Source organism: Myodes glareolus, chromosome 6, assembly GCF_982192425.1.
Source record: "Myodes glareolus chromosome 6, mMyoGla1.1, whole genome shotgun sequence".
NCBI classification, from domain to species: Eukaryota; Metazoa; Chordata; class Mammalia; order Rodentia; family Cricetidae; genus Myodes; species Myodes glareolus.
Window position 1 is genome coordinate 43,206,199 of NC_142031.1, and position 72,089 is coordinate 43,278,287.

Genomic DNA, 72,089 nt, shown 5'->3' on the forward strand with positions numbered 1-72,089 from the left:
TGATAATGCTAAGGAGAACTCAGCATTACCTTTTTATTCCTTCTGTAACACATAAGCACAAACTCTGTTGTTTGCATATGAAATATTTATCTTTTATACTTTTGCAGTTCTGGTGTCCATAATAATAGTCTTTGAGTTGAACTGATGACAAGGAAACCTGTATTTTAGTTTGGAAGCTCTAGAAAGTTGTGTTTCCTGCTTTTACCAGATTCTGGAATGATTTCTTTCTTCTTAATGGGTGCATATTTTATTTATTTCTTTTCTTTTTTTTCCATGAATTCCTTTAACTCTTACTATATTTTAGTTAATTAATTACCTTTAGCTGTATGTATGCATGTGCATGTCTCTAGGTGAATATGTGGTGTGTCATGTTTGCAGAGCTCAGAGGACACTTGGACTTGATTACTTCTTTGTCGCTTGGGTTTTGGATAAGAAGCTCAGGTTTTCCTCAGGTTTGGTGGAAAGTCTCTTTGCCATCTGGTCAATCTTGCTTCCCCTTAAAGTATTTTATTGATATAAATTAATTTTACACAATTTTCTTAAATGCTATGTTTCTCTAATATTTCTTATGTTTTACTCATATGCACTAACCTTCCCCACTTTTTATCCCTTTCCTGCTACCTTTTTCCCTAGGCCTCCTTCAACTTTTATCTTTTTGTCTGTGTCAAAATACAAACACACTCACCCAACACATGTATATACATACACAGATAACACATATACTGAAATACATATATACACATATCCACATACATGAACTTTTATATAATGCACACACATGAACTTTACATACCCAGAATCCACTCACTTAGGATCTGCAAATGAAGAAAAATGTGATAATTCTTTTCCTTGTTGCTGGGACCATGTCTCCCTCTGAATTTTCCACATCTTATTTCCAGTTGTGAAAACTGATAAATTTTCATTCACAGTAGTGTTGAATACATTTTTGTGATAGTAGATGTTGCTTTTCAGTATTTACGTTTTATATCAATTGATAAAACTTGATGGTTTTAGAAGGGAATATTTTGTTTTTTTTCATGTAAAAGCAATGTATTAATTGATCATGTCCATATTCTAATTAAGAACCTTATTGAGCACCCATCTTGGAGATACGGCAGGGAACAAGTGTGTTACAGACGACATACAACTGCTGGAGATCTCCCAATGCCTTAAAACTGAGTAGTTCACCGAGTGATTCTGCGCTGTAAACCCTTTGGTATAAGCTGATAAATTTAGAAAAGTCTCAAATAAACCATAAAAGCTGTTTAAGCCAAGAGATATGAATCAAAACATAGGAACACAAGATCCTTAAAAGTTAAGTTACACTGTATGTATAGTAAAGTAAAAATTTTCAGGCTGGAGAAATAGCTCAATGGTTAGGAGCACTGACTGCTCATCCACAGAACCCAGGTACAATTCTCAGCACCCACATAGTAGTTGATAATTTTCTGGAACACCAGTTCCAGAGAATCAGACACTCCTATATGCAAAATACCAACGCACTTAAAATAAAAATAAACCATTAAAAAAGAAAAATAAAAACAAATATTAAGTGAAAAATGACATCCCCAAAAGATCATAATTCTCACAAGGATTCAACTCAAAGATCTGAAATGGGTAAAATTCTGGTGAATATTTCAGAAGCATACTCATAAAATGGTGACTCACTGGAAAAGATACAATAAAAAATTTATTCTTTCAAGGCTGTAATGAAGAAATCTAGTGATATTAGGCAAAGATAAAAAATGGATAAAATAATCAGTTACACATCAGAAAGTAGTGGGTCGGGTGAAAAACCACATTGAAATGCTGGGAATTAAATTTTCAATGTATCAAATACAATAAACAGATCAAAGAACTTATTAACATGCTCAATAAAACAGAAGAAATAGTATCCTGAATCAACTTTGTAGCAGATGAAATAGTATTGGAATATCACTAAATAAGAAATGAGGTATCTGGATGGAAAAAGGCATTATGTGGTTACGGAGAAATGTGGTGCAAAAAAAAAAATTCCCTGAAATCCACATGTATGAACCCAGCTACAAATCTGAGCAATAATGGCGTGACTTATGAGCTCAATGCCTATAATCTGAGCAGGTGGTGTCTGGTTCATCTCCTCAGGTTCTCACAGGTTACAGTCAAGGTGTTATCAAGGCTACATTCTTGTTTGCATACTCAAAAACATCTCATTGTAAGACAACTATGGTTGTTGGTAAAACCATTTTTCTTTTTCTTTTTTATTATTTGGTCTCACTAAGTTTCCCAAGATTACTTTGACTTTTCCAAGGTTCTGATTCAGTCACTCATGTGCCAGAATTATACACTTAATTCACTCTGTCCAATAACTGCCACAGTGACCGATGCAATATGAATGGAGGAAAGCATCATGGATGTAGATGATTTCAAGACTACTATTAATAATTCTGGATGAGAAGTTGGTTGAATTTCAAATATAAAGACAGAAAAGTAAGTATTGTATTTATATATGTGATGAGTCTTTCTGATATATATAAATATCTTTCATATATAAATGTATATATATATATTTCTGAAATATATATATTTCTGAAAATATATATAAATTTACACAGATAAAAATTCAAGTGATTTATGATTATGTATTTATTTGATTTCTATTTTTATGAGAGTTGAGTAAATTTCTTTGCACATATGTACCCTTTCTATTAACCATTTATAGGTTGGTAGACACTGAGTTGATTTAAATTCTTACATGTGAATAGTGTAGCCATAGACATGATTGTGGAAGTATATGTATTTTATGTGATATACAAATGTTCAGGAATATATTTAGTGGACCTCAACACGGAAGTTCACCTTGAGTATACCAGTTAGTAGTCAGTCCAGCAGCGTACACTTCTTGTTCTTTCTGTTCTGTCTTGCCATCATTTATAGTCATTTTCATGATCTTCTATTAAATCATTATTTGAATGAAGTGATCTTATGTTTTCACTTTGTTTTCTATCGCAAGACCAAAGTGAGAGGAATACAGAAGACACAAAACATCTTGAAATCACAATATGAGCCACTGCAGATGTAACAAAAAAGTACAAAGTTTCTCTAAGCTAGAAGGCACAGCACTAATTGTTAGACATTCACTTTGACAGTTTCTCATCTGTCATATTCTTGACCTTGATATTCATAACTTCCTTATTCAACATACAGCTTGTCTCTCTGTTATGATGGGGGGTGAGCAGTTTACAAAAGAGATATGAATATGCTTATTAGAAATAGTTAGAAATTTTGCACATAAAATGTAGATGTATAAAATTATATAATAAATGCAAACTAAATATGAAATTCATTTACTTAAATGTATATTTAATTTTCAATAATACTCATGTCTTAATGCTAAAATCTCAGTGTCAGTTAACTACTTTGCTTTGGATATCAATCACTTGAGTTGTTTTGTAATTCCTTGATAAATAAAGCACATTTTTGAGAGATTATCTCCATGCATAGATTAGACTGACCTGAAATTTGTAGCCTAGGCTAACCTCAAATTCATAGTTTTGATCTTTATGTCTCTCCAGTTCTGGGATTACAGACATGAATCTCTATTAATTGCCATGATAGTTTATTTATTTTTCTGTTTCTCACACTTTGCACAAAATATTGGGTTTGTAATTTATTTCTTATGTGCACTTTCAGAGCTCACATGTCTAAATCCAGTCATGGTATTGATTTCCGTATTTGCTATAGATTTTCATTCATACTCAAACAATATTGTTTTAGGATGACAAACATCTCTGATGTTGTGGTCTATTGGTTTCTGGAAAATTAATACTTGACTTAGCATGGTTTTACCCCCTTGCTACAGAGGTTTTTGCTTATTTACTATGTCAATAGGACCATTTTACCCATTTTAGTACTGCTAATTTAAAGATTACTCCAGAATATGAGTTTTTGGAATGAACTTTCTTGGCAGTGTTGATCTACAGCCATGAGTACTTGAAGAAATCTAGTTTGTTTTGTTCCACTCCCTCATTCCCAAATTCAGTGTGTCCTCTTTCAGTTTCCTGAAATTGTGTGAAGGATACTTTTTAGATTCTGCTGGGTTTGCCTTTGCTTTGAGATTAAAGCTCTCATTTCAATCTTAAATTAATGTTCCCCAGAATTTCCATAGAGTGATTTCTGAGCTGCTCATTGAATCTCTGTTCCTTGTGTAGCTAAGAGACTGGTGCTCATTGTTCATTGTCTTCAGTATTAGAGTAAATTTATAGATGGAAGATAATAAACAAATTTAGCCTCATTGAACACTTTCTCTACCTTTCCTATTTCCTCTCTCCATTCTACTCCTTTCTACTTTATATTTTATTACTCTAGTTTTCTTTTGATGTTGTGAATTTTTAATTTTTTTATTATATACCTAGTATTTTTAATATGGGATAAGTTTCCACACATTGCTGCAAAAGCAAACTGACTTAAATATGTAAGCCTAAAGTTGATATTAGAACACCCCATTGATTTCTGTCTGTGAGAGCAGTACGTTGATCTCTTTCAGGGATTGCTCACACTACCCATGATTGTATTTTTGCCTGCTGGTTGACACCAGTTACTTACACACACTTGAGAAATATTTCTTAATGTATTTGATTACTGCTTTGCATGGGAAACTCCAGGCCATCCCAGTGGCTCAGAATGTATAAAGCAGGCCTTTTTGGTGAGAACTGAGCTACATCAGACAGGCAGGGGGAACAATATGGAGTCACAGACCCAAATCCTCATGTCCCTGATGCTCTGGGTGTCTGGTGAGAAACTTAAATGTATCATAATATTTTTGGAGTCACGTCTTTGTATAAAATAAATTTACAATTTGTGCTAGGACACTATTTCTTACACTACTGTAAAAGATATACACTCTGGCAATAATACATTATAGGGCTTTAAAATGACAAATTTCACCTGTATTAAATTCTGTGTGTTTTTTATTACTTATGACCATTTGTTTTCCTGATTTCAGGTGCCTGTGCAGATATCACAATGACCCAGTCTCCATCTTCCTTGGCTGTGTCAGTAGGAGAGAAGATCACTATCAGCTGCAGGGCCAGTCAGAGTCTTTACAACAGTAACAACAAGAAGAACTACTTGAACTGGTACCAGCAGAAACCAGGGCAGTCTCCTAAGCTACTAATCTACTGGGCATCCACTAAGGAAACTGGGGTTCCTGATCGCTTCATAGGCAGTGGATCTGGGACAGATTTCACTCTCACCATCAACAGTGTCCAGGCTGAAGACTTGGCAGATTATTACTGCCAGCAGTGGTATAGCTATCCTCCCACAGTGCTTCAGCCTCCAACAAAAACCTCTTCTGAGAGTCTCACCATCTGCCTTCATCATGCACAGTCCTGGTCCTTTACACTTCCCCCTTCTGCCTTAGAGTCAGTGTACCTGAAACTCTGATGAAATAGTTTGCAGAGTTCAGCAAGTTGTAATGGGCTAAATGTCTTTTTTGTTTTTTGTTATGAAAGCTTCATGCAAAACTGCAAAGGAGAACTAAATTACCACAAACTCTGTTTCTTGAATATATGAGGTGTTTAGCTTTTTATCCTTCTGAGGTTCTGGTGTCAATCAGAAAACTCTATGGGCTGAAGTGATGATGATTCCAAGTTGTATTTCATTTGGAAGCTGTAGGGGAAAGTGTTCCCCAAATTAATAGATTCTTGAAGGCTTTTTATTTCCTTACTGGTATCCATTTCTTGGTGTGGGATAATTGTATTCTGTCAATCATATTTTAAATAAATGATGATTGGCCAGGCAGGAAGTATAGGCAGGAAATCAATAAAGAAAGTAGAAGTAGAACAAAAAGAACAGGAGTATTCTGGGAAGCAGGAAGTTCCTTCCGCCATTCCTGCCCAGAACACCGAGAAGCAAGATGTAACCTTCCAAGCTGTGAAAGGTACCGAGATATGTGCCTAGCATAGATAAGAACAATGGGTTAACATAAGCTGCAAGAGTTAACAAGAAGCTTGAGCTAATGGGCCAATCAGTTTTATAACTTATGGAGATCTCTGGGTGATTTTATTTGGGGCTTGCCAGCTGTAGGGTACTGGGCGGGACAGAAATCCCAACAAGCAGGCCCCTTCATGCTACAATTTCTTCTGTTTTTCTTTAACTTTTTATTGTATTATAGTCAATTAAATACTTTTCTCAGTGACCATGAGCTTGTACATTTGTGTGTCTGTATGTATGTGTGTGCATATTTCTAGGTGTATATTTGACATGGTATAGAAATGGAGGATACAGAACAGCCTGGACTTGATCTTATCTTTGTCATTTGGATTCTGGGACTCAAATTGATATTTGATGTCAGGCTTGCTGTCAATTGTCTTTGACATGTCTTGCTGCCCCTTAAAATCTTTTATTGATTTAAATTCACTGTACACAATTTTCTTAAAATCAAGGTTTTTCCAGTATATCATATATTTTGAACATATATACTTAACCTTCCCCATTTCTCCTTCTCTTTCATGCAATCTTTTCTTCCAGAGTATCTTCTAATTTTATCTCTCTGTCTCTCATGTTGTATGCACTCCCATACCCACAGACCCATGCTCACACACCCATGCCCACACACCCACACCCACGTACACATGTATGTACATTTATACACATATATCCACATATACACACATAAATTCACACACAGGAACACACTCAAACTCATACAGAAATACACACACACACACACACACACACACACATAGCCTTTGCAGATTCTAAATATGTGGATTTAACGTATGTAAAGAAAGGAAATTGTGGAATTTGTTGCCTTTGTTTTGGGGATCACATCTCCTTCTGAAGACTCTGTATCTGACTCTCAATTTTGGAGACAAAGACACCTTCCTGCTGTCTAATGTAGATACAATATTGTATCAGTAAATGCTGCCTTCAAGTCTTTATATTTCATATCAATTAATAAGGCTCAATTTTAAGGGGTATATATTGTTATCCCATGTGCAAAATATTCTATCTATGTCCACATCCTGATTAAGAAACTTATCCTATTTTGAAGATATGGCATGGAACAAATTTGTTGCAGACTGCATAAAATTAATGGAGATTTCAAAATACTTAAAGCAGACTGATTTTGGTCTGTGAAACCTTGAATATAGTTTGCTAAATTTAGAAAAGTCTCAAATAAATGAAAATGAGTACCTAAATCCACAGATATGATTTATAGTACACAAACATAAGATCATGAAAAAATCAAACCAAAATTGTACCCCAAAGAATCTTAATTCACTCAAGGATTCAACTCAAAGATCTGAAATGGGTAAAATATTGGGTGATGATTTCAAAAACATATTCATAAAGTAGTGAATTACCACAATAGATACAATCAAAAAATTTATTCAGCTGAGGAAGTACTGAGAAAGGCTAGTAAAATATAGGAAAACATAAACAAGATGGATAAAATAATCAGCAACATGGCAGAATAAGTAAACAAGGGAAAATCACAATTGAAATGTTAGTAAAATTTCAGTGTATAAAATACAGCACACAGTGAAGGGACACTTATAAGTTCAAGCATGTGTCTCTGGTAGGTCTTTTCCTTTATCCCCATTTTACTGTATCTCAGATAAAACTGTTAGGTTACATTCCGGAAGAAAGGCACAAGGTCTATTTGCTTATATGGCCAATCCCTCATTCAGAGGCTATCAAGGTCCAATTCTCAAAGCACCAAAGTCCAGCAATCAAAGTCCTCATTGGCTCACCTAATTAACATACCCATTAAATTAAGCATCGCATCCTAACACCGGGTTTCTGCCTTCATAAACTACCATTTTCCTATGTGCTATTTAGAGACAATTAGTTTTAATCCATGAAAAATACTCCTACCTCCTTTCCAGGGTTACAATCCCTTTCTCTCTCTTCCTCTATATTCTGCCTTTTCTCTTATTCCTTGTCCTCTGTCCATCTTTGGAAAAACAAACACATGTTTGTGCTGAAAATTTATCTTTTGGGTCCTTAGCCTATACTCTTCCGTTCACACAGGACAATGAAATCTCTATAAGACTCAATAAAATGGAGGAAAGTATATCCTGTATGAAGACTGAAATTGAAAAAAAACACAGTTGAGACATCATTGGTTAAAAAATATATAATGATTATAATGTCAAAGCATATGATGAAGACACTAATACTAAGAAGCATAAGATATAGAAGAGCTGAAAAACTAAAGACAGAGATTATATTGAATAAAACAAGAATAGAAAAAAATCATATTTAGAAAAAAATGATAAATAAAAAAAGACATTTAGCTACCCAGATAGAGATCACTGGAGAGTTATCTCTCCATGTCATAGATTGTGCTTATTCTGTAAAAAAAATACAAAATAAAGAATCAACACATGTAATGGAAAGCTGCTAAGTCAACTTCAAAGACAAACACATGAGAATGAACCCTGAATTCTCATTAAAAACCTTAAAGACTAGAAAAATATAGAGCAATCTATTTCATGAATATACAGGAATAGTTGAGCTAAGTTCAGCTAAATTGTATTTTAAATTGAAGGAGAAATAAGGACATTACAAAAAAATCACAAGGTACAGCAGTTCATGACCATGAAAATAGCACTTTAGAAAACACAGCACTAGTACTACGTACATTAAAAAATAAAGATCATCTCAATAAGGAGAGCACAGAAAAATCATACTTTCAAGAGAGAACTAGATGAATAATTATTCTCAGGAAAAGAGATATAGAATTAACATTCTTTGCAAGTATTGGTCTACAACAACATATTTTTTAAAAAAATCAAGTTTGTTTTCTTCCTATTCTATTTTCTACAATTTATCATCTTATTTCATTTCCCTAAGTTATGCAGATGACACTTGTTTATTTTGGCAGGGTGTACCATTGCTTGAGAGTTAAGATTTTCTTATCTCAATCTTAATGTTCTCCAGGATTTACATAGAGTAAATTCTGGGCTGCACTTTTTTAAGTCTAGAACCTGGAGTACAATGTTGGTGGCACTGTTAATTTTCCTCTATTAAGTTTGGTTTTAAAAATAAAATAACATGAACAAATTTAACCTCCATTCTCACTCTCTCTATCTTTCTTCTTTCTCTTCTCCCTCACTTTTTTCTTTTATTGAATTTTTTTCTCTAAGCTCCTTTGGTTATGATTTTCTGAACAAAATTTATCATTTGCATAGTATTGTTAATCTTAGATAGCTTTCCTAACATTCTACAAAACAAACTGATTTTAAAGTATTGTGAATATTAAACCAAAGTTGTCATTAGAGTGCCTAAGAGATATCTGTTTGAGTGCTGTAAGATGAAAGCATTCAGTGATTGCTCACACTCCCCATGTTGTTATTTTTGCCTGTTGATTGACACCAGCAAGTCACACACTGCCCATGCATTTTCTTAGATATTTGCTAACTGCTTTGCATAGGCTCCTCCAACTCAGTCCAACCACCTAGAATTTATAAACCAAGCCTTTTCCCTGACAGGCAGGGAGATCAACATGGTGTCACAAACCCAGGTTCACCTGTCCCTGCTACTCTGGGTGTCTGGTGAGAAATTCAAAAGTATTATAATCTTTTTCGAGTCACTTTTTTTGTATATAAGGTATTTACAATGTGTCATGATAGAATTTGTCTTATACAATAACACTCTGACAACATATTACAATGCTATTAAATTCATATTTTTCCTAGTATGCATTATCATTTTTATTGCTGATTGCAGGTGCCTGTGCAGACATCATGATGACCCAGTCTCCATCCTCCTTGGCTGTGTCAGCAGGAGAGAAGGTCACCATCAGCTGCAAGTCCAGTCAGAGTCTTTTAGACAGTGCAATAACTACTTGGCTTGGAACCAGCAGAAACCAGGGCAGGCTCCTAAACAACTAATCTACTGGGCATCCACTCAACACAATGATGTCCCTGATCGCTTCACAGGCATTGGATCAGGGACAGATTTCATTCTCACTATCAGGCGTGTTCAGTCTGAAGATCTGGCAGATTACTACTGTCAGCAGTACCACAGCTTTCCTCCTACAGTGCTTCAGCCTCCAACAAAACCTCTCTGACATTTTCACCAACTGAGTACACCACACAACCCTGAACCTGCATGTGTCCCCCTGCTGACTGAGACTCTGTGTTCAAACAGTGGTGAAAAAGTTTGAAGAGTCCACCAAAAATAATGGGTTTAATCCATCTTATGTCTTTAGATATGAAATAACTTCAAATAAAAATGTAGAAAACAATTTAACATTATCTTTCTATTTCTTCTGTAACACATTACCACAAGCTCTGCTTGCGTAGGGGTATTTTTTGTTCCTGTGTGAACCATATAATAACTAATCATGTCCATATTTTCATTAAGAAATATTGAACATATATTTTGGAGTTCTGACAGGGAACAAGTGCTACAGATTACAAAAAGTTTCTAGAGATCTCCACATTCCCCAAAACTGCATAGTTCTCTGAATGTTTCTGCTTAATGTTCCCTTGAGTTTAGAATGCTAATGTTACAAAAGCCTCACATAAATCTAAAAGGTACTTAAACCAACAGGTATGAATCATACACAGTAATTATCAAAAATAAAGTAAAAAAGAAAGATCTGAAAAAGATGAAAGGTGGTGTGAAGATTTTAACAATGTACTCATAAAATGATCAATTACAACAAAAGAAAAAAACAGAAGAATTTATTCAAGCAGGATGTAGGGAGGAAAGCAGGAGACATATATTCAAACTTAAACAAGATGGAGAAAACAGTCAGCATCTTAGTCAAATAACTGAGCAAGGGAAATATCACAATTGAAATGTTAAATTAAAATAATACAACACACAGTGAAGGTACTCTAGCCTTCTTGAACATATGACTTATGCCAGTCTTTCCCCTTTCTCCAATTTTCTGTATTGCTAACAACCATTAGTTTACATTCCTAAAACTCATCACCAAGGTCTATTTGCTTATGTGCCTAGTTCCTTCTCCTGAGATTGACTTCTAAATTAAGGATGTTAGAATATCAAAAGTCAGCAATAAAAGCCCCCATTGATTAATGTAATTAACATTTCCAAATAAGATTAAGCACCTCATCCTAACACCAGGTTTCTACTTTATAAACTACAATTTTACTATATTCTCTATCTGTCTCTCTATTGAGTGGTAGTCCTTTTTCCCTGTAAGACAAATACTATGCCCCCTTTCCCTGTTTCCATACCCCTCCTCCCCCTTCCTCTGTCTCCTTTATTTTCCCTTGTTCCCTTACCTCTGTCCCTCTGAAGTAAAGACTTCTCCTTTGTTCTGAGAACTTGGTTTTGTGGGTTCTAAACTCATACTTTTCCTTTCACTGAAAACAAAGATATCACCATATGACTCAATAAAACAGAAGTAAGACTATCCTGCATCAACTTAGAAAATATAGGAACAGCTGGGTGGTGGTGGCACTTGCCTTTAATTCCAGTACTCAGGAGGCAGAGGCAGGCAGATCTGGTGAGTTTGAGGCCAGCCTGGTCTACAAGAACTAGTTCAAGGACAGGCACCAAAGCTATAGAAAAACCTTGTCTCGAAAAGAAGAAGAAGAAGAAGAAGAAGAAGAAGAAGAAGAAGAAGAAGAAGAAGAAGAAGAAGAAGAAGAAGAAGAAGAAGAAGAAGAAGCAGAAGAAGAAGAAGAAGAAGAAGAAGAAGAAGAAGAAGAAGAAGAAGAAGAAGAAGAAGAAGAAGAAGAAGAAGAAGAAAAAGAAGAAAAAGAAGAAAAAGAAAGAAAATAAAATGAAGAAACAAAGTATTGAATCATCATTATTTGTGGCCTAAAAAAGCAATCTTTATGCGAGTAGAGCACATCCAGTCTACAGACATTGGTGGATCAAGACTGAGTCAGCAACCTGGGTCAGAGCAGACCTGAGACAGAGAACTCCGTAGGAACAGGTACAGGGGAGCAACCACCGAATGGATAAGCCAGAGCCAGAGATTGCTGAGGGTCTAGACATGAATCTGGAACTTTCAAGCTAGTCGACCTAAGCCAGGACTGTGAGTCTTGGACCTACGAGAAACTAGGCCTGAGCCAGGACCTCTGTGAATCTGGGCATGAATCTGGGCACGAATCTGGGACCTCTGAGGAAGTAGGCAGGAGCAAGAGATCATTGTGGGTTCAGGTGTGAGTCTTGGACCTCAGAGGGAGTAGGCCTGAGCCAGGAACTCTATGGGTCTGGGCATTGGTCTAGGACATCATAGGAAGTAGTCAGGAACCAGAAGCCTCTACAGGTCTGAACATGAGTCTGCCACCTATGAGGGAGTAAGCCTGAGTCAGGTCCTCTGTGAGTCTGTGTGTACCAGAGACTGAGAAATCCAAGGGAGTAGACCAGAGCCAGAGATCTTGGCACCTCTAACCCCAAGCCAGGGACCTCAACAGAAACAGATTCAGACCAGGGACATTTACAGAAACAGGTCTGATCCAACAACATAGACTGGAGGAGACCTGAGACAGCAAACTCAAAGGGAGTATATCAAAGCCCAGGACCACTGAGCCACCTTCAGGAACACAGAGTGACCAAAGAGGTAACTAGACGGCTGGGGAGTTGGCTCAGTTGTTAAGAACACTGACTGTTCTTCCAGAGATCCTGACTTCAATTTCCAGCAACCACATGGTGGCTCACAACCATCTGTAATGAAATCTGATGCCCTCTTCAGGCATGTAGGCAAAACACTGTATACATAAAAAATAAGCTTTAAAAAAAAAACGAAGAGGTAACTAGAACCATGGCAGTGACTGTACCTTTGGGAAGAATCATCTGAGCCTTGGATTCACTGGCACATAGAAGATTAATCAACAGCATCACAGACAGTGCCAACCACTCCTATTAGAGTGAAAGATGAGTAGAAAAAGTAAGAAAATATACAATTCCACAAAAAGCAACACAACATCAGTAAAACTTGAAAGCCCTACAACACCAAGACTTGAGCAATCAAATATAGATGAAGCAGAAGAAAATTACCTAAGAAATATCTTCAGTAGAATGTCTGATACTCTTAAAGAGGAAAATTACCTAAGAAATATCTTCAGAAGAATGTCTGATACTCTTAAAGAGGAAATGGGAAATTCCCTCAAAGAAATTGAAGAAAAGTTGAACAAAAAATATTGGAAAACATTAGCAGATCCCTTAAAGAAAACCAAGAAAAAATGATCAAACATTTCAAAGAAACTATTCATGATTGAAAACTGAAATAGACACAATAAAGAAGACACAAACCAGTTCAATCAGACAAGAAAACAAACAGAGAAATAAGAGAACTAACAGATGTTATGATTCAAATGGACTTAACAGACATGTATAGAATATATCATTCTGAAGCCACAAAACAACCCCACACAATTAAGAATTATGACAAATAAAAGGGTTTGTTTATTTATTTAAGGGGAAAAACTTATAGATCACCTTCCCAAACAACAGTTCTCTCATCACAAACAGGAAACAGAGACTCTAGCCACCAGAACGGGAAGAGAGAAGCAAGAAGAAAGAGAGAGTGCCTGTTTCCCACTGCTTTATTTTAAATATAAGAGACCACGCACCAGTGCGCTGGTATTTTAAAGGCTATTGGCTGAGGAGCTGAAGGAGCTCCCACTGCACCTCCCCCTTTTGTTTATGTAAGAGAGTTACAAACCCGATAAAATCTATATACACTAGGAACAGATATCAATATAAGATTAGAATAACAATCAGCATATATAATATTAGGCGAGGAACACATGCTAAAAGTTTTTTTTTATTTTTATTATTATTATTTTTTTAGCATTGTTGGAACCTCTCAGGGTTTTTCAGTTGTTTGTGTTCTTTTACAGTCCACATGCCTGGTGCCTGTCATCTGTAATATCATCTATATTTTCCTCAGCAACATAAGTTTTTGGGGCTGCAGGAATGGTAATCTGGGAATTCCATTGCTGTAATAGGTCATGACCCCACAAATTCACGGCAATATTGGCTTTATATGGCCTTAGTAATCCTATTTGCCCTCTGGCCCTAAGCATTCAACTCATCTTGTGCTTTCTTTTACCTAAGATGGGTGCTGAACATCTTCCTCTTGAAGAGGCCAATTTGATGCCAAGATTCTGGAGTAATGATACTTATATCCACACTTGTGTCTGAGAAGCCTTCAATAAAAAAGCCACTTATACAAATTCTTAGCTTTGGTCTTTGAACATTTTTAAGAGTTTGCCAAAATATGTTTCCTCTGTCCTACTGGAATTTTTGACTCACCTTCCACAATTAACTCATCATTCAGACCAGTATTGGATGTTGCAGTAGGCATTGGATTTTTAAATTTTTCTGACAAGACACATGTTCAAAAGTAACTAGGAATGACTAAAGCACATTCGTTATGGAGGCCTGAGAGAGGCCACCCCATGGTGTTTCCTGATGGTATTGGGTTGCCTTGTATATCTGTCATTGACCTAAATTCATTGGTCCAATGTCGACTTTTGCCACACTTCCTACATATACCTGGAGGCTGAATCGTCCTATTTTTGCCATTCCCAGAGAAGGCATTATTTTTAGAATCCATTGTCTACACCCTCTTTTCAGATGTCTAATTCTACCATAATTAAAACATCTAGTATTCTGATGTCATCTTTTACCATTGGAAATTGTTTCTCCTACACATGCTTCAGTACCATAGTCAAGTGTTTGACATTTATTATATGCAAGACCCATTCATCCATGGGTACTGATCTGATCTTTAAAGACCAAATGATCCATTTGCACTCGATGTTGGCATTTTCATAAGCCAAAGATTCAATTACCCCTGTTTGTACAGCCCTACTTTGTCTTTGCAAAAAGTCACTAAAAGTTTCTCTCTGACCCTGTTTAACACTAAGATATGATTCAACTCACTTTCGTAGTTTCTGAATCCTTATTGTATGTGCTACTGGGGTTCTACCTAGCAAGTGGTCTCCTGTGCCCATGTCTTATAGACTACTTCCCACTTTCTATTCTATCAGGTTCAAAGTGGTCAGATTAATGTTGAGGTCTTTAATTCATTTGGACTTGAGTTTTGTGCATGGTGATAGATATGGATTTACTTTCATTCTTCTACAGGTTGACATCCAGTTTTGCCAGCAACCTTTGTTTAAGATGCTTTCCGTCTTCCATTGCATAGCTTTAGTTCCCTTGTTAAAAATCAGGTGTTCATAGCTTTGTGGGTTAATATCTGTGTCTTCTATTTGATTCCATAGGTCGACTTTTCTGTTCTTATGCAAATACCAAGGTGTTTTCAATATTGTAGCTCTGTAATAGAGTTTGATATCAGGGATGGTAATTCCTCCAGAAATTCCTTTATTGTATTAGATTGTTTTGGCTACCCTGTTTTTTTTTTGTTTTGTCATATAAATTTGATTATTGTTTTCTCAAGGTCTGTGAAGAATTTTGATGGGGATTGCATTGAATCTATAGATTGCTTTTGGTAGAATTGCCATGTTTACTATGTTGATCCTCCCAATCCAAGAGCAAGGAAGATCTTTCCATTTTCTGGTATCCTCTTCAATTTCTTTCTTCAAAGACTTAAAGTTCTTGTCAAATAGGTCTTTCATTTCCTTGGTTATAGTTATCCCTAGACATTTTATGCTATTTGTGGCTATCATGAAAGGTGAAGTTTCTCTGATTTCCCTCTCAGCTTCTTTATTTTTTGTATATAGAAGGGCAACTGATTTTTTTTGGAGTTGATCTTGTACCTTGCCACATTATTAAACATGTTTATCAGCTGTAGGAGTTCTTTGGTAGAGTTTTTGGGGTCACTTATGTACACTACCATATCATCTGCAAATAACGAGAGTTTAACTTCTTCCTTTCCAATTTGAATCCCCTTGATCCCCTTATATTGTCTTATTGCTATTGCTAGAACTTCAAGCACTATATTGAAGAGGTATGGAGAGAGTGGACAGCCTTGTTGTGTTCCTGATTTCAATGGAATGGCTTTGAGTTTCTCTCCATTCAGTTTGATGTTAGCTGTCGGCTTGCTGTAAATAGCAATACAAATCCTAAGGCTATAGCAGTTAAACATGTATTTTCACAGTATGTAAGGGGAAATTATGGAGAGTAAAAGGACAAAAGTTTCATGTTCTTTTATGCATAATAGAAAAATCCAGAAAATCTTTAGTTACTGTTTTCCCACAAATCCAGTATCCACTCTTGTGCATTGGATTCCTTGGACTGTGATTAAAAGTGAACTAACTACAAATATACTGGTTGAAAACAACAAAGATTATTTTGCTCCCAGATTTGGAGGCAGAAAATCTGATGGTGATGACCTTGATCTTATGGGACACAGAATACTCTTCCATGGACCACACTATGGAATATCTAACAAAATAGACTTCAAACTAAAATCAATCAGAAGAGATGGAGATGGACATGTCATACTCATCACAGGAACAATTCATCAGGAAGAAGTCTCAATCCTGAATATCTATGCCCCTAATATAAAGCACCCACTTATGTAAAGGAAACACTTCTAGAACTCACGGCAGTCATCAAACCACACACACTAATAGTAGGAGACTTCAACACACCTGTCTCACCAATGGACAAGTCAATCAGACAGAAATATAACAGAGAAATAAGAGAATTATTGGAGGTATTGAATCAAATGGACTTAACAGACATCTATAGAATATTCCACCCAAATAGGAAAGAATATAGTTTCTTCTCTGCAGCTCATGGAACCTTCTTGAAAATTGACCACTTACTCGGTAACAAAGCAAACTTCCACAGATTAAAAAAAAATATTAGTAACCACCTGTGTCTTGTCAGATCACCATGGATTAAAGTTAGAATTCAACAACAGTGCTACCCCCAGAAAGCCAACAAACTCATGGAAGTTGAACAGTAAACTACTAAATCACCCCTGGGTCAAAGAAGAAATAAAGAAAGAAATTAAAGTCTTCCTTGAATTTAATGAAAATAAAGACACAGCAAACTCAAACCTATGGGACACTATGAAAGCAGTGCTAAAAGGAAAGTTCATAGCAATAAGTGCCCAATTAAAGAAAACAAAGAAAGCTCACATTGGAGAATTAACAGCACACTTGAAAGCTCAAGAAGAAAAAGAAGCAGATTCACCCAGGAGGAGTAGAAGACTGGAAATAATCAAACTGAGGGCTGAAATCAACAAAATAGAAACACAGAAAACAATCCAAAGAATCAATGAAACAAAAAGCTGGTTCTTGGAGAAAATCAACAAGATTGACAAACCCCTATCCAAAATAATCGAACAGCAGAGAGAGAACATGCAAATTAATAAGATCAGAAATGAAAAGGGGGACATAACCACAGACACAGAGGAAATTCAGAGAATCATTAGATCTTACTACAAAAGCCTGTATGCCACAAAGTTGGAAAATGTAAAAGAAATGGACTTTTTTTAGATAAGTACCATAAACCAAAGTTGAACCAAGACCAGGTGAACAATCTAAATAGACCTGTTAGTCGCAAAGAATTAGAAGCTGTTATCAAAAACCTCTCAACCAAAAAAAAGTCCAGGAACATATGGTTTCAATGCAGAATTCTACCAGAACTTCCAAGAAGAGCTGATACCTATACTCCTTAAGGTATTTCACAATATAGAAACAGAAGAGCCATTGCCAAACTCTTTTTATGAAGCTACCGTTACCCTGATACCAAAACCACATAAAGACACAACCAAGTAAGAGAATTACAGGCCAATCTCACTCCTGAACATTGACACAAAAATTCTCAACAAAATCCTGGCAAACTGAATCCAAGAACACATTAGAAAAATTATCCATTATGATCAAGTAGGCTTCATCCCAGAAATGCAGGGCTGATTCAACATGTGCAAATTTATCAATGTAATCCATCATATAAATAAACTGAAAGAAAAAAACCATATGATCATTTCATTAGATGCTGAAAAAGCATTTGACAAAATTCAACAGTCCTTTATGGTGAAGGTGTTGAAGAGATTGGGGATACAAGGATCATACCTAAATATAATAAAAGCTATTTACAGCAAGCCAACAGCTAACATCAAACTGAATGGAGAGAAACTCAAAGCCATTCCATTGAAATCAGGAACACAACAAGGCTGTCCACTCTCTCCATACCTCCTCAATATAGTGCTTGAAGTTCTAGCAATAGCAATAAGACAATATAAGGGGATCAAGGGGATTCAAATTGGAAAGGAAGAAGTTAAACTCTCGTTATTTGCAGATGATATGATAGTGTACATAAGCGACCCCAAAAACTCTACCAAAGAACTCCTACAGCTGATAAACATGTTTAATAATGTGGCAAGGTACAAGATCAACTCCAAAAAAAATCAGTTGCCATTCTATATACAAAAAATAAAGAAGCTGAGAGGGAAATCAGAGAAACTTCATCTTTCATGATAGCCACAAATAGCATAAAATGTCTAAGGATAACTATAACCAAGGAAATGAAAGACCTATTTGAAAAGAATTTAAGTCTTTGAAGAAAGAAATTGAAGAGGATACCAGAAAATGGAAAGATCTCCCTTGCTCTTGGATTGGGAGGATCAACATAGTAAACATGGCAATTCTACCAAAAGCAATCTATAGATTCAATGCAATTCCCATGAAAATCCCATTAAAATTCTTCACAGACCTTGAGAAAACAACAATCAAATATATATGACAAAACAAAAAAAAAACAGGATAGCCAAAACAATCTTATACAATAAAGGAATTTCTGGAGGAATTACCATCCCTGATATCAAACTCTATTACAGAGCTACAATATTGAAAACACCTTGGTATTGGCATAAGAACAGAAAAGTCGACCTATGGAATCAAATAGAAGACACAGATATTAACCCACAAAGCTATGAACACCTGATTTTTAACAAGGGAGCTAAAGGTATACAATGGAAGATGGAAAGCATCTTTAACAAATGGTGCTGGCAAAACTGGATGTCAACCTGTAGAAGAATGAAAGTAGATCCATATCTATCACCATGCACAAAACTCAGGTCCAAATGAATTAAAGACCTCAGCATTAATCTGGCCACTTTGAACCTGATAGAAGAGAAAGTGGGAAGTAGTCTACAAGATATAGTCACAGGAGGCCTCTTCCTAAGTAGGACCCCAGTAGCACAGACAATAAGAGAAACAATAAAAAAAATGGGATCTACTGAAACTGAGAAGCTTCTGTAAAGCAAAGGACACTGTCAGTAAGACAAAAAGGCTGCCTTCTGACTGGGAGAAGATCTTCACCAACCCCTCATCAGACAAAGGTCTGATCTCAAAAATATACAAAGAACTCAAGAAACTAGACACTAAAACTCTCATTAACCCAATTAAAAAATGGGGTACTGAACTGAACAGAGAATTCACAACAGATGAACTTTGAATGGCAAGAAGACACTTAAGGTCATGCTCAACCTCCTTAGCAATCAAGGAACTGCAAATCAAAACCACTTTGAGATACCATCATACACCTCTCAGAATAGCTAAAGTCAAAAACACCAACGATAGCCTATGCTGGAGAGCATGTGGGGTGAGGGGAACACTCATCCATTGTTGGTGGGAATGCAAACTTGTACAGCCACTGTGGAAATCAGTGTGGCGGTTCCTCAGGAAACTGGGAGTCAACCTCCCTCGGGACCCAGCAATTCCACTCTTGGGAATATACCCTAGAGATTCCCTAACATACTACAAAAGCATTTGTTCTACTACGTTCATAGCAGCACTATTTGTAATAGCCAGAACCTGGAAACAGCCTAGGTGCCCCTCAATAGAAGAATGGTTAAAAAAAGGTGTGGAACATATACACATTAGAGTTTTACTCAGCGGTAAAAAACAATGACATCTTGACTTTTGCATGCAAATGGATGGACATAGAAAACGCTTTACTGAGTGAGGTAAGCCAGTCCCAAAAAGAGGAACACGATATGGATTACTCATAAGTGGATTCTAACCATAATTAAAGGTCTTTGAGCCTATTATTCGTGATCCTAGAGAAGCTAATTAAGAAGATGAACCTGATGAAGATTATTTAGCTATCCGCCAGGATGTTTGAAATAGACAAGAGTCCCAGGTAAGCTCGGGTGCATGGGGGGGTGGGAGGGTTGTTGGAAGGGGAGAGGGTTAGAGAGAAAGGAGTAGGGGAGGAATGGGGAAAGCTTGGTGGACCGAGATGGGGGGAAGGAAGGAAGGATGAATATGGGGTCAGGGAAGAATATATTTCAACTAAGGGTGTCATTTTAAGGTTTACAGGAGACTTGATTATATATGGGATCCCAGGTCCAAGGAGAGATCCCCAGATTGTTCTCTGGACAGAGGAGAGGGTGCCTGAACCGGCCTTGGCCCATAACCATACTGATGAATATTTTGCTTATCACCATAGATCCTTCATCTGGCGAAGGATGGCGATACAGACGGAGACCCACATTGGAGCACTGGACTGAGCCCCCCAAGGTCCAAATGAGGAGCAGAAGGAAAGAGAACGTGAGCAAGGAAGGCAAGATCAGAGGGAACCTTCATCTGACGATGGATGGCGATACAGACGGAGACCCACATTGGAGCACGGACTGAGCCCCCCAAGGTCCAAATGAGGAGCAGAAGGAAAGAGAACGTGAGCAAGGAAGGCAAGATCAGAGGGAACCTTCATCCGACGATGGATGGCGATACAGATGGAGACCCACATTGGAGTACCGGACTGAGCCCCCCCAAGGTCCAAATGAGGAGCAGAAGGAGGAGGAACATGAAAAAGGAAATCAGGACTGCGAGGGATCCTATCACCCACTGATACAAGGGGACGGATCTAATGAGAGTTTACCAAGGCCAGTTGGACTGGCACTGAACGAGGACGTGATCTAACCAGATTCTCGGAATTTGACCGGATTCTCTGAATGTGGCTGGCCCGCAGTCTTTCTGAAAAGCCATTGACTATGACACTGGGACTTGTTTCCTCTGCATATACTGGATTTTGGGGATCCTGTCTGTTTGGATACTCACCTTCCTGGACCTGGAGGGAGGGGGGAGGAACTTGAACTTCCCACAGGGCAGAAAACCCTGGCTGCCCTAAGGGACGAAGAGGGAGGAAGAGAGGGAGTGGGGGGAGTGGGAGGGTTTTGGGAGGAGGGGCGGAAATGGAAACTTTTATAATTTAATAAAATTACTTTCAAAAAAAAGAAAGAAATTAAGGAAATTCCATTCACAACTTCAAAACAAAATACTTAGGAACCAGTTTAAGAAAGGAAGGTAAAGATGCCTACACTGGAATCACTTGGATATTGAATAAGTTGAAGAAGAAAGACGATGGAAAGGTCTCCTACACTTATTAATAGAGCAATTCACGTAGGATGTGGTACCAGTGTGATACAAGAATGAAATTCCCATCAATATTCCCAGGGCCATTGCTTAAAGAGTTGAAAAACAAGTGAAAATAATTTCACTAACATCAATTGATGGATGTGATTCATAATATTTAGTGATGCTATCTCTTAAGCATTTTTTGCTCTGAATTCTTTCACTTTATTGAAAGAATGAAGCGCTGTATGTCCATCTATTGCAAGAAAATCGCACATTGTGTTTAACATAGGCTCTGTTGTGAAGGTTCTTCTCTGTGGGAGTAAGACCCTGTGTGTGTCTGTAGTGTGGCAGCACATTAGGACAGGGTGCATGGCATAAAATTGAGAATCTTAAAGAGAAGAAAGAGGAAGAGATCATAGGCACAGTTCTCTCCATGAGCACAGTGTTAGTGACCTCAAACCTTCCCAGTGTCCCTGTATTCATATACATTTCACCACTGAAATAACAGCCTGGGGACAAAGACTTTACCACATGGGAATTCTGGGATATTCAAGTTGTCATATACTGCAGTCCTTGATTGGGGAAAACTAAGCTTCACTCAATTCTTTGAATTTAAAGGATACTATGTGGGGATGTCATGGTCTTGATGTTTCTCACTGACAAATACCAGTAAGCATAAACTCTGACTGTTTCCTCTCTTTGTATACAATATTGATCCATTTTCAGTGCCCCTAGTTCAGGTGCCTTTGAGAAGACAAATGCTCATTATTAAAGATCCTTACTACTCAGCTAACCTGGGGTTTGTCTTAAAGGCCGTGGTACAGTGTAGAATTGATTGTGAGTGCCCAGAGGGACACAAAGGCCAGAGTCATTAACCCCTTTTGGTTTCAGAAAAAGAAGATGGCCAGTATTTCTGTTGTTCTCTTCATAGACCAAGCTGGGTAGCCTAAATTTTATTCTGATTGTCAGGAACTGTGGATTCTGAGGTAATGTTACTGTTTACAGAGTAAAATGTTCCTCTCTTTGTGAAGGTTTAAGTGAATTCAGCATTGGCTTTGGAGTGAAAAGATGGAGAGACCTGTCCTATCCTCAGTGGTGCCTGTTCATTGAGATGAAACAGAGTAATGACAGTGCACTGCCCAGATGGAACCTCAAATAAAGGTACATGTTGATTCCACAGAGCGAGTCACAAAATCACCTGGGATACACTAAAATACACTCGGGAAATCTTTGCTAATCCTAACTGCCGTAGGGTGACACAAGACCAGGTGTTCTTTGTAACTGTCTGTCACAGCTCCCAGCCCACTACGCCCTGCCTGGGAGATGTTCCTACCATGGCACTAGGCTCTTAGCGCTGTGATCTCACTTCTGGCTGGAAGGGGGTTCTTCTCTTCTGGGGAAAGAGGTATATTAACCTGGCGGAAGCTAAATAAAATCTGGCATTTGGCTCTTCTTGGCGGATGACCCAGATCTCTCTGTGTGTGTGTCTTGGGTTTAACCCCCAGAACCTTGCCCCAAGCTTATGGTAAGGTGTGGAAGGGGCGCAATCCGCACCATGAGGAGGGAGCGCAGATCCTGGTGGAACATCAAAACTTCCTAGGTTTCCTGCTACTTGAGGATCAGTCTTTGAGCTTTGTCATTCTACACACATGTAAAACATGGGATTTTAGAACACTTTGTTGTAAAAATTGTGAGGGTGTGAAAAAGAGATTTCTTAAACTAATGGCTGTGTCTGTCCCACTGTATTTGCTTTATAATTTTTCAATTTTTCACTAATAAAGCTTTCTCTATTATTATTTTCAAAGCATGGTTTTTATATTCAATAGATTGAGTAGAGAATTATTCAAAATTTATGGGAATCTTTCCTCAATTGTTCAAAATAAGAGTTTGAATATTGAATATTACTTGTTGTTTTGAAGATACAAGTTGATATCATCAACCAAATGTCACCTTTCCTCTTGTATTTGCTGGAGATTACAAAAGTTCCTCTTAAGTGGATTACATACAAGGCTCCTGAAACCAACTTACTGTTAAGCTTCTGATCTTCATATTTTGTCCATCACCATGGGCTAGGTCTCACTAGCTTTTCTTTTAGCCTTGTCCCATTCTCACAACTTTCTCTATTCTATCTTCCACAACATGGCCACATTCTCTTCTTGACTCTTTCACTATTTGCTATCTTCTTAGATGGAAGATTACCAAGTCTCACTATATATCCTGAACTGACCTGGAAATCATTACCTAGCACACAGTGCCACTGCACCTACAACTAACCCTGACTGCTGAATAACAAGTAACCACACCGGGTCCTTTTCATATTCTAGTCATTCTCCCATTGCAGGTGCATAAACTCTAGAAGCCCAAGAGTGCAATTCATCATCATGAAATCCTCCACTTATACATGAACTTACTTTGAACTTTTGTTTTTTGTCTCATGTAGAATGAGACACCTCAACAAAATGATCCTTAGCAGCACATTCAAATGCATATGTTTGATGTTTCCATGTTAACAGTTGAGCTCAGGACAGTGAAACTGTACTGTATGATTTTCCTAATGAGGCTCTCAAAGGTCACAGTCAAGGTATTTTCAGGGCTGCGTTCTATTCTGGGTACTCAAAAACCAATCATTGTAACAGCAATGCAGCCTTTTATTTTTAATCTGGTCTCACTAAGTGTTCTAAGATTAGCTTGATTTTGTATTTATCTTGACTCAATCACTCATGTGCCAGGATTAGAAACCTAATTCTCCATGTCTGAATATAGTTTACAGTTACTGGTGGGACTTGCACTATGGAAAACAGTAAAGAGTTAGAATTTTCAAGACTGCTACTAATCAGCATGAACCAGAAGTTGGTTGAATTCCATCCCCTAACATAGAAAAATAAGTATTGCATTCTAATACATATTGAGTCTTTTCAGAAACAAAACTATGGATTAAGCCACAGAGAAAAAATTAAATTTATTTTTATTATAGTTGAATATACTTCTTTGCCCATGAGTGCATTTTATTATCCATTTATATTTTGATATAAATTGGATTGATTTAAATTCTTACCATTGTTAATAGAGCAGTAATGAACACGCGTGTGGAAGTATATCTATTTTAGGATGATGTGTATTCATTCAGGAATATACCTAGTGCAGGAATAGCTAAATCATATGAAAGATTTTGTTTTTTTGTGGACCTATGTAGTGAAATTCACAGTGGCTGTACCAGTTTTCAGTCCCTCCAATACCATATACTGCATGTTCTTTATGTTAGTCATTCCATCAATTTTAGTCATTTTCATGATTTCCTTTTAATTTCTTAATCAAATGAAGTAATTTTATTTTTTCCTTTGGTTTCTATCTCACTGACAAAACCAAGAAGAATCCACATACTCCAGAAGATCATCTAGGAGTCAATAATCAACTCCAGAGGAACCCAGGTTATTTATACTCTGAAACTTTCTTTACCTCCAATCATATCTATTTATTTAGAAGAGAATGGATGACATTTATTCTTTTGTTCTCCATATTTCTGTATTGAGGATCATGGAGCTGAAAGCACCAATAAGGCTTTGCTTGGGTGAAGCTGTATTTCCTATGGGGCAAGGACCTCAGCTGTAAATTTTTGTCTATGGTCTTTCACAAAATTTCAGGCAATTTTCTATGATATTCCAAAGAAAAGTAACATGTGATTGCAGATGAACCATTTATGTAGAGATGTTTGCACTTTAGGCTATAACACTGTGTGTGGAGATTGCATGCCATTTACACCATGAGAAATAACACCCTCAGCTTCCATATTGCTGAGTTTGAGGATGAAATATGACTTTCCTGGGTGTTCATTTATGGTGGTATCCATGGAATAGGGTACTGGGTTCAAGAGCTCAATGTCAGCAACATCAGACTTCCAGGCTCCAAAGCTGGGAGCACATTATTCTGCATTGTTTTCAGCCAGTATGCTTATAGTGAGTTCAATTTTAATCATAGCCAAAGAAATCAAAAGCACCAGGATGGAAACTTGGTTTGTGGAAAAAGCAGTAATTAAGGACTGTCGGATTTTTTTTATCACACATTAAGAAACATGGGAATTTTGTTGTTTTAGTCTCCATGCTCTCCCCTTATGTACTGCAAAATCGCATGTTTAACGGTGAGAGTACCTGTGCTTGTAGGACCCCTGTCTCTATATGTCCAATCTGAATGAGCAGCAGTAAATGACTTGAAAGTCAATTTTAACTCATGGTAGCTGTCACAAAGGCAAATAAAAAAATTTATCAAAGATCCAGAACACAGCACAACTTATTAGATATTGATTGGAGCAGTTACTCATCTGTCATATTCTTGACCATGAATTGGGAACTTCCTTAGTCCACATACTGCTTGTTTCTCTCTTACAATGGTGTGTTAGCAGTTAAACAGAGAAGATCTGAACATGCTTATCTGAAATAATGTAACATTTTGTACATGAAAACTTGATGAATGAAATCACATAGTCAATGTAAATTAAAAGGGAAATTCATGCTACTTAAATGCATATTTAGAGTTTCATAATAGTATTTACTTAATGCTAAAACCTTAACATCAGTTAACTACTTAGAATTGAATATGAAATGTCATGAGTTGCCTTGCAACCACTTGATTGATCACACACATTTTTGAAGTATTATCTCCACTCATAGATTAGACTGGGCTAGAACTTGTGCCCCAGGCTGGACTTAAAGACTTAATACTCCTACTTATGTCTCTTCAGTCCTAGGATAACAGATAAATCTCAACTTCTTGCCATGATATTTTGTCTATTTATTTTCTGTTTCTCATACTTTATAAATAATACTGCATTTTTCTTTTATGTACTTTTAGAGTTTACCAACCTGAAGTCCAGGCAGGTTCTGTAATTTCTGCTATTACTTCTGATTTTCATTCATACTCAAACAATTTTTTCTTAGGATAGCAGCAATCTCTGGTACTGTGATTTATTGGTTTCAACAAAATTATTGCTTGATATAGGTGGCCATACACCTTCTGGAGAAGTTTTTACATGTTCATTATGTCAACAAGATCATTTTTATCCACTTTCAATATGAATGAATTTTAGATTATTCAAGAATATTCATTAGTAAAATAAACACTCTTGGCAGTGTTGGTCTACCGTCATGACTATTTGAAAAAATCTAGTTAATTGTGTTTCCTTTACTATCTTCTCAAATTTAAAGTCCTATTTCAGTTTTCTGATGTTGTAAGGAGGATACTTCTTTGTTCCTTCTGGGTTTACCCTTGTTTTGAAATGGACACTTCTCTCATCACAATTTTTGTCTGCTCTTTGTATTTTTGTTCCTTTATTAGTCTGGAAACTGAACCGAATGTTCATTCAACATAAGAGTGACTTTACACTTAAGAGATTTAAACAAACCCATTTAGCCTTAATTTGTTCTTTCATGCTTTTCCACTTTTTCTCTCTCCACCCATCCTTTCTTTTACTTCATGTTTTCTTATTCTAAGTTTCTTTTGCTGTTTTGAATTTTTGAACATATTTTATCATTTCCCTAGTGCTGTTAATCTAAGATAGCTTTCCTAACACTTCTGCAAAAGCAAACTGATTTAAATATGTCTTGGATTTTAACACAAAGTTGTTATCAGAGTACCTAATGAATTTCTGTTGGAAAGCAAAAAGCTCATGTATTTTAATGATCGTTCATACTGACTATGGTGTTATTTTTCCCTGTTGTTTAACCCAATCACTCACACATACTGCTTAGACACTTCCTTATATATTTGCTGACTGTTTTGCATGGCCCCTCCAGGCCAGCCTAGTTGCTAAGAATTTATAAACCAGACAAACAGAGCTTTTCAGTACGAACAGTGCTTTATCTGATAGGCAGGGGTGAACAAAATGGAGTCACAGACCCAGGTTCTCATGCCACTGCTCCTCTGGGTATCTGGTGAGAAATTTAAAATTGTCATAATCTTTTTAAATCACTTCTTTGTATTTAAGAAATTTACTGTGTATGCGAGGACATACTAATTCTTACAGTATTGTGTAAAATATACATGGACAAGGTGACATTCCATGGTCATTAAATGACAAATTTCAACTGTTACTATATTCTGTGTTTGCATATTATGAATCTTCATTTTATATTTCTTATTGCAGGTGCCTGTGCAGATATTGTGATGACCCAGTCTCCATCCTCCATGGCTGTGTCAGCAGGAGAGGAGGTTGCCATCAGCTGCAAGTCCAGTCAGAGTCTTTTATACAGCAAAGACCAGAAGAACTACTTGAACTGGTACCAGCAGAAGCCTGGGCAGGCTCCTAAACTGTTATTCTACTATGCATCCACTCGGGATACTGGGGTCCCTGATCGCTTCGTAGGCAGTGGATCTGAGACAGATTTTACTCTCACAATCAGCAGTGTTCAGGCTGAAGATCTGGCAGCTTACTACTGTATGCAATCGTACGATTTTCCTCCCACAGTGTTTCAACCTACAACAAAAACTTCTGAGAGTCCCAACAGCTGCCTGCAGCACAGGCTGTCCTGCACCTGCACACTTCTCCTCCTGCCTGGGAGACAGTGTGCCTGAAACTCTGATCAAAATGTTTTCAAAGCTGAGCAAGATATAGCGAATTCAGTGTCTCTTAATTCTTTAGGTATGAAAAAGCTGTATGTGAAAATGGAGAAGAGGACTCAGTATTATCTTTTTATTCCTTCTGTAACTTAAGACCACAAACTCTGTTAATTGAATTTGACGGACTTATCTTTCTGCAGTTTAGAGTTCTGGTATCCATTATGAAACTCTTTGGACTGAAGTGATGATGATGACAAACTATATTTTGCTAGGGAAACTGTGGGAAAGAGTGTTTTCTACTTTTCCAGATTCTAGAATTTTTTTTTACTTCCTTTGTGGTTTCAATTTCTTCTGGTTTTTTTATATTCTATTACATTTTAGTAGATTAAGTATTTCTCTGTCAGGGTGAGTGTGCATTTGTGTGTTGTGTGTAAGTGTGTGCATATTTCTAGGTGCACATGTGACATGGCCTAGTTGTGGAGAGCAAAGAACAGCTTGTACTTGATTGTCCCTTTGTCCCATGGGTTTTGGGGATCAAATCAAATTTGACATCAGGATTGGTGCCAAGTGTATTTGGTATGTGAGCAAACTTGCTGCTTCTTAAAATCTTTTATTAATTTAAATTCTTTATACACAATTTTCTTAAAAGCATTATTTTTCCAATATATCATCTATTTTGACCATATGTGCTAATCTTCCCCATTTCTCCTTCATTTCCTGCTATCTTTTCTTTCCTAAGTAGCCTTCTACTTTTATCTCTCTGTCTCTCATACACACACACATACGTACACACACACACACACACACGCCCACACAAGCCCACATACACATACACTATAAAAATACTATGCACACAGAAAAAATGAAAGATCATTTAATTGTGAGAACCCAGGCAAAAATATTAATGCTATAGAAGGAAACGATGAATAATGACTACTTGTAAACGAGATATTAGAATGTCCATTGGGGTAATTCAGAAACTCTACTACAGTTCAGGAGTAGGAAAACAAACTAAAACAAAATCTAACATACCAAGAAACTTCAACAAAATGACAGAAATAATAAGCATTTGTTAATAATCATATCTGACCACAAAACAGCAAAAATAATATACATATTGTTGGACTAGGTTAAAAAACGATACCCAACTGTCTTTTACCCCAAGGAGCACATCTAACTGGTAACAATATACATGTGCTGAGAGTCAAGTGATGGAAGCAAATCTAACAAGGGAATAGGGGTCCCAAACCAACCTGGCACAATTATCTTGCTATCTGTTACATTAGAATCTGAACAATGGTGAGTCAAGCAGATAAAGACAGCAGTAAAGGAAGCAATTCACCAATAACAATTTCAAATGCATACACATGAAATTTTGGGCCACAATTTTTATATTAGAAACCTGGATAGATGGTGAGAGGCCCCACTGGTTGGAGTTTTCAATCAAGCATAACCTGTCAACACTCTCTGAGCTTGGCAACATGGAGAAGTCCCTAAAACCTACCCGCCTCCCTAGTGGAAGGCTTCCTGTTCTCTACCTGACCTTATTTGAAACTGTCTCTTGTCCCAGATGCCTGACTTATCTCTAGTATGACCATTAACATAGTTCTTTGCAGAAGATTTCTTCATGTTGCCTAAATGGTAATTAGACAATGTGCTAGGACCTATTTTATAGGACTGTCCTGCCATGTATGATAACTAAGACTTGTACTAGGAACTTATGGAAGGATTGTGCTATATAGTGCAAATTATGTGATGAGTCAACCACTGTCCCCATCCTTTACATCTCCCCTCTCTGTAACCTGAAGTTTAGAGGCCTCCCAAAAACTGCCTCTCAGAAGACTATTTCTGTTGTGTTCAATCCAACACTCCAAGTTGCTACTTCTGCTCTGTTGTCATTTTTGAGTGGTTACCAATGGACTGTAAGAAAAATGCATTGAACCAAGAGGAAAAAGAACATTCATGATGGTGTATTTTAACAAAAACCATTAAGTAATCACATTTCATATGACTTATGAATAGGTTCCATAATGTCAAAAGACGATGATTAGCAAAGTTTACTCCAAAGACACTTTGTCCTAGGCTACAGATGAAAAAGAAAAGAATTCATCTTCAGTCACCTTGTGTCGATTAGAAGTATACCTTACATTTTCTATATGAGAGAAAATCAGTTATTTCTCATGGAATGAGTGGAGGAATATGGACCTTCCTGAGATATCTCAGGAATTAACAGCTGAGTAATAGAATATTCTTAGGAATTTAGATGACCGTTATAAATTCTATAAAGGGAAACAGCAACTTCTCCCGGGCTTTTTGGATTTGATATAAAGTGACAAGTAATGGAGTAGACTAATGTATCTAATAATGTAGGCCAGGTCTAGTAAATGACAGTCCTAATTTTAGGCAGATCTAAAGTTATAAGTAATATAAGAAGTTTTAGCTTTTCTGTTGAAAAACAGAATATTATGTCCAACAGAAAAATTAAAAATATACATAAAATAGAAAGTTAATTTTATAATCTCATTTCTAAAAGTATATAACATAAATGTGAGCTAGTGGGCCATCAAAGCTATATTTTGTTTGTTTTCAAGAATCTCTCCCAGCCTGTCATATGCCACATTGTTGGAGTGGGCACTGACTGTCCATAGAGACACACTTGGTGTCTGCACTATGTGCAGCTGCTCAACCATGTGGAAGGTGCAGATGAGATGAGGACACCTGTTTTCTCTTAGCACCAGACTTCATAGTAAGAAAAAAAATACAGAAACTTTACTTTGTTTTATTCCCTGGGGTACTTTACAACATTTCACAGTAAAGAAACATGTAGCAGGATACTTAGACTAGTTGAAACAGAGTCTCCACAGCAAGAGTCTTCAGTAGAGGAAGGGTGGGCATGCAACTTGGGATGAATGTAGCAATGCCTGTTTTATATATACCCTGAAACAGTGAGAGAGCTCAGCAATGATATTCAAAGTCAGTCTACCTGCAGCAAGCATTGTCTAGATTCAACTTGACAGTATGTATGGGGGAAAAGGAAACTTCCTCCATGAAATCAAATGCCTTGTTTTCTAAACTTCAGTTTCATACAAATGGTGTTGGACACTTCATCATCTCACTAATGAGACTTGATTAGTACCAAAGGTGTAACTTGATGTATAAAATAACTATGGTAGCTTTAAAAAAAGTGCTGTATAGTAAATTTTAATTTTTAGTCACTTTAAAATGTGAAAAAAGCTGTTTGTAAGTCTATAGAATTTATTTTACTTTAATATCATATTTTGATTTGTAATACATTCCCACTCAACATGAAATAAATGCAATTCAAAGGCAATACTTGGAAAGTGGGAGTTTTCATAAGAGACAGGTGAGCAAGTCTTAGTGAACTCATGGTCAAAAGTCATGAAGGATAGCATCTTTTAAGTACAAGAATTGTAATTATTGTCCTAATGCCAATATTTTATAATATCATCTCTGGGAGTGAAGAAAAAATCATTATTTTCATTTTTGTGCAACCTTTATAGTTATATTACAAATTATTTAAAAAGAGTGAAAAAGAAGACTTATGGATACTTTGCAGAATTCAGATACACTTTTAATGAATAGTTGACATTAACACTCCTAAACCTCTTCTAGGTCACTGAAAAGGAAGGAAAACAGCAGACTCACTGTATGGAGATAGTATTACACAGATGACAAAAATAAAGACTAAAAAGAAAATAAAAGGAAGAAAGGAGAGGCCAAATTCCATGATTAACATTAGGATGTCCTAATGCTTGTAATGGAAATCTAAGAACACATGAAGAGTCCTCTACACTTTAACCAAGCTTGTTTCTATTCAAATATAAAATTTTGACTCAAAACCAAAACTATTAATTTCAATCCAACACTAAGTTCTTATGAAACAGACATCCTGCCATTATCTTGGAGAATGAAAAACACTCACTTAAAGTCATTATAAAATCCCTGAATGGAACAGGAGTAGAAGCATCTATTTTAAATATAACTAAGTACATAGGACACAGCTACTGGCATGCACAAACTTGTCTGCAACTTCTGTTGGAAAAAGATGGAATACTTAGCTTCTATTGTCAAAATAATGACAAAAAAGTCAACTGTTTATTTTCTTCCAAAATTGAAACTTGGCATCATGGGACCGATGTTTTCAGTTGCACAATAAACTGACACATAGCCAGTACATATTGTTTGAAAATTACAAACAAACCCACAAACAGTGGACATACATCAATTTTTTTTGGAGGGTGGGGAGGGTTTTTCGAGACAGGGTTTCTCTGTGTCTTTGTAGCCTGTCCTGGAACTAGCTCTTGTAGACCAGGTTGGCCTTGAACTCACAGAGATCCACCTGCCTCTGCCTCCCGAGTACTGGGATTAAAAACGTGTGCCACCAGCACCCGGCTCATACATCTGATTTTTCACAATGCTATGTGAGTAGTACGGCGACACAGAGGACTATGATGGGTTATAATATAGAGTCTTCACTGATGTTGATCAAAACTACTGGTTGAGATGAATTTCTGCAACTACATGAGAACCCATTTTGTTGGACCAAATGCGTCAAGCTTTTCCTTGAAGTGGGTGCAGAGAAGGTTGTGAAGAATTGAATAACCTTGGTTTAATAGGTAGCAATCCACACACATTTGTCCAGGGTGTCATTTCAGAAATTTTCATAAAAGCCTGCTGCCTCCAGTGTGAAATGAGAGAATGAACAAGAGAGGATTCTACCTCTTCATGCATATGGGGTATCTCGAGAAAGCTGCTAACAGATCTGTGTGGGTGCCAGCACAAGATACATAGATCCAGGTCCCGACCCCTTGAGCAACATTGATGGTCCAGTAACCAAAAGCCTTATAGCAACAGAGGTTGTAGAAGATGAGAGAATGACAGATCTGAACAATTCTTAGCCAAGTTGTTTTTATTGTGTGTAAGTAACATTTGGTAGTAGTTGGACCATATTAACTGGGAGGTTTGCATTTGAGGCTAAGCAGTGAATGCGGAGATTGTGTGCCTTTTACACCATAATATGTGATGACAATCTCAGCCCCAATTATGACAATTTGGAGGATGAAGTATCACTTCCATGGGCCTTCATTAACAGTTGTATCTAGGGAAGATACACTAGACTTCCTGGCTCTAGAGTAGGGAACAAATTAATCTGTGTTGTATTCAGCCAGTAGGTTTGTAGTTAGTTCACCTTTAATCACAGTACAAGAAATCAAACGCACCAGGGATGAAAATTTGACTTGGGACATTCAGACTTTTCCTATTATACATTAAAGAAAATGAACTTTTGTCCTTTCAATCAGAAAAAAGTCCATGTATTCCCTTACATACTGGGAAAACACTTGTTTAACTGCAGGAGTCTTTGGATTTATAAGACCACAGTCTCCATGTGTCCAAACTGAAGGAACAGCAGTAAAAGATATCAAAACACAGGTTGATTTCATTATAACTGTCACAAAGCAAAATACAAAGTTTATCAAAGACAGAGAGCACAGATCAACCTGTTAGACATTGATATGGGGAGGTACCCATTTCTCATATTCTTGATCTTGAGATTGAGAACTTCCTTAATCCATGTACTGCTTGTATCTCTGTATGATGGTTTATTAGCAGTATGCAAAGTTTATCTGAATATGCTCATTAGAAACAATTTACAAATTTTACATGAAATGTAAATAAATAAAATTAATGAAATATGCAAAATAAAAGGGAAATGCATGTTATTTAAATAAATTTTTAATTTGCAACATTATTGATGGATTAATATTTAAACCTTAACATCATCTAACTACTTAGCATTGGGCATCAAATTCCAACCACTTGATTAATAAGATTGTCTCCATGCATAGGTGAGACTGGAGTAGAACTTGTACCCCAGGTTGGCCTCAAATACATAATCATTTTGCCTTTGTCTCTCTGGTTCTGTGATTGTATAAGGCACATGCGATTTTTTGCTTCTTTCCATGACATTTTGTTCATTAATTTTTCTATTTCTAGTTCTTTTTACATAATACTCGTTTTATTATTTAAGCCTTACATATACTTTCAGAGCCCCCAAAGCTGAAGACCAGGTATGTTCTGTGATTTCTGTTATTGCTATTGATTTTCATTCATACTCAAACATTTTTTTCTTAGGATGGCAATATTCTCTGATGCTGTGATTTCTGTAAAATTGTCACTTGAATTAGGATTGATCTGCCCCCTACTGGAGAGGTTTTTACTTGTTCACTATGTCAATAGCACAGTTTTCCACCAGTTACAGTACTGCTAATTTCTAGATTATTCTAGAATATGCATATTGGGAATAAAAACTTTTGATAGTGTTGGTTTACGTTCAGGAATACTTGAAGAAACATAGCTTGTTTTGTTCCCCACCAATTTCCCCAAATTTAGAATTCTTTTTCAAATTGCCCGTAGTTGTGCAGAGGATAAATTATTAGTTTCTGCTAGGTTTGCCTTTGCTTTGAGAGTAAAGCTTCTCTCACCTCAATTTTCAGTTAATGTTCCCCTGGATTTCCACAGAGTGAATTCTAGGTTGCTCTTTGTATCTATGTCCTTTGTTTAATTGAGAAAATGGAGCCCAGTGTTTATTTTCCAAAGTATAGAAGTGGACGTAATGTACCCCATTTTCTTTATCCATTTTTCAATTGAGGGGCAGGTTGTTTTCATTTTCTGTCTATTCAAAAAAAATGCTGCTATGAACAGCATTCTGAAAATGTCCCTGTGGTGTAAGTGTGCTTTCTTTGGATATATTCTCAAAAGTGGTATTGCTGGGGCTTGAGGTAGACTGATTCCTAATTTTCTGAGAAACTGTCATTCTTATTTGCACAGTAGCTGTAGATATTTGCACTCCCACCATCAATAGAGGAGTGCCCCCCTTATTCTACATTCTCTTAGCATCAGTGTTCTTGATCTTAGACATTCTGATTGGTGTAAGATGACATCTCAGAGTCATTTTGATTTGTCTTCCCTGATAGCTAAAGATGCTGAGCATTTCCTTAAGGGTCTTATGGTTATTTGAAATTCTTCTGTTGAGAATTGTCTTCTTAGATGATTACTCCATTTTTTTTCATGGATTTTTTGATAGTTTGATGTTTAGTTTCTCAAGTTCTATCTTTTGTTAAAAAATAGAGATTGTTTATTAAGAATGGAAAAATATGAGAAAGAATAGGAACAGGCTAGTGATGTGGAGAAAAGCAGCCACTCAGAAAGGACTGGGCCACCAGGCTCCTAACAATTTTTGTGACTCCTCACCCTCCCATTTCTAGATCACAGGCATGTCTCAATCACTCTTTCTTTGTTACCCATAAGAACAGGTTTACAATCTTTCTTGGTCATCTGGTTTTTGTCCTATTTTATTCTTGATGCCTTTTTTTTTTTCTACATGACTACTTGCCTGTCATAGGTGCACTGGTAGAGAAAATAAAACCATACACCTGTCCCTTTCTCAGCTTATGTTCAATAGGTAAAACTGAAAAACTTGCTAGGAACTGAATTTTTTCTCCCTCTAGCAAAGGGAGATCTTTTTATCAGGAATACATTACCTTAGCATCGTCAAAAAACAGGCCTCAACAATAAGAAGCACATCTACTCAAGTATGTTGCTAAATAGCTCTGCCACAGCACTGTGACCCACAGTACTGCTGCAAGCCTTAAACTGTTACGGTTTCCTAAAGCTTGGCTTAAGGCTAGTGGTAAATTAAGTCAATATATTTTTTCTCAATAGAAAAGAGAAGTCTGGTTAGATTGCAGCAACCAGAATATAAATTTAAGGATTTATGATAAGACATTATTAAATCCATGTGAGGGCTTTCTTTATTTTTTGATTTTGTTAGCTTTTTTGCTTTGTTTCTGGTAAGGCATTGACTCCCTTGAGGATATCAGTTATGATTCAAACACAGAAAGATCACCGTAAATTATTCCAGGTTGTTTTTAGTATTGTGAAGGTGGCACAGCCTTAAAAATATTAAACAATTTTAATGTTGAAATTCTTCCCATAAATATTATTTATAATATAATAAATAGAAATATTTATTCTATGTTTTCTGAAACTGGATAGTTTGCTTGTTCTTTTTGTGTCACAAGATAGAGTCAGATTTTTTTTCAAGAAATTAAAGTACCCTGTTCCCATGAGTATGAGAAGAAAGAAAGGACCCCTTCCCATAATGGCAGAGCATTAAATTGTTACCTATTATTATGTTAAACTTAATAGCCCCAAACAATTATTTAACTAATAGTGTTCTATATTAAATGTATTCCAATAGCTTAACAAGTAGTTTTGAATCACAACTTTCTATGAGGGTATCATCAATATTGTCCAGGGTGGTCATCACCTGAATGTGTATGACTGAAGATGACTGGTCCAAATTCTGGCTCGCTTACATGGCTGCCATTTGAAGGCTTTGATTCTTCACCAGATTGGTAATGCCATAGGGTTTCTTAAGTGTTCTGACATGGCAGGTGCCTTCCCCCTTGTCATGCTTCTAAATTGTCATGTGCTCTTTGAACTCACTGGGAAGTTGGTTTTGGAAGTGGGACTGCCTTCTCTCACCCATTGCAGACCCACATATGTTTGCTTCAGAGTATCCTCCAAGGCACCTTGTCCAGTGAACAGAGAGAACTACAAAAGAACCATAGAGTAAAAACATTGTGTCCCTGAAAACAGCTAGAAGGTAAACCAACAAATGTTACCAGTGTTTATCCCATGATATGAAAGTACCTACAATGGGAAAGAGAATCTGAGAAGTGAACTATGGAAAACTCATTATGAAAGCAAGAGAATGTTTGTAAATCCATCTGATTGACTCAACTTCCTCAGTTAGGTTTTGTTGGGCATTAAGTGCCCTATTTGGAAATATTATCTTTGTTGTTGCTGTTTTTTTTTGTTTTGCTTTTAGAAATAATTTCTCTGTGTATCCCTTGCTGGAACTCACTCTGCAGACTATGCTGGTCTTGAACTCAGAGATCCACTTATCTATACCTCTGCCTCCCAGGTGCTGAGATTAAAGGCCTATGTCACAACCATCCAGCATGATGATATTATCTCTATCTATTGCTATTTTGTTCTTTCACTTTCTAGACTCATCCATTGAGACATTGCTGTGCCTGGTACTCTCTCTATTAAAAACTCCAGTTGACAGCCTCAGCAGGTCTTCCCTAGCCTATTTCTGCCAGATGGTTTGAGCAAACAATGTAATGATGTTTTGCTATCTACCTACTTACATACCTGCATGTATATGTATATGTATATGTATATATATATATGTGTGTGTGTGTGTGTGTGTGTGTGTGTGTGTATGTGTGTGTGTGTGTATTTTCTACTCTTTACTATACATTTCATTACTATACACTTAACAGACTTATTCAAGACTGAAACTATGGCTCCTGAGGCTGATTCTCTGGGAACACAAAACATCCCTGGGGAAAATGATGCTATACAAAGTAAAGGAAGAAGTCATAGTGCTAATATGATTTCGTCTTAGAAATTACATATTAGCACTTTCACCATGCTCAAAAAGAAGGAAATTATTCCTTGCATATCAAAATACAGAGAATCAAATTGTGGGAACTCCTTCAACCAATAGCCTTTTGGATGCCAGCACATTTGCATCATGGTCTCAGGTACAATAAGTACAGATAAAAAGTGTGTGTGCAGGCAGTACCGAGAAGTTCTATCCAGAGAGCTATCCCTGCTGCAGTGCTGAGGAGTTCTATCCAGAGAGTGCTGAGGAGTTCTATCCAGAGCGTGCTGAGGAGTTTCATCCAGAGAGGAGGAGATGGGCAGGCACCAATGCAAGAATTCCTCCAGCAACCTGAAAGGCAACATGACATCTCCAGAATCCAGGGATCACGAAACTAGAAGAAATGAACACCCTACTCCAGAAGAAATAGAAGAAATTGACTCTAAGCAGATCTTTATGAAAATAATAGAGGAACTTAACCAGGAGGTGAAAATCTGCCGTAAAGAAATGGAAGATAAGTATAAAAAAAAGATTGAGGAAATGAGTAAAGAAATGGAAGAAAAATATACCAAAGGTTTGAAGAAATGAGTAAATCCGTAAATAAAATTCTGGGAAACCAAGAAAAAACAATCAAACAGGTAATGAAAACAGTTCAAGATTTGAAAACTGAAATGGAGTCAATGAAGAAATCACAAGTCAAGGGCCGGCTGGCTATTGAAAATCTAGGTAAATGAACAGAGACTTCAGAAACAAGCATAACCAATAGAATACAAGAGATAGAAGAAAGAATCTCAGACTCTGAGGACACCATAGAGAAATTAAACGCTCTAACCAAAGAAAACAGCAAATCCAACAAATTCTCATCACAAAACATTCAGGAAATGTGGGACACAATAAAAAAACCAAATCTAAGAATAATAGGGATTGAAGAAGGAGAAGAATTGCAGATCAAAGGTACAGAAAATATGTTCAACAAAATTATAGAAGAAAACTTCCCCAACCTAAAGAATGATATCCCTATGAAGGTTCAAGATGCATACAGAACACTGAATAGCCTGAATCAAAAAAAAATCCCCTCGCCATATAATAATCAAAACAAAAAACATTCAGATTAAAGAGAAAATATTAAGAGTTGCAAAGGAAAAAGATCAAGTAACTTATAAAGGTAAACCTATCAGACTTACACCAGACTTCTCGATGGAAACCATGAAAGACAGAAGGTCCTGGATAGAGGTACTGCAGAAACTAAGAGACCATGGACGCAAGCCCAGACTACTTTACCGAGCCAAGCTATCGTTCACTATCAACGGAGAAAACAAAATATTCCAGGATAAAAACAAATTTAAACAATACGTAGCAACAAATCCAGCTTTACAGAAAGTATTAGAAGGCAAATCACAACCCAAGGAATCCAACATTCCTAACACCACCAACAATAACTCAGGCATCTAGCGACCCTTCACAAGCACAACTCAAAGAAGGGAAATACATACACTGCACTACACCCCCAAAAAAATAACCGGAGTCAACAACCACTGGTCATTAATATCACTTAATATCAATGGACTCAATTCACCTATAAAGAGGCACAGACTTAGAGATTCGATACGAAAACAGGATCCAACCTTCTGCTGTTTACAAGAAACAGACCTCAACCACAAAGATAGACATCTACTCAGAGTAAAGGACTGGGAAAAGGTTTTCCAAGCAAACGGACCTAAGAAACAAGCTGGTGTGGCCATTCTAATATTTAACAAAATTGACTTCAAACTAAAATCTATCAGAAGAGATAGAGATGGATATTTCATACTCATAACAGGAACAATTCATCAGGAGGAAGTCTCAATCCTGAATATCTAAGCCCCTAATATAAAGGAACCCACTTATGTAAAAGAAACACTTCTAGAACTCAAGGCAGTCATCAAACCACACACTAATAGTAAGAGACTTCAACACACCTCTCTCACCAATGGACAGATCAATCAGACAGAAACCCAACAGAGAATTAAGAGAATTATTGGAGGTATTGAATCAAATGGACTTAACAGATATCTATAGAACATTCCAACCAAATAGGAAAGAATATACCTTCTTCTCTGCTGCCCATGGAACATTCTCAAAAATTGACCACATACTTGGTAACAAAGCAAACTTCCACAGATACAGAAAAATATTAGTGACCACCTGTGTCTTGTCAGATCACCATGGATTAAAGTTAGAATTCAACAACAGTGCTATCCCCAGGAAGACAACAAACTCATGGAAGTTGAACTGTCAGCTAGTAAATCACCCCTGGGTCAAGGAAGAAATAAAGAAAGAAATTAAAGTCTTCCTTGAATTTAATGAAAATAAAGACACAACATACTCAAACCTATGGGACACTATGAAAGCAGTGCTAAGAGGAAAGTTCATAGCACTAAGTGCCCAATTAAAGAAAACGGAGAAAGCACACATTGGAGACTTAACAGCACACTTGAAAACACTAGAAAAAAAGAAGCTGATTCACCCAGGAGGAGTAGAAGACTGGAAATAATCAAACTGAGGGCTGAAATCAACAAAATAGAAACACAGAAAACAATCCAAAGAATCAATGAAACTAAAAGTTTGATCTTGCAGAAAATCAACAAGATCGACAAACCCCTATTCAAACTAATCAAACGGCAGAGAGAGAACATGCAAGTTAATAAGATCAAAAATGAAAAGGGGGACATAACCACAGACACAGAGGAAATTCAGAGAATCATCGGATCTTACTACGAAAGTTTATATGCCACAAAGTTGGAAAATGTAAAAGAAATTGACATTTTTTAAGATAAGTACCATATACCAAAGTTGAACCAAGAACAGGTGAACAATCTAAATAGACCTGTTAGTCGCGAAGAATTAGAAGCTGTTATTAAAAATCTCCCTACCAAAAAAAGCCCAGGACCAGATGGTTTCAATGCAGAATTCTATCAGAACTTTCGGAAGATCTAATACCTATACTCCTTAATGTATTCCATATAAAGAAACAGAAGAGTCATTGCCAAACTCCTTTTATGAAGCTACAGTTACCCTGATACCAAAACCACACAAAGACACAACCAAGAAAGAGAATTACAGACCAATCTCACTCATGAACATCGGCGCGAAAATTCTCAACAAAATCCTGGCAAACCGAATCCAAGAACACATTAGAAAAATTATCCATTATAATCAAGTAGGCTTCATCAAAGAGATACAGGGCTGATTCAACATACGCAAATCTATCAATGTAATCCATCATATAAATAAACTGAAAGAAGAAGACCATATGATCATTTCATTGGATGCTGAAAAAGCATTTGACTAAATTCAACATCCCTTTATGATAAAGGTGTTAGAGAGATTGGGGATACAAGGATCATACCTAAATATAAAAAAAGCAATATACAGCAAGCCGACAGCTAACATCAAATTGAATGGAGAGAAACTCAAAGCCTTTCCAATAAAATTAGGAACACGACAAGGCTGTCCACTCTCTCCATACCTCTTCAATATAGTGCTTGAAGTTCTAGCAATAGCAATAAGACAACATAAGGAGATCAAGGGGATTCGAATTGGAAAGGATGAAGTAAAACTTTCGTTATTTGCTGACGATGTGATAGTGTACATAAGCGACTCCAAAAACTCTACCAAAGAACTCCTACAGCTGATAAACACCTTTAGTAACGTGGCAGGATACAAGATCAACTCCAAAAAATCAGTTGCCCACCTATACACAAAGGATACAGAAGCAGAGAGAGAAATCAGAGAAACATCACCTTTCACGATAGCCACAAATAGCATAAAATATCTTGGGGTTACTCTAAGCAAGGAAGTGAAAGACCTATTTGACAAGAGCTTTAAGTCTTTGAAGAAAGAAATTGAGGAGGATACCAGAAAATGGAAAGACCTCCCCTGCTCTTGGATTGGGAGAATCAACATAGTAAAAATGGCAATTCTACCAAAAGCAATCTAGAGATTCAATGCAATCCTCATAAAAATCCCATCAAAATTCTTCACAGACCTTGAGAGAGCAATAATCAAATTTATATGACAAAACAAAAAACCCAGGATAGCCACAACAATCTTATACAATAAAGGAACTTCTGGAGGCATTACCATCCCTGACTTCAAACTCTATTACAGAGCTACAGTATTGAAAACAGCTTGATATTGGCATAAGAACAGAGAAGTCGAACTACGGAATTGAATAGAAGACCCGGATATTAACCCACAAACCTGTGAACACTTGATTTTCGACAAGGGGGCTAAAGGTATGCAATGGAAGAAGGAAATCATCTTTAACAAATGGTGCTGGCATAACTGGATGTCAACCTGTAGAAGAATAAAAGCAGATCCATATCTATTACCTTGCACAAAACTCAAGTCCAAATGGATTAAAGACATCACCATTAATCTGTCCACTTTGAACCTGATAAAAGAGAAAGTGGGAAGTAGTCTACAAGATATAGGCACAGGAGGCCACTTCCTAAGTAGAACCCCAGTAGCACAGACAATAAGAGAAACAATGAAAAATGGGACCTACTGAAACTGTGAAGCTTCTGTAAAGCAAAGGACACTGTCAGTAAGACAAAAAGGCTACATTCAGACTGGGAAAAGATCTTCACCAACCCCTCATCAGACAAAGGTCTGATCTCCAAAATATACAAAGAACTCAAGAAACTAGACACTAAAACTCTAATTAACCCAATTAAAAAATGGGGTACTGAACTGAACAGAGAATTCACAACAGATGAACTTGGAATGGCAAGAAGACACTTAAGGACATGCTCAACCTCCTTAGCGATCAGGGAAATGCAAATCAAAACCACTTTGAGATACCATCTTACACCTGTCAGAATAGCTAAAGTCAAAAACACCAATGATAGCCCATGCTGGAGAGGATGTGGAGTGAGGGGAACACTCATCCATTGTTGGTGGGAATGCAAACTTGTACAGCCACTGTGGAAATCAGTGTGGCGGTTTCTCAGGAAACTGGGAGTCAACCTCCCTCAGTTCCCAGCAATTCCATTCTTGGGAATATACCCAAGAGATGCCCTATCATACTACCAAAGTATTTGTTCAACTATGTTCATAGCTGTATTATTTGTAATAGCCAGAACCTGGAAACAACCTAGGTGCCCCTCAATAGAAGAATGGTTAAAAAAGATGTGGAACATATACACATTAGAGTTTTACTCAGCGGTAAAAAACAATGACATCTTGAATTTTGCTTGTAAATGGATGGAAATAGAAAATGCTTTACTGAGTGAGGTAAGCCAGACCCAATAAGAGGAATATGGTATGTACTCACTCATAAGTGGTTTCTAGCCATAGTTAAAGGTCTTTGAGTTTATAATTTGTGATCCTAGAGAAGCTGAATAAGAAGGTGTACCTGAAGAAAATCATATAGTTATCCTTCTGGATATTAAAAGTAGGCAAGATTGCCAGGCAAACTTGGGTGCACGGAGCTTGGGGGGGGGTGGAAGTACGGGGAGATGGTTAGGGAGAGGGGGAGGATCGGGGATGGATTGGGGGAATGGGAGAGGGGAGGGAGGAAGGATGGTTGTGGGAGCAGGGAAGTTTATATCTCAACTAAGGGAGCCATTTTAGGGTACGCAAGAGACTTGATTCTGGAGGGGTTCCCAGGCCCAAGGAGAGGTCCCCAGATTGTACTCTGGGCAGCAGGGGAGATGGTGCCTGAACTGGCCTTGGCCCATAACCATACTGATGAATATTTTGCATATCACCACAGAACCTTCATATGGCGATGGATGGAGATAGAGACAGTGACACATATTGGAACAATGGAGTTAACTCCCTAGGCCCAAATGAGAAGCAGACGGAGGGAGATCGTGAGCAAGGAAAGCAAAATCAGAGTGGGCCTTCATCTGACGATGGATAGAGATAGAGATGGAGACCCACATTGGAGCACTGGAAGTCAGGACCGCGAAGGGTGCGTTCACCCACTGATACAAGGGGACTGATTGAATAAGAGCTCACCAAGGCCAGCTGGACTGGGACTGAACAAGCATGAGATCAAACCGGACTCTCTGAATGTGGTTGACATGGGGTCTGACTGAGCCCCCAAGGTCCAAATGAAGACTGAGAAGCCATTGACAATGGCACTGGGTCTTGTTTCGTCTGCATGGACTGGATTTTTGGGATTCTGGCCTGTTTGGATGCTCACCTTCCTGGACCTGGAGGGAGGGGGAAGGAACTTGGATTTCCCACAGGGCAGGAAACCCTGAGCAGAGCATTCCCTGCTCTGGGGAATGGTGAGGGAGGAGGAGAGGGAGTGGGAGGAGTGGGGGGAGCGGGAGGGTATTGGGAAGAGGGGAGGAAATGGAAAGAGTGTTTTCGGATACTTGAATAAACAAGTCTAACGGAAAAAAAATAACAACACTTCTGTTAAGAAGCTACACTGCTCACAATGACCATTTACGATTACCGGTTGAGAGCAAGGCTAACTGTATATACCACAACTTCACCATACCACCCTCCATACCTGCTGGGATGTCACAGGAGAGACAGGAAGGGTGTAAGAGCCGAAGGATGCAGGAGTGCATAGTTACGTGTGTCCTCTGAATGTGACAACACTGTCACTCAGTGCAGCTGCGGTTCCCACCCTGCACAGGAGCAAGCCTGGGAGAATTCCAGCATCAATGGATGGGAGCTCTCCAGGCCCCACCCCTTAATAAGGAACTGTTGGCACTTGATGGCTGTGTGGGGAGGGAGAATCATTCTTTTTTGAAGGTGTTACCACTGGTAGCTTTCCAGTGCTACAATGGGTGGTCCCACACCCATGCACGTGTCAGTAATACTAATTGACTTAGTGGGTTATCAAAAAAATAAAAAGACGTGAAATTTGATATGTGGGGATTAGATATGTATTGAAGATGTGGGGAGAGCTAGAGGAGGGAAATTGGTGTGGATATGATCATATATCATATATGCATATACATGTTTGAATTCAAAGATAAAGAAAAATTAGAATTAAAAAGGTGAATAAACATTACATGGGTAAACCCTGTCTCATCTCCCCCCACCCATAAAAAAGTTGAATAAATAAATTGCAAGTTACAAAAAAAAAAAGTGTGTGTGTAGTCAGTCCTCTTTTCTATTGGATTCAGTTCCCAGGTTACAGTGTACACAGAGGACTGAGATTTGCTGCCCTTACTGTGAGTTTATTCCCAAATAAACAAACTTTGTTATACTCCATTCTGGGCCATTGTGGAACTCTTTGATACACCTACATCAAACAAGTTTTGAACTTACTTTAAAGCCATCGTCATGATTGAAGTGAAAAAAAAAACAGTATACTTTCTTAAGAGGCAGGGAAGGTACTGATGGGGGTCTCCTCTGATGTCTAGTAAAAGTAATGAGGTACTAAGTAGGGAGACAAAAGAATGGTGCCTTCATACAAAGCCAATTTTATGCAATAGTGTTTAGTGAGATATCCCATAGGTTATGAAACAGGAAGGTTTAAAGACTAAATTATTATTCTTGAACCATATGTAGTTTTTGAACTCCATTTAGAATACAGAACAAAGTGCAAAAGCAAGTATATACTGCAAAAGGAAGTATAATACACTTAGAGTAGTATATAAGCAGGATAGAATAACCAAAAGCAGTTACTTCCCAACCATCCTTCCCAGTCACTTTCTTCTATATTATACTACATATACGAAGTAGTTAGAAAAGTGGATGTACCATGGCATTTAACCACAAAATAGGAGATGCCAGGAACCAATGACACACAATTGCTATGTTGGGGAGATCCAGACACATGCACACCTGAAGAGATAGCTTGAATAGGCCTGCTGAATGGTTAGAAACATAAATCATATGGCATGGGCAGTTGCAAATCTAGAATTACAGCCTACTAGACCTCACCAAGGCGTGACCAACTTAGGGATCACATATCTGCAAGCCTATGGGTGGCGTGATCATGATTTTGTCCTGTTATTTTATGCTGCTTTCTTTTCATAATAGCATTATGTTCTACCATACATTCTATTTATTTTGTCTTTGGGCATATTCTTAATTAAGTTTCATTTTATTTATGGGGTGGACACATGCATGGCATAATGTTTGTGTGTGTAGGTCAGAGAATAACTTACATGAATTGATTTCTTCTATCATTTGATTCTTAGGAATCAAATTCAGGGTGCAGGGGTAGGCAGCAAATTCCATTGCCAGCTGAGCTATCATGCTTGCCATGATTTTGTGAGTTTTTTTGATACTGAGATACTTTGTATTATCAACTTGACAGAATCTAAAGTTACCTGGAAAATGGGACTCTGCATACATGTGTGATAGATTATCTAAATTAAAGTAACTCCCTGAAAATGTCTGTCATTATCTAAATTTTACTAATTGATGTAGCATTGTGTGTAGAGCCATTCCCTAGAAATGCATTCTAGGGAGTCATAGACCTAGATTATATATAACAGGAAAAGTCAGGAGAACACTAACACATATGCATTTTTTGCTCTCTTCCTACCACAGACTTAATGTGATGAGCTGCTTCAAGCTCCCATTATCTTTATTTCCCTGCCATAACCTTAAAATATACACTGAAACAAACCTTTTCTCCATTAAGTTTCTTTAGTAAAAATATTTTATCAGAACAACAAAAAGAAATTAAGACAGACAAAATCTCACATTGCGTTTCATTCAGGTTGGCCTGGAACTCACTGTACAGTCAGGCTGACCTCAAATTCACAATCATCCTCTTTCCTTTGCCTCAGCCTTTTAACATATAATTTGCATAATTATGATTTACATTTAAAACCTTATATATTTTGCCAGTCTAACAGTTACAGTACTCATTACCAATACTTAACACAACTCTGAATTTGTATGTAATTTATAGGCTTCTAACATAATACTATTTATGCTTAATACATTTTTTGCTTTTGTCTATTAATTTTGTTTTCTGTGTCAGAATTGCATTCATTACTGAATTATAGCAGAAATATGTGTCATAGCAATTGTATGGTCCTCAAATAATACAACAAAACCTCATTTCATACCACACTGATTCTCTAAAAAAAGAGAGAAGCATTTATTATTTCCCCCCTCACTATGTATTTGTATTATGTGATCTCTATTAGAAACCAATTTTATCATTTAAAAGAGATGAGTAGACTCAGGTGTGATGATACACACCTGTAATTTTAGCACATGGGAAACTAAGGTAAGGGTATTGTTACAAATTCAAAACCAGCTTGGTTTACATAGGGAGACCCTGCCTCATATGTGATGAATGAAAGAGTGAATGAATGAATAAATGGAAAATATGATTATATTACTGAGTGATGGTGCTCCATAGCTGGTAGTTGATTTGAATAATGGTAGAACTGTATCTACATACACTCAACTGCCATCCCTGTGCTCTGAATGGCCCCTGACAACAGCTAAGACTTCCCAGAACATAAAAAAAGCCTAGTTTTTATTCATATGATTACATTTTACACTTTCATTGTGTCTTAAAAGTTTGTTTTCTAATGAAAGACAGAAAGAAAGTGGATATGAGCAGAAGTAGAGGTGGAGAGAAACTGGGAGGAATACATGGAGGAGAAACCACAATCAGGCTTTAAACTCAACAGGGATTAAAGGAATGCACCATCATACCTGGAAATAAGAAGTTTTCACACAACAGAGCCAACATGCAACACATTGAGCTTAATCTCTTCCTAAAAGTTAGCATTAAGAACACCTTCCTCTTAGTGATTAGCTCTCCACTGATAGGTATCACTCATCCTATATGATCTCTGTTTTTTGGCTAGTCACACAGATGCATTGGATAATTTCCTTGTAATGCAAATTTCCCACATTTCTATTAAAATGAAACCATTGTTTTGAGATTGGGGTTTCTGTATATCATTTTTCATTGAACATATTGACAACATGGCTATAGGAATTGAAACCCTCCCAACCCCTTGAGGTGAAACACCCTGTAAATTCAAGGTCATAAAACTGAAAATTGTGGACTGCAATTCTACATGCTTTGGAGTCATCGTCTAGCCAGTGACTCTTGTGTTGCTGGAATTGTTCATCATAAACTGTACTGAGTTTGGCAGCATTGATGACCCTGGAGTCCCATTTGATCAGCACCCAGCAACATGGTGATACCATGTTTCAAGGTACCTGAGAGGTTAACTTTGGTAACAGACTTCTCATGAAAGGCATCATTTGACTCCTTCATTGTTGAGTGAACTGAAAATACTGGAAAACAACTCCTGAAGAGGACCAATGTTTTGAGACCAGAGGACAAGATACTTTAATGGCAACTCCTCACAAGCATGCTTTCATGGCAGTGGGAACATTTTTGACACCATTTCTGGTGGCCCAGGAGAGGAAGTTTAGGCCCATCATGAGCATTTTAAGAAGAGTTGCTATGTGGGGGCTTTCAGTTTTTATTTGGATATTCAACAGTAAGATCTCCATAAGTAAACCATTTGCAATGTGGCCTAGTGGTATGTCTCCTTGATATGCTTTGTAGTTCTTCCTTGATGCTTGCACTTTGGTTGTGAAACTCATGGGTGCTGGTAATTAGAGATAATAAAAGAATGAGTTCAGAGCTTCAGTGTATTGTCATCATGTCAGGACATGGTGGACTGCAGACCCACACGGTGCTGGAGGTGGAGCTGGTAGTCCTATATCTTGCAGACAACAAAAAGTGGTGTGTGACACTGGGTTTAGCTTGAGCTAAACCTCAAAGCTCATCCCCAAAGTGGCATACTTCCTCCAACAAGGCCATACATACTCCAACAAAGCCACACTTCCTTATAGTACACATTTCTTTGGGGGCCATTTTCTTTAAGATCACTACAGGTCCAAATACCATATGTTTTACATTTTTTCCTCATGTGAGTCATTGGATAGTGGATGCTCCAGCCTGACCTCCATCAATGCTTCTAGCTGCTCTCCCCAGTTGAAGCAGCCTCTAAGGAATATAAGTGTTGACCGGATGACTGTGCTCCTTGTGCCTATGAAGCAGATCCTTCCTTAAGAGATTCAGGGAGCAAATTCTTTTCTCTGACAGGGAGCTGGATGACCCTTTTCCTGTGGGAAAGGACATGGTTTTCCAACTAATTTTGGCAGCCTGTCTTACTCTGGTGGCAGATCCATGGCTTCTTTCACTTTCTCCAATTCTTTCTATATTTTGGAGACCAGACATCTGTCAGATGTGAGGTTAGTAAAATATTTTGCCATTTTAGTCAACCATTTTGTCTTTTGGACTGGGTACCTTGGCTTTAAAGATGCTTCTCAGTTTCAAGATGTCCAATTTATTATTGCTGTTTCAGTGAGTATGTTACTGGTTTCATATTTATGAAGTGATCTTCTGTGCCAGTGTCTTTAATGGTAATTTTCATTTCACTTTCTTTTCTATGAGTTTCAGTGCAGTGGGATTTATGTCAAGGTCTTTAATCCTTGTGGACTTGAGTTTTGTGTATTTGGATAGATATAGATATTCTATATCTTCTACACGTTGACATTCTGCTATGCCAGCACAATTTGCTAAAGATGTTTTCTTTTTTTGATTTTATATCTTAAGGTTCTTTGTCAATAATCAGGCATTTATAGTTGTGTGGATTAATATTCAGGTCTTTGATTTGGATTCATTGGTCTACTTGTCTTTATTTATACGAATACCAAGCTGTTATCATTACTGTAGCTCTATAATAGATCTTTAAGTCAGGAATAGTAATGCCTCAACATATTCCTTTATTGTACAGGAAATTATTGGTTAACCTGGGTTTTTTGTTTCTCCATATAAAATTTAGTATTGTTATTTCAAGGTATGAGAATAACTATTCTATGATATTAATGGAAATTGCATTGAATCTATAGATTGCTTTTGGTAGGATTTCCTTTTTTATTATGTTTATCCTACCTATCCAAGAGTGTGGGAGATCTTTCAATTTTCTAATACCCTTTTCAATTTCATTCTTCAAAGATTTAATGCTCTTGTCATACAAGTATTTAACTTATTTTGTTAGAGGCAACCCAAAATATTTTGTATTGTTGTGGATATTGTGAAGGATAATGTTTCTTTGATTTATTTTCTGCCCATTTACCATCTGTACATAGGAGGGCTACTGTTTTTTGGTTTTTTTTTTTTGAGTTAATATTGCATTGTGTTACATTACGGAAGTTATAAATAGGCTTTGTGGAGCATATTCTTGATACAGGACAATTCTTTATTTGATCAATTATGTTTTAAATGAACACTGATTGGCCAGCAGCCAGGCAGGAAGTATCGGCTGGACAAAAAGACAGGGAGTAGAGGCAGGACAATGAGAACAGGAGAATTCTGGGAAGATAAAATCTCTTCCCAAAATCCTTGACAGATACTGAAGAAACAGGATGTGACCTGCCCCACTGAAAAAGGTACCAAGTCATGTGGCTAACATAGATAAAAGTAATGGGTTAATATAAGTAATAAGAGCTAATTCTGTGTGGTTTTCTAGGGACTTACCAGCTATGGGAACTGGGCAGGACAGAAAACCCAACAAGCAGGCCCTGCATGTTACAGAATGGCACCCACGTGGAAAATTGAATCCACATAAAGCCTGAAACAGCTTGGGAAGTAATTCAGGAACAAAATAATAGCATTATGCATGCTTTCTTGGTAGAAGCAATTTCTCGGGTGTATTCTGCTTGCTAGAGGCAAGAAAGCTCTCTCATTTAAGAGAGACTTCTTGACACAAATTTAGCTGCAAAACCCTGCAGCTCTTTAAGAGGTCTTTCCATAAAACATTTAAATGGTATTGATAAAAGCTGACTGCATGATTTTTGGTTTTCATAGATAAGAGGAAAAATTTGAACTGGTTTGAAATGCCAGCTTTCTGGGCCATCCTGCCAGTGCAAACTCTGACTCTTTGAGGCAGTAGGTCTGGCTACAGAGAGAGCATTTGAGTATTGTTTGTGGACACACTGTTGCAGCTTACTTGCTGGCAAGGACCTTAAAATGCCATAGAATTGTGGCAGTAAATATGGCTAGAGTCAGTACCTCTGCCATGAAGTTGGAATTTCAGAAAGCTAAGGAATTGTCTAGATCCAACTGTCGAAGCCATGGATTTAATCCTACCTATATTGCTTGATAAATGAAAGATTAGTCAGAAAAAGGGAGAGATATACATTAAAGACAGATTCAAAGATGAAGAAAACCTCTAGATGGTTTTCTGTATGTTTAAAAAATATATGCAGGCTTGAAAAAAAAGGGTAAGGTCCTTAAAATGAAAAAAAAGAAAGAAAGAAAGTAGTTGGATGTGGTGGTACACACCTTTAATTCCAACACTTGGGAGACAGAGGTAGATTGACCTCTGTGAGTTCAATGTGTGGTGGCATATGCCTTTCATCCCAATATCTGAGAGGCAGAGGCAGACATATATCTGAGTTCAAGGTGTAGTAACACACACCTTTAGTCTTTCAGCACTTGGGAAGCAGAGACAAGCAGATCTCTGTGAGTTCAAGGGCAGACTGGTCTGTAGAGTGAGTTCCAGGATAAGATACACAGAAACCCTGTCTCAACAAGCCAAAATTTAAAAATAAAAGAAATAGAGTTAAAAATAAAGACACATAAATATGTAAAAGACACAGAAAATCTTGACACTGTATGTTGTTTTGTTCTCTCTGAATTGTTTGAACGCTGAGGAAGGAGAAAGTGCTGCCAAAAGATATTGGTTTATAAATGTTGCTGAATTAATCCAAGATAGGTATTTTGAAAATACATTGATTTCAAATTTGAAGTCAAAAGGTATGTTACTTTGGAGAAGAGGATTTGCTTTTGTTTCCACAGGAAATGAGAGGCTGTGGATTCATTCGGAGTTAAGAAAAATCAAGTTTGTTCAAGTAAGACCACCTGAGAAATGTCCAGTAGCAACAGATGGCCCAGATGTCTGAGTTCTACATTCAGAACTGATTTAAGATGCTGCCTGAGATGATCAAGACTCACAGGATACTTCAGTCAGGACTTTATCATGATTCAAAATTTTCTTTAGGTCCCCATACGATTATTAGTACCCTCAACCAGCAGGAAGTAACCTAGAAAACTATGTCCACATACCCAAAAATGGACTATGGATGTTCTTACTTTTTTATAAAAAAAGAGAGGGAAATGGTACAGAACAATACTTTATTCTATCAATTATGTTTTAAAGAATCACTGATTGGTCATTAGCCAGTCAGGAAGAATAGGCTGGATAACCAGATAGGAAGTAAAGGCAGGATAATGAGAACAGGAGAATTCAGGGAAGAAGGAAACTCTTCCCTCAGACCTGTCCAGATACCAAAGAAGCAGGATGTGATCTGCCCCACTGAAAAAGGTACAGAACCATGTGCCTAACATAGATAAAAAATAATGGGTTAATATAAGTTATAAGAGCTAATACAAAGCCTGAGCTAATGAGCCAGTCAGTTTATAATTAATATAGAATTCTGTGTTGTTTCCTTGGGATTTACCAGCTGTGGAAACTGGAGAGGACAACAAGCAGGCACTGTATATTTCAGATTCTCTATGGAAAGATATTTTGTTCAGTCTAGGCATGGGGACAGGGAGGCCCTTGGTCCTCTCTCAATGAGTTGATGAGACAGACTTAGTTAATTCCATAAGGAGTCCTTATCTTCATGAAGGAGTAGATGGGGGTATCTTTGGGGAAGCAGATGAGAGGAGGGAGGGAAACCGGGATTCATATTTAAAAAATAAAAAAATAAGCTTTAAAAAGACCAGGTTTGCAGATAGGAGATAAACAAATTAAACCTCATTACTCTCTCTCTCACTTTCTTTTCCTCTTTTTCTCCCTTCACTCTTCATTTATTTCATTGCATGTTTTCTCATACTAAGTTTCTTTTGTTGTTGTGAATTTTTAGCATATCTTATCATTTCCATAGTACTATTTATCTGAGAAAGCTTTGCTAACATTGCTGCAAAATCAAGGTGATTTAAAAATGTCTTGGACTTTATCTCAAAGTTGTTAATAAATTTCTGCTTGAGAGCAGTAAACTGAAATCTATCAGTGATTTCTTATACTGCCTGTGATGATATTTTTGTTTGTTGACTGATATCAGCCATTCACACATACTGCCCAGACATTTTGTTATGTATTTTGCTGACTGTTTTTGCATGGGCCTAACGGCGAATTAATCCCACACCAGTTATGTTTTAAGGGGTTATTTATTTTGGGGGGTAAAACTTACATACACCATAAACCGTCAGGAAGGGAGCCTAGTCGCTGGAGCAGGAGCCGGGAGCAGTAGCCGGGACCAAGCGCCGGAACCAAGAGGCCTGAGTCGAGATCTGTGGCTCTTTTTAAAAGAGAAATATACCACGCCCCAGTGGGCTGGTATTTCAGCGGCTATTGGCTGATGGAGTGGAAGGCCCTCCCACAGCACCGTGGGCTCATGCTTCAGCGACTATTGGCTGAAGCAGCGGAAGATACTCCCGCAGCACCTCCCCCTTTTGTTTAAGTAAGAGAGTTCTAAGCCTACTATGAAATTATATACAGTAAGTACAAACCTACACAATTATATACAATAAGTATAAATATCCTATTCTAACTAGCTAAAGTCTTGTATAATAAATAACTTGGCCAAGTCATGAGAGGAAAGTAGCTACATTTATCTAGTCTTCAACCCCATAGAAAATCCGAGAAGGGAAATAATGTTACCTGAGTAATTAGGAAGTGTAATCAAAGAACTTCAAAAATATGCAACAAATCACAGAGACAACTGGCTACCTGGGCAATCACCAAAGACCTGCTTGCAACATTGAAGCAACCAACTTTGACTAAGGCCTAGAATAACTGACAGATTATTTTTAACAGGCAAGAGATTTTTCAAAACCATCTTACCCTGTCTTGGCAAGATTTAACAGTTCTGTTTATTCATTTCTGGATTTTATACATTTCTGGATTTTAACAGGCAAGAGATTTTTCAAAACTGTCTTACCCTGTTTTGGCAAGATTTGACAGTTCTGTTTATCCATTTCCGGATACCGTGTATTTGTCAGTAGTTGAGGTATGGGCAGTTCCTTACCCAGAGGCCAGTTTTGTCAAGAAGATAAGCTCTAAGTGGAGTGTCTTTGGTGCTCAACAATCTCTCAGGAATAGGTCGGTGTTGCCAGGAGTGATTGTGTCTCACTACACAGAACTGTAAGATTAAATTAAATGCCATTTTCTACAGCTCTTCGAAGAGGTTGAAGACTATTTATATATAATCTCTATGTATCTAAGGAACTTGATTAGTCTAACCATAAATATGACAGACATAGGTGACTATTGATCTACAATTCTTAGCATGTATCTAACTTAAAGACTAAGAGAATAAACAACTGTGCAATAAATGAGGACAATGACCTCCAAATGTAAACAATTAATATCGATACATAAACAATATATGAGTATCTTAATCAGAGGTAGAAATGTACACTGTAATATGGTATACATATATCAATACAATATATATCAATACATAAAAAATGTTTTAAACAGGTAGAAGCATGCATACATACAATATTCAATATATGCCGATTTAATTATCTTTAAACAATAGCTCACAAATACCATTATTATCTATCCAATTATCCCCCTTTTTTTCCAAAAGATCCCTGAGCTTATAAAATTCCTTTCCCAACTCTCAACCGTATACTAATTATAATCAATCCCTAAATATTGTTCCTAAACCTGAAGACAAACTTTGCTGAGAAAGGAGACATTGTCCTCTAGAATTACTTCCAGCAGTCATGGGGATATGGTTCTTTCTGGAGGATCCTGTGAAACTAAAATGATGGTTAAATTTCAAGGTCAGTGTCTTTTAAAATTGCAAACAGTCTCTGAGTATTTGGTGGAGGTCTGGCCAGAATGTTGTACAAGATGCGCACCATTTCAGCTAACCAAGTTGGAATCATCTGTGCAGCTGATACCTGAAACAGGATTTGTAGTAGCACTATCAGTATCATGACATCATATCAACCGAGTGGAGTTGTGGTTATGTTGTTATGGGGGTCCCATTTTCTTCCTGGAAAATTCAAATGTCAGTGCAGAAAGAACTCATTGTTCATTGTGGAAAACAACAACATTAATTATATAGACATATACAAACATATATTCAATGAAAGGTATGATAGACATATTCAATGAAAAGTATGATAGATATGAAGAAAAGCAAAGATGTTTTCTAAACTCATATTTCTTTCTGTCTCACATCATGGCTCTTGACATAAGACAGAAACTCCAGAAACTCTGGGTTTCTCTCCTAACAACAGGCTTGGAATTAGAGAGGGACCGAGCCAAGAGTCCAACTCCAAAATCAGCTCTATAAATTCAGAAATATGATTTAGTATATTCCAGAGCTTCATACTCACAGAACCTATTCAGTTTTTTTTGATAATCCATATCGGGTAGTTATTTTTCCATCTGTCAGTATTCAAACATCCAGGGTCTTTTTTTGAATTTTTCGAAGACGAGACTTTTCCTGTGGAGACAAGAACAGAACCCTGTCCCCATTTTATGTTTTTCTTACCACCTGTATGGTCATCATCATTGTAGATGCTGTCATTTCTCCATTCCAAGACGTTTCTTCTCTTCAGATCTAACCTTTATTAATTTTGATGGTATCCACAATTTTTCTTCTCCTGTGTAAACAAGAGCAAAACCCTTACCCCAAAGCAGCACATCTCCTGGCTTCCACTGTGAGGTCCGCACATCCTTGAAATAAATTGGTTGATTTAATTCAGCAGACTTTTCCAATATCCAATGTCTTTCTGCAGCCGTTGTGCTGTTCTCTTTAGCATTGAGAAAATTCAAGGTTAATAAAGCATTATGCAACCTATTCCTGGGGGTATTTTCCACCCCTTTCTGTTTGTTCAACATATCTTTTATAGTTCGATTTGATCTTTCTATAACTGCTTGACCTGTAGGATTGTATGGTATACCTGTAACATGCTTAATATTATAATAAGCAAAAAATCGTGTCATTTTCATAGAAACATAAGCTGGACCATTATCCGTCTTTATCTGTGTAGGTATATCCATGATGGCCATAACTTCTAATAAATGAGTGATTACTGAATCAGCTTTTTCTGAGCTTAAAGCAGTTGCCCATTGGAAACCTGAGTACGTGTCAAGGGTGTGATGTACATATTTTAATTTGCCAAATGCTGGAAAGTGAAACACATCCATCTGCCAAATTTCATTCCTTTTAATACCCTTTGGATTAGTCCCTGCAGGCAATGGTGTTTGGTTATAAAAAGAGCAAGTAGGGCATTTCTTTACAATCTCCTTAGTTTGTTGCCATGTAATAGAAAACTCTTTTTTCAAGCCTTTGCTATTGACATAATGTTTTTTTATGAAATTCAGATGTCTGCAGCACTATAATTTCTGCTGGGTCTATACCTACTAATTGACGAAGTCTCAATTTTCCTTTTATAATCAATTCAGAGACTTTTTCCACATAAGTTTTTAGGTTTTTACTTGGTTTGTGTGGTAAAAAGATCCACTCTAAAATAGTATCTTCCCTCTGCATTAAAATTCCCATAGGAGAAATTCTGGAAGGCAATATGACTAGAATGCAACTAAGATTTGGATCCACCCTATCTACATGTGCCTCCTTTAATTTTTCCTCAACCATCGTCAGTTCCTTTTCTGCTTCAGCTGTTAAGTCTCTGGGACTATTCAAATCTTTGTCACCATCTAAGGTTTTGTTTAAATGAATAATTAGATCAGGTTTTATCCCAACAGCTGGTCATAGACTGGAAATGTCTCCTAATAATCTTTGAAAGTCATTAAGAGTTTGTAACTGGTCTCTCCTGATTTGTGCCTTTTGAGTCTTAATTCTTTGTAAACCTATTTTATAACCTAAATAATTAACAGAATCTCCTCTCTGATTTTTTTCAGGAGCAATTTGCAATCCCCATTTAGGTAATACTATTTTTACTTCTTCAAACAGCCTTTCTAAGGTGTCTTTGTTTTGATCGGATATCAGGATATCATCCATATAGTGGTATATTATGGACTTAGGAAATTGTTTGTGTATAATTTTCAATGATTGGCTTACAAAATATTGGCACAGGGTGGGAGAGTTTAACATTCCCTGTGGGAGGATGGTCCACGGATACCTCCTTGCAGGCTGAGAGTTATTATAGGTAGGCACTGTGAAGGCAAACTTTTCTCTATCTTTTTCTTATAATGGTATAGTGAAAAAACAATCTTTCAGATCAATATCTATAAGAGGCCATCCCTTTGGTAACAGAGAGGACAGAGGAATTCCAGACTGCAGAGGGCCCATAGGTTGAATAACCTTGTTGATAGCTCTAAGATCTGTTACCATTCTCCATTTACCAAATTTTTTCTTAACAACAAATACAGGAGAGTTCCAAGGGCTGGTAGATTCTTCTATATGTCCAGCATCTAATTGCTCTTGTACCAGCTGTTCTAAAGCCTGTAACTTTTCCTCAGCTAAAGGCCACTGTTTACTCCATATTGGTTTCTCAGTCAACCATTGTAGAGGCATGGCTGTTGGTACCTCTGAAGGGCCATCAATTGTGTTGTGTTCTTGTATCGCTCTAATGACTGGTTTCCTCCATCTGTAATATCTTGTAATATTGTCCTTAGAAATATAGGCTCTGGAAGCAGCAGGAATGTTAATTTGGGTATTTCATTGCTGCAATAGGTCACGGCCCCATAAATTCACTGCAATATTTGCTACATATGGCCTTAGTTTTCCTATTTGTCCATCTGGACCTATACAATTGACCCATCTCGTGCTTTGTCTTACTCGAGATAGGGTTCCAATTCCTAAGAATATCTATCTCCTGAAGAGGTCAATGTGGATGCCAAGATTCTGGAGTAATGATACTTACATCCGCACCTGTGTCCAGTAAGCCAGTAATAAATTTGCCATTTACACACACTCTTAGCTGTGGTCTTTCTTCATTTATAGAAGTCTGCCAGAATATTCGTTTACTTTGTCCTCTTAGATTTCTTGATTCATTCACCACATTTAACTCATCCTTCAGGCCGTTATTGCTTTTAACAGCAGGCATGGGGCATTCTAATTTCCCTGAAGAGGCATGTTCTCTGCAGTGATTGGAAATGACTGGACCACATTTGCCATGGGGGCCTTCGAGAGGCCCCCTATTGAGTTTCCCAATGGCAACAGGTTGCCCTGTTTATCTCTTGTTGACCTACACTCATTCATCCAATGCCTGCCCTTTCCACATCTCCTACATAAACCTGAAGGCTGAGTCCTCCTATTCCTGTTATTTCTAGAAGAGGCATTATTCCTGGAATTCCATTGTCTGCAGTCCCTTTTCTTGTGTCCCATTTTGCCACAATGAAAGCATTTTGTAATCTGATGTCTCCTTTTGCTTCTTTGCACCCATGTTTCATTGCCATAATCAAATGTATCAACATTCGTTGTATGTAAAACCCATTCATCCAAAGGCGCTGATCTGATCTTTAAAGGCCCCAGGAAACTTTTGCATTCTACATTGGCATTCTCATAAGCCAAAGAAGCAATTACAATATTTCCTGCTTCTGGATCAGGTATCCCTAGTTGTACAGCCTTAGTTAGTCTTTGTAAAAATTCACTAAAGGGTTCTCTCTGACCCTGTTTGACCCTGATATATGATTCTACTCTCTGACCTGAGTCTTGAACCCTGTCCCAGGCCCTTAGAGCTGCTGTAGCACATATGGATAAAATGTTTTCATCATAAAGAGTTTGTTCCTGAGGATCAGAGTAAAGTCCTTCCCCTAGAATTTGATCTAGAGAAACCTCAATTCCTTTCGCTGATTCTTGTTGTTGTAAAAGTCTGGCCTCTTGTTTGAATAGGCATTTGAAATGTCATAAAGGTCCATTCTCTAGGACAGCTGATGTGAGCTGGTTCCAATCTTGAGAAGTGGCCCTGCTGCTCAGAGCCCAGGATTTTAACATCTCCCTAACAAAGGATGAATGTAGTCCATAACTCACAATTGCTTCTTTAAATTCTTTCAGATCATTCATACGTATAGACTCCCATGTATGTTCCTTAATGACCTTAGGGTTTTTGGAGCCGGTTATCTTTTCTGATGTTATTACTGGAATGGCAGGTATAATTTTATGTAGACTGAGATTTTTTTGAGGTGAATGTTGCCTTTCTACCTTTTGCTCCTGCTCATCAGAGTCTATGATTTCCTCAATCTTAGTAAATCTGCTCACCATTGCCTTCTGTAAGTCCTGAATCTCCTGTCCAGTATTATGCTCCAAAGGCATGGAGCTTGTCTGTCAGAGACACCATTTCCTCCTTGGACACAATCCTCATGGCATGTACTTTGCCTTCTTGTATGGAAATCCTGTCAATTAATCTATCATACCCTTTTGATAAAGTCCGATTTTCACATTCAATGGTTATAATCCTCTCAGCTAATGTTTCAGCACTTACAGTCATGGACTAGAAGTTACGAGTCATTTTGGTTGTCCCCTCCTCCAGAGCAGTGAAACTCCCTTCTAAAGAAGCAATATCAGACTGTACCTTCTTGATATTTTTGTCAGTCAACCGAGTCATATCATACAAAGATCTAGTCTCCTCCTTGACAACTCCAAACTCTGATCTAGTCTCCTGCTTGAAAACTTCAAACTCTGATCTAGTCTCCTCCTTGAAATCTCCAAACTCTTTTTTGAGGAGGTTGGTATCAGTCTGAATTGTTCTTAAGGTTTTAATCTCTGCCCTCAGCATTGTAGATTCAGTCTGTAAGGACTGTACCTTTCTTATAAAATAAGACCAGAAAAAGCGACAGATCCCAGGAATAACAAAGTAAGAATATCAGAGACATCCTTCAGAATATCCTCCATAGCGCAATTAAAAAAACCATTGAACTTTTGGTTAGTAATATTTTCTGACATTTTCAACCAAAAGAAATTGTACTTGTTTGTATGTATGTATGTATGTATGTATGTATGTATGTATGTATTTTCAACCGAAAAAAAAATCTTACCTGTAATGACTGTTGCCTGCCAATAGGAGGTGGGGCGCACCTGAATCCACATGGCAATGGTGTTGATTCAGGAAGTACACTCTAGAATATATACACTCAAATCCAGGGGTTAAATTCACAGATCACAAAGGGTCAGAGAGCGTCTAGTGGGCAATAAACAAGGCAGCCTGGCCTACCCCAGCCGGGCTCTCCTGCCCTGCCGCTCTGTTCAACCCAATGCAGAGGGTCGTGACACAGCCACTGTGCTGTTGCTAAAGAGGCCTAGTGCTTTGGGCCCCGTGTCCCTCTGCTGGGATTAAGGGTCAAGCTGCTTGCAGCACTCCCAATCAGTTATGGCGGATGTCAGGGGTTTCAAACAGCTTGCTGGAACTTCAAAGAGAGCTCGCGCTGTGAGCTCTTTGACTCACGTTGCAAGGAAAAAAATTAAAAATCCGTGCAGAACAGGGCAAAGTATGCCAGCAGAGACTGTCCAGACCTGTGTATCCTGGGAGGCATGGAGGTTATGGCTGAGGGAGGGCTCATGCCAAGCCCAGATGGCCAAGCCGAGCTGGTGGCAGGTAGCCAAGCCTGAGGCCGAGCTGGGGGTGGGGGAGTAGGGGGTGGGGTGGTTTTTAAACCAAATGCTGGGTGCCAAATAACGGCAAATCAATCCCACACCAGTTATGTTTTAAGGGGTTATTTATTTTGGGGGGTAAAACTTACATACACCATAAACCATCAGGAAGGGAGCCTAGTTGCTGGAGCAGTAGCCAGGAGCAGGAGCCGGGACCAAGCACCGGAACCAAGAGGCCCGACCTGAGATCTGTGGCTCTTTTTAAAAGAGGAATATACCACACCCCAGTGGACTGGTATTTCAGTGTCTCTTGGCTGATGGAGCGGAAGGCCCTCCCGCAGCACCGTGGGCTCGTACTTCAGCGACTATTGGTGGAAGCAGTGGAAGATACTCCTGCAGCATGGGCCCCTCCAGCTCAGCCCAGATGATGATAATTTATAAACTAGGGCTTTTCAGTGAGAACTTAGGTGTATCAGAGAGACAGGCAGAGCAGAATGGAGTCACAGTTCCAAATCCTCATGTGCCTGTTCCTCTGGATGTCTGGTGAGAAATTTAAAGTTATTATAAAATTTTGGAGTCACTTCTTTTAAAAAAAAATTTACAATGTGTGTAACATATACGCTATTGAATATGACATTACAAGGTTATTAAGTGACAAATTTAAAGTATTACTATATTCTGTACTTGCACATTATGAATCTTCATTACATATTTCTGTTTGCAGTTACCTGTGCAGACATAGTGATTACCCAGTCTTCATTCTCCTTGGCTGAGTCATTAGGAGAGAAGGTCACCATGAGCTGCAAGTCCACTCAGGTTCTTTTAAACAGTAGAAACCAGAATAAACTCTTGGCCTCGTACCAGCAAATATCAGGCCAATCTCCCAAACATCTTATCTACTATGCATCCACTCTGGATAGCGGAGTCCCTGATCGTTTCATAGGCAGTGATCTGGGACAGATTTTGCTCTCAATATCAGCATTGTCCAGGCTGAAGACCTGGCAGATTATTACTGCCAGCAGTGGTATAGCTATCCTTCCATAGTGCTTCAGGTTCCAATAAAAACTTCTTCTGAGAGATTTGCCTTCATCATGCACATCCCTGGGCCTGCATATTTCCCCACTTTGTCCTGAGAGTTTCTTTAATTGAAATTCTGATAAAAATATTTGTGTACCTCAGAAAATATAATAGGTTCCATGTCACTTATGTCTTTTAATATAAAAAAAAACTTTATACAAAAATGCAAAGGAGAACACACTTTTATCTTTCTGTTTCTTCTATAACCACATTCTCTTTTGCTTGACTATGAGGGATTTGTATTTTTCTAGTTCTGGTATCCATCATAAGACTATTTAGGCTGAAGTGAAGATGATGCAAACTATATTTCAGTTTGAAAGCTCTAAGTAACAGTGGTACCTGCCTTTGGTAGATTCCAGAATCCTTTCTTACTTCCTTACTTGTTTCTATCAATTTCTTCCATTTTACGTCTACTTTCTCTTAAATTTTATATGACCAAGTACATTTTCTTTGTCCATGTGACTATGCATTTGTGTTTCTGCATGTAGGTATATGCATCCTTCTAGGTGCTCTTGTGACATGGCATAGCTGTGGAGGTCAGAGGACAACTTCGACTTGATTGTATATATCATTTAGATTCTGACAATCAAGCTCATGATTTACATAAGACTTGGTGGCTAGCAAGAGTCTTGTTATATGTACCATGTTGATACCCTTAAAATTATGTTAATTCCTTGCACAAAATTTTCTTAAAGAACGTTTTCCCAGTATATCATATATTTTGATCATATGTACTAACCTTATCCATTTTGCCTTCTCCTACTTGCTAGCTTTTCATCCTCAGTCTATATACTTCTTTTAATTCTCTGTCGCTCATGCATATATATTCACCTTAGCCCCCACATACCCTCATAGCAGCACAAACATATACATTATTAAAATACTATGTACACAGAAAAAAGAAAGACCATCTCAACCTTGAGAGCTAAGACAAACTGTTAATGTCATTAGAGGGATAGATAAATAATTATCAGGAAAAGAGATATCAGTATGTTCAATACTATTAGCTAGAAACTCCAATATAGTTAAGTAGTGGAGGAAACGGAAAATAAATAACAATCCAAAACACAACAAAACCGTATCAAAATGATAGTAAATAATAAAAATTTATTAATAATCTTATGTGATCCCAATTAAGGAAGAATGATACTCATATTTTTAGACTATGTTGAAATGATCTATCCAGATATCTATTTTCTTGAAGAAACACATCTATCTGGGAAGAGTACACATATGTGGCACATCAAGTGATGGAAGTAAATCTATAAAGATAAAGGGGGCGCCACACCAAGCTGGCATAGCTCTGTTGACATCTGTTACATTAGAATTTGAAAAATGCTCAATCAAAAGGAAATGAGTCTCCAAAGTATTCAACAGCTTCAAATACATTTACATCAAACTTTGGGACTTCATTTTTAAAAACAAACCTGGATATATGCTGGGAGGCCCTGTTGGTAAGAGGTTGCGACTACCATGGCCTGTCAGAACTCTCCAAACTTGAAAACATGGAGGATCCCTTTCCTAATACCTCTTCTCAGTGAAAGAAACCCTGCTCTCTACCTGGATTTATTTGGAGACTGTCTCAGACCGGAAACCTGACCTATCTCTATATGACTTTTGAGACAGTTCCCTGCAGAAGCTTCAATCCTGTTATCCAAATGGCAATTTGACACTGTGCTAGGAGATTTTTGATAGGACTTTGCTTTCACAGATAATAACCTAGACTTGTACTAGAAACTTTATGACAGGATCATGCTGTTTAATACAAATTATATCATGTCTCATCTACTGTTCCTATCCTTTTTATCTCCATTCACTTTGGAATAAAGTTGTTCTGCCTCACTGAAACAAACTCCCAAAAGGCTATTTAACTTGTGTTCATCAGACATCTAATGCTCTGTGTTACCACTTTTACCCTTTTGTACTAGTGAACTTGTAGCCAACAGACCAAAATGAAAAAAGAGTGTGTTTTTATCAATTCTGATTGCCCTTTTAAGAAGAGATGGCCTTAACACCCTTGGAAATGTTCCAAGCCATAGAAATAGAAAAAAAAACATAACCAGGCTTATTGTAGGGAGCCAGGACTTTCCAGATATCAAAATAAAGAGTAAAAAAGGGAAAAAAATAAGAGATGAGAGATCAATTTCCCTTATTAACATAGGGAACCTACTAATTCTTGCAAATGAAATGTAAGAACACATTAAGAGGAATGTAAACTGTAACAAAGTTGTTTCCTATGCAAGAATAAAAGGGTGGATCAAACCCAAAAATACTAACTCAAATCCAGCACAAAGGTGCTTAAGAAGATGAAATCCTGTCATTATTTTGGTAAGTGTTGAACACTTCTTTAAATTCAGAATAAATCCCAGAATGAGCCAGCAGTAGTAGGATCTTTCCTGATTATAGCTAGGAATAAAGGGCAAAGTACCTGACATGTGCAGCCTTGTCTGCAGTTTCTGCTGGAAGAAAGAATACCTGTTTTCTGTTGTCAGTACTGAGACAGAAAATATCAACTCTTCATTTCATGGTTTTTATTTCAAATTGGAACATGTCATTACAGAAACAGATGTTTTCAGTTACACAATAAACTGACCTTTAGACAGACCATCTTGATTGAAAACATCAAACAAAACCACACAATGAACAGAGAAAAGGTGGCTCACAATATTCTATGAAGAAAATGAAGACCCAGGACCACCATGATGGGTTCTTTGAGGAAGTTTTCACTGATGTGGAACAAAAGTACTGGTTGAAATGAAGTTTTTCAACAACTTGGGTCCCACCTGGTAGGGAACATGCATGCCAATATTTCCTAGAAGGTAATGAGGAAGCTATGAAGAAGTTGCATAAGTCTTATTTTAATAGGCAGCTGATCCACTCACATATGTCCTGGGTGTCTAACTTCAGAAAGGCCTGCAGTCTGCAGTTCAAAATGGGAGAGTGCACAAAAGAGGTGTCTGCAGTTTCCTATCCCTGAAGCATCTCCTGAGAGCTAAGGAAGCTGTGTACATGACAGCTCAAAATTCACGATCTAGGTTCCAAACTCTGGATGTGTATTATTGATTTATGGACCAGGACCTTGTAGCAGAGGAGGTGGTGGAGCATTAGAGAATGACAGATCCAATCAATCCTGAACTAGGCTTTTTTTTTTTACTGTGTTCATTAGATTTTGTTGTAGTTGACTGACAAGCTAGTTCAAAATTTGATTAAAAAACAATAATGAGTCTATTTAAACTGTTCACCTGGTCTTGATTTAAGACTCTCTCACCTATCCCAATAGAATTGAATCGAAGACCTGGATATTAATCAACACATACCTATGGAGACCTGATTTTTGAAAAAGAAACAAAAATTATACAATGGATAAAAGAATGCATCTTCAAATGGGGCTGGCATAACTGGATGTCAACATGTAGAAGAATGAAAATAGTTCCATATCTATCCCCATGCACAAAACCCAAGTCCAAATGTATTAAAGACCTCAATATAAATCTGACCATAGTAAACCTGATAGAAGAGAAAGTGGGAAATAATCTTCAATGCATGGGCCCAGAAGATCACTTCGTAAATATAATCCCAGTAGCACAGACACGAAGAGCAACAGTAAATAAATGGGACCTGCTCAAACTGAGAAGTTTCTGTAAGGCAACGGATATGGTCAGTAAGACAAAATATAGGCAGCCTACTGAATGGGAAAAATCTTCACTAACCCCACATCAGACCAACAACTGATCTCCAAAATATATAAAGAACTCAAGAAATTTGACATCAAAATTCTAAATAACTCAATTAAAAATGGGTTACAGATAAGCAAAAAATTCTCAATAGAAGACTCTCAAATGTCCAAAAGATATTTAAGGAAATGTTGAACAAAATTAGCCATCAGAGAAATTCAAGTTAAAACAACTCTGAGAAACCATTTTACATCTGTCAGAATGACTAAGATCAAAAACGCCAATGATAGTTTATGCTGGAAAGAATGGATAGTAAAGGGAATACTCATCCATTGCTGGTGAGAATGCAAACTTTTACAATAACTTTGGAAATCAGTATGGGAGTTTCTCTGAAATTGGGAATCAACCTACCACAGTATCCAGCAATACCTTCCTTGGGAATATACCCAAATAGCCAGAACCTGGAGACAACCTTGATGCCCCTCAACTGAAGAATGAGTCAATAAAATGTGACATATTTACACATGGGAGTACTACTCAGCAGTAAATTAAAATGACATCTTGAATTTTGCATGCAAATGGATGGAATTAAAAAACACTGTCAATAATGAGATAACCCAGACCCAAATAGAGAAAGATTGTATGTACTCACTTGTAATTGGATATTAGCTATAAACAAAGGGTATTGATCCTATAGTTTATGATCCTAGAGAAGCTAAGAGATTAATGTGAACCCTAGGATTAACATATACAGATCCTCCTGGAAAGTCAAAACAGACAAGATCGCCTGCCAAATTGGGAGTTTGTGGGTGGGAGTAAAAGGAAGGGTGGAAAGGGAAGAGGGGAGGAGAAAAGGAGGTGTGAGGAGAGCTTGAGGAAATGAATAGTTTAGACAGAGGATGGAGAGAGATGAGAGCAAGGAAAGAGATATCTTGATTCAGGAAGCCATTATGCAGTTAGCAAAAATCCTGGCCCTAGAGAAATTTCCAGGAACACACAAAGATAACCCCAGCTAGGACCCTAAGCAATAGAAAAGAGGGTGCCCGATCTTAATCTGCCTTATAGTCAAACTGATGAATACCTAAATATCACCATAGAACCTTCATCTATCAACTGATGGAAACAGAAGCAGAGACCTGCATTGGTACAGTGGGCTAGCTCCCAAAGTCCAGTTGAAGACTGGGAGAAATGAGAATATTAGCAAAGAGGTCAAGACCATGTTGGATACTCCCAGTGCAACAGTTTACAGGAGTAAATAGGAGCTCACAAACCCCAGCTAGACAGGGAAGGCAAAAGCATAGGACCAAACTAGTCCCCATGATTGTGGTTGACAGTTGCATGGCTGGGGCAGACTGAGGAGCTACTGGCAATTGCACCAGGATTTGTCCCTACTGCGTGTACTCACATTTTGGGAACTTACTCTCTTTGGATTGATACCTTGCTCAGCCCATGTATAGTAAGGAGGCCTTGGACCTTACTCATGGCAATGTGCCTTTCCCTCTGAGGATTGGATGGGGGCAATTGGGAGGGAATGTAGAGGGAATGGGAAGAGGGGAAGGAGGGGGAACTTGGATTGGTATGTGTAATAAAAAAGATAGTTTGTTTTCTTTTTAACAAAAGTAAATAAAAAAGAAAATCTAAATGAAACTGAACTAGTACAGACCCTAAATAGTTAATTGGAAACTTCCCAGTAACCACTTGAATTACCACTGATTGATTGAAGAATTCAGGGAGATAAACATACAGCACTTAGAAACAAGTAATAATGCAGCACAGCTTCCCTACATCTTTGAGAGGCAGCTATGAGACACTGAGAGGAAAACTGATGGTTTTGAAAGCCTACCTTTAAAAACCAGAAAGACATCAAATAAATGACCAGATCCATAGAGATCTAAAGATAGCACACATAGTGATGAGCCTCACAATCTAAGATAATAATCAAATCCAACTCCGAAGGGGTCATTCATAAAAGGTGATAAATATTACTGTAGGAATTAGTGAAATTGAGATTAAAATATCAATGTATATCAATGTATAAAATTATTGAAAGAGTTTATTCTTTGAATAGATAGATACACATTAGCATGCTAACTAACCTAAAGAAACACAAAGATGATTCAATTAATGAAATCAGAGATAGAAGTGAGAGGGTTGCAATGTAATCAAATTAAATCCAGATGATCACTAAGATATAGTTAGAAATCTTATACTTTATCCTGAACTTGAAAATCTAGAAGAAATACATATGGTTCTTCATGCAACTGTAATAAAATTAAATGAAAAGGTTATCAAGAACTTCATCAGAACCATAGCAACAACAATATTAAAGTGAAAATAAAATGTCTGTCAAAAGCACTCAAGACAGAATTTGGGGACATCAATGAAGTTCATCATGTAAATGTAAATAAAAGATGAAATCTGAAACAGAGACTCTTAAGCATCAAAATGCTACATTAGATGACAAAAAGAGTGACAAAGATGATCAGAACCTAAAATCTGTCGATGAAAGGTAGAGTAGCATATGATACAGCAAAGATGGCAGCACTTGAGTAAGAACTGACAGAAAAAGTGAGAGAGTTACAGGAACTTTTGAAAACTCTGGAGAGGCTGCAGAGTCAGAGAAGAATGATGGTGTCTAGGCACAGGCCCAGGACCACTGACAATAAATCTTTATAATTGTTATTGTTGTTGTTATTATTATTATTATTACTATTATTCCATTCAAAAATTTACACTTCCTTCCCTTCTCCCATTCCCTTCCCACTCCCACAGTCACCCTCTCCTCCCCCTCCTTAAGAGAGGGCAAGGAATCCTCACCTTTGGGAAGTCCAAGCCCCCCCACCCACATCCAGGCCTAGGAAGCTGGGCATTCAAATAGACTAAGGTCCCAAAAAGACAGTACATGCAGTAGAAACAAGTCCCAGTGCCTTTATCAATGGCTTCTCAGTCAACTCCCATTGTCAGTCACATTCACAGAGTCTGGTTTGATCACATGCTTGTTCAGTCCCAGTCCAGCTGGATCTGGAGAGCTCCCATTAGAACAGGCACACTGCCTCAGCGAGTGGACTAACCCCTAGAGGTCCTGACTTCCTTGATTGTCTTCTCCCTCCTGTTCTTAAAGTGGACTTTGAGAGCACAGTCCCTTGCTCTAATGATGCTTCTGTGGAATGGCTGAAGAAAAACGTTTTGCACCCAAATGGGGAAACAGAAGATCTTTTTCCGGGAAACCTCCATTCTAAACTGTTCCATCACCATGCCTTTACTCATTCCAGAATATCAGAGGTTCTATGCGAAAACTGCAAATTGAGAAATAAATTAGACAAATTGATTTCAGAGAGAAATAAGGTGAAGATATAATCTGAAACTTCAAACAGCATTTTTAAAACTTCATGCAAATGGTTGTAGGTGACTGTAGTGGCATTTCAATTGTATTTAACAAATAAAGCTTGTTTGGTGTTCAGGAGAGTGAAACAGCCACATTGGTCAGCCACACAGCAAGGCAGTGGTAACACACATCTTTAATTTCAGTATCTACATTAGTTTAGTCAGTTGCCATAGAAATCAGGTTGTGCTTGCCTTTAATCCCAGAACTAGAGAGGATTGTAAAATGGAAAGAAACATCTCTTGGATACAGTATCATTCTGAGATTTCTGGAGGTAGGATTGACATTTTAGGACTGAGATTGAGACTGATCAGTGACTGGCTGCTTGACTTTTGTGCTCCTCAAGTTTAAGCACAACTTCTTTCCCTGAATTTTTATTATATTGTGCATTAGACGACATTGCTGCACACATTGAATGCCACAGGAATCTCATCAGAGAGAAAAAAAAAGAAACTCTTTTACCAAAATGTCTTAGAAAAATCCTCTTTCAGACTGAATCACAAAATCAGAACTCAAGAAGTACTTACAAAACATTTCCAGGGTCAAGAAAATTATTTGCAGTGTAAATAAAAATTCTTGCTTTTCTCAAATTGAAGAAGAAATCCTACAGGACAGGCTACAAATCTCTTGGGAGAATCAAAAGAAGTCAATGAAAACCATGCAACATGAATGAAAAAATTCATGGTCTTAGAAAGGATGATTAAGCAGATGGAATATAATCAGAGAGAACAAGAACTGTAGCAGCTAATTTAGCATACACAGCAAATAGTAGAAACTGAGCAAAATAAGGAAGCTGAGCAATGGAAGAGATTTTCACACTTAAAGAATGAGGAGCTGAAAAATTGTGCACAGAATTATACTCCATACTAGATGCACTGCGGGAAATGCAATCATAGTTGCAGATGTGCCAGTTGTTCTTGCAGATGAAGTGAATACAGCAAGAATATTAGTTGGAACTTGGATTTGAGTGACCTTATTGGAGGGGTGATGAAAATGACTGCAACCTGAGATAAGAGCTCCCAGGACTGTACTCAGAGTGGCAAAAAGGATGTCATGAAATTACCTGGGATTTACAACAAGTTCTCATCTATCTGAGTGCTAGACTTTTATTTCTGTGAGTGAAAAAATCAAATACACATGTTTCATGATGGTACCTTTTTATTTTACTTCATATTGAATAATCTCTTTCTGAAAAATCTCTCTGTCTCTATATAGTCACATCACTTTACAGACAGTTACATATCTCTTTTTACATATATACAATTCTCTCCTACACAGCAATGCATCTCTAGTTACATCTATTTTCAGAGTTACACCCCCTTCATACATTTTCCATATGTTCTCCTCAGAGCTACTTACCTTCACACTTCTCCTTTACATAGCCATATCTTTTTCCACACAGTTTCATTCTCCACATGAATTTCTCCTACAAACATATCTGTCTTTGAAACAGTTACATCTTCTATATCTCTCTGCCACTCAGCTACATGTTTTCACACTTCTCTCTCTTCACATAAATATATGTTTTCCATTCAGCATGCATGCATACACACACACACACATACATACATGCATACATACATACATACACACACACACACAGAGAGAGAGAGAGAGAGAGAGAGAGAGAGAGAGAGAGAGAGAGAGAGAGTCTCATTTCTATCACATTTTTTTTCATTTCCAGCAAAGCCTCTGGACAAATACAGATCACATTTTTAGGGTCACACAGAACTTCTTAAATAAACAGTAAAAAAGAGAGCCATAGAGATTACACAGTTTCTCTCAGGCTAGGGAGGTTGTGCTGACTGGGAATGGTGAGTAAATTAAGCACATAATTCTGTGGGATCAGTGTTCCCAGACAGAAAGTGATATTGAAATAAAGGACTTGTAAAGGACTTGAACAATAAACAATTAGTTATTTTATCTTTAAAGTTAGGAGTATGTACAGAAGTCCTTCACTACTGGCTGTTATGTCTACTAAAACTGCTTCATGCCTGACTTTGAAACAACAATAAACACCTGGAAATTTTTCCTTGTGTTTTCATCTCCAGGGACAACCAGTTTTCTTTAAATTTACTCTAAAGTCTAAAATTAGCTATCTTTGTAACTGATAATACTATTACTTTCAGTAATACTTATTTCGAGTAATTAAAAATATCCTAGTATAATTTCTATTCCTCAAATTATACATTTAACCAGAAATCATCTTCTGGTTCATCCCCAGCCATATTTGTGTCTTGTAGATGGATTATTTTCAAAGATAAAAAAGCAATGGGAAAAATATTCATAGTTGTTATTAGGAAAGAAATATATGCATGTGAAAAAAGTACAGACAGATACAGTTATTTATAGGCAACAGTCTTTTAACCCTTGCTTTAAGAGACTCTCTATCAGATAGTTGCTCATCTGTTGGGTAGACCTTGAATAACAACTACAAGCTGCTTGATGGAGGATCTCTCCAGCCAATGGTCTTTGAGAAGCCGGACCAGGTTGAACTATGGCTTTGGGGTGGGCAAGGCCATCCACTCTTCCTTCTTCTCCCCACAAGTTACACCTGGATCTTGGACCCCATTCTTATTTACTTGCTATTACCTGTGAGTTCTATTCTAATAAAGAAAAACCTTAAAATACTCCATTTGGAGTTAGCTTGGGATCATTTGACTTGCTTTTGCTTCATTTACTGGGTTTTGCACCATCTGATATATATTTTCAGTGTCCTCTGGTAAAGTCACTGATGCCAGAAACTCTCATCAAAAAGATGACACTGTTGGCACAGCTTTTGAAAAATAAGGATCCACTGTGCAGTCATATATAAGTACTAACAAAGTTCTTCATAAAATAGTATAAAACAAACATAAAGTAAGGCACTTCATAAGCATGAAGACAGATGTTAGGGGAGGAGGCTTAGTCTTCCTGGCTCCACAGGAAGATTATACTCAAAATAATAAGTGAATTTCAGTTGGCCATGTGAGCGCCAATCTGTTCTACAGAGGCTGCTTGTTTGCTCATGGCTGCCAAGTCACGAAGTAAACACACAGAAACTGTATTAATTAAATCACAGCTTGGCCCATTAGCTCTAGTTTCTTATTAGCTATCTCTTATATTAATTTGATCCATTTATAGTAATCTGTATATCACCACGAGGTTGAGGACTACCAACAAAATTTCTACATGTCTATCCCTCGTGGAGGCTCCATCGCTTCTCTCTGACTCTGCTCTTTTTCCTCCAAGCACTCAGCCTAGTGTTCTTTACCTACTTAAGTTCTGCCTTGCTATTGGTCCAAAGCAGTTTCTTTATTCATTAATGGTAATCACAGCACACACAGGGAACTCCCACATCACCACCCTTTTCTGTTTAAATGAAAAGAAAGGTTTTAGCTTACACATAGTAAAATTACATATAACAAAACAGTCATCAAGCAAGAATTGCAGAGATGACTATTTGAAGAAATCCACTCCATTTTGTTTCCCTTCAATCTTCCCAAACTTAGAGTCCTGTTTCAATTTCCTGACATTGTGGGGAGGATACTTCTTTGTTCCTGCTGGGTTTACCTTTACTTTGAGATGAACACTTTTCTCACTGCAATCTTAAATTAATGTTGGCCAGGATTTCCACAGTGCGAATTCTGGGCTGCTCTTTGTATTTCAATTTTTTATTAGTCTGGAAACTGGAGCCCAATGTGCACTCAGCATAAGAGTGACTTTACACATGAAATGTAACAAATCCATTTAGCCTCAATTTGCTCTTTCATGATTTTCCACTTTTCCCCTCTCCAATCATCCCTTCTTTTACTTCATGTTTTCTTACTCTAAGTTTCTTTTGCTGTTGTGAATTTTTGAGCATTTTTTTATCATTTCCCTAGTGCTGTTAATCTGAGATAGCTTTCCTAACACTTCTGCAATAGCAAATTGGTTTAATATGTCTTGGAATTTAAGACGAAGTTGTTATAGAGTACCTAATAGATTTCTGCTGGAGAGCTAGAAGCTGATGTCTTTCAGTGATCATTCTACCTGTGGTGTTATTTTTGTCTGTTTATTGTCTCTAGACACTCAATCACACTGCTCAGGCATTTCCTAATGTATTTGCTGAATGCTTTGCATGAGCCCTTCCTGGCCAGCCCAGCTGC

At 37.5% G+C, this 72,089-nt stretch overlaps 2 gene segments (V, D, J or C); both read left to right on the plus strand.

The window, feature by feature from the left end:
• The first annotated feature begins 4,647 nt into the window (after positions 1-4,647).
• Positions 4,648-5,439, plus strand: LOC148121750 (immunoglobulin kappa variable 4-1-like). The segment is given in 2 exon segments: positions 4,648-4,772; positions 4,985-5,439. Coding segments are annotated over 2 exon segments (489 nt in total).
• A 21,595-nt stretch (positions 5,440-27,034) lies between these two features.
• Positions 27,035-27,842, plus strand: LOC146894218 (immunoglobulin kappa variable 4-1-like). The segment is given in 2 exon segments: positions 27,035-27,187; positions 27,400-27,842. Coding segments are annotated over 2 exon segments (477 nt in total).
• Positions 27,843-72,089: the final 44,247 nt, after the last annotated feature.